The sequence below is a fragment of the Mustela putorius genome, unplaced genomic scaffold, assembly GCF_011764305.1.
Source record: "Mustela putorius furo isolate JIRA1106 unplaced genomic scaffold, ASM1176430v1.1 tig00003867_pilon_pilon_pilon, whole genome shotgun sequence".
In the NCBI taxonomy this organism is placed as follows: Eukaryota; Metazoa; Chordata; class Mammalia; order Carnivora; family Mustelidae; genus Mustela; species Mustela putorius.
The window spans coordinates 9,373,897-9,444,935 of NW_025422019.1; the positions used below are offsets into that span (position 1 = coordinate 9,373,897).

Sequence of the window (71,039 nt, forward strand, 5' to 3'; positions counted from 1 at the left end):
CCTTCTTGATTAAGAAAGTATATGCATAGGGGCGTTCCATTTCTAAATTTCACTTTAGGTGAGTAAAAAGGGTTTTCAAATGATCTATTAGCAAAAGTTGGTGCAGGCCTGGTGGGATTGAGAGTTTCTGCACTACTTTCCTCTTTATAAAGAAAGCAGGGCAGTGACCCAGTAGAAGCTAGCGTCTGCACTTCCAAGGGCCCATGTCATTGCTTTTGAAAAAGATGCAGCTTGTCAAATAGCTGCATGACGAATCTTCTCTGAAACTTTTATGAGTTATTTTGGTTGTTCCTTACTTAGTTCTGGTGTGAACCACCTTAATAATGGACATAATGGACATTCTTTCATCACTTTTTTTTTCCCCTTAAGATTTTATTTCTCTGAGAAAGACACAGAAAGAGAGGGAACACAAGCAGGGGAGTGGGAGAGGGCGAAGCAGGCTCCCCGCTGAGCAGGGAGCCTGATGCAGGGCTTGATCCCAGGACCCTGGGATCATGACCTCAGCTAAAGGCAGATGCTCAAGGACTGAACCACCCAGGCGCCCCTCATCACTTCTTTTGAAGCTTAACTCTCTCAGGATCATGTGTGGGAGGACACGGAGTTGAAAAACAAAACTCCAAGCATGAGATGCTTTTTGCTGTTGAAAATGATTTGTAGTGAAGTTGTTTTCTGACCATGGTTCTTTTCTTTGGAAGGCTCTTTTCATGGGCTCAAGGCCATCTTTTGGTTATTGTTCCCAAGAAATGGATTTTAGCTACTAGACTGCTTTGGGCACATGGGTTTCTTTTTCCCTTTCACCCCTATCCAGTAAGACAGCTCTGCTTTAGTGGAAAAGCTTGGCTACCTGATAGGTCGGCATCCTGCCTTTCAGAGATGGGGGGCTGTGACCACATCAGCAGTGTGTACAGCCTGTCTTTCTAGGGAGCTGACATCCTGGGGAGGGTTAACAGGGCAGCCATGCAGCCCAGCAGGGACAAAGGAAGCCATATAAGCCCTTGTTACTTAAGAGTGTCAGAGGATCAACACTATCCATGTCACCTGGGAGTTTATTAGAAATGCATAGGCTTAGCCTCACTCCAGATCAGTGACTCAGACCTGTGTTTGAACATGGTCCTTACTGAGACTCCTGGTGCACATTCTAGTTTGAAAAACACCATTGCTCTAACCTACATTCAAAGCCGCAGCCTTCCAACAGACCGCAGCGTGGACGCTGCTTCCTCCAGGAAGCCTTCCCCAGACTCCCCCAGCTTTGGCTTGAGTGTTCTTTCATACACACAGTGGATGCCCCCCCACCCTCGCCACATTGTCACCTGGATCTCATCTGGCCTTCCTTGCCTGTTGCTGTAGGTATGCATACCTGTCCTTCCCCAGAGGTGAGCTCTAGCCCAAATCATTCTGGCCTCGCCTTGCCTATTGCCTGACTCAGAATAAGGACCAATCGGAAGGCTCATGGAGCCAGTGAATGAATGAGTGAGCAAGTGATGAGGAGGACAGAAATAAAAGCCTGAAATTCACAGAAGGTTAGGTGTTTATTTTTTGCTGCTGCTTAGACAAGCTCTACAAGGTCAACACAAAATACACAGACTGTTTCAATGACATTGATTTTAAACATCCACCTCAGACCACGGCATTTAGGATTTCCAGAGCACATTGGTTCAGGCACTTTTGTACCCAGAGGCACATAGAGTTTACCAGGGTGAAAGGGAGTGACTCGCTCTCAGGGGGATGCTGTTGCCAGCTGCCTGGTGAGGTAAGGAAGAGCAGGAGACACCAGATCAAGCCCAAGTGCATAGCGCACCCTGCCTTTCATGAGTTGATTGTCCAGCTGGTGGGTGGCCAGGTCCTCTACTACACCTGTTCCCTCCTGCCACCCATCTTGGAACCAGTTCCTTCCCCTGGGAGCACCTGTGGCAGAAGGTGGGCAGGGGGAAGAGGAGGAAGCCTACTGGATTTTGCTGAAGGTCAGCATCTTTGGTATAAGGAAATTCCCCGGGGCCCAGGGAGGGTTAGAGAAGGCAGGCAGCCAGTACAGACTGGGGTTGAGATCCCTGGTGGATCCCGGGTGCCCCTGTTCTCCCTGCTTCCCACCAGCGGGAAATGGATGGGCCCTCAGTTTGTGAAGCAAATGTTGGAACCTGTACTTCGCCCGCCTCCTTTTCAGCGAGCCTCTCCGAGGATCAGGGCCTATTTGGAAGACAAGCTTCTGCCACTCAGCCTTCCTGCAGATGGAAAACATCTGCAGGAAGCAGACAGCTTTGCCTGCACTGCCTTCCCTCCAACAGTCACTGGCCTAATGAGATATCCTTGCACTTGCCCCGCCCCCCTTTTCACTACAGGACGCTTCCGTGCTCTACAGACATGAAGAGCTAATGAAGCCTCCCTGGGGGAGGGCAGGGGCCTTCTCTTCTTGCAGCATGGTCTTGTCAGCCTTTGCTGGCTCGACTCTCTGTTCCTGAGATCCCCTTTGGCCTAGAAGACCTGAGACATGAGCATGACCAACACTCCCCATTCAGAGCAGAATTCAGCATTTGCCTCACTTGTATCTTCCATTGGGACTTCATCCCCTCTATGTTCAAAGCTGCTTTTTTTGTGGAGGTGACAAGATCATCCTGGTTCTAGAGGCGGGGGTGGGGGGAGGAGGGCTTGGCCAGGAACAGCTATTTCACCACAGGGGACATAAAAGCGGTTTCAGTAGGAATGAGCAAGAGATGACATGGGATTTGAGGCCACATGTCCCATGACCCTGTCTGTGGTGCAGCCTCTTGTGCTTTGGGGCAGAAGCACTTCAAGTCTGTAGCTTTGGTAGAAAAGACCCTCCCGATGATTTTGACCCACCTGGGGTTGGTGATTCTTGGATGGGGGGGTAGGGGGGGTCCCGTCGCCCACATTCTCCCTGTTTCCCTGGAGCAGTGGTGAGCTTGGAGCCAGCCTGGTCTTCTGGCAGTTTCTTTCCCTGCCAGTGGAAGACATCTGACGAGGTCCCCAGTGTTTTTTCCACAGGCCCAATCCAGTGGAGACAATCAGTCATCAGTCCTTCATGCCCTGGGTGGGCCCCAGGAAAGCCTTAGCTGGGATGCCCAGCGCTGTCTGCCTTGTTTTCCCCTCCCCCTCCAGCTGACTTCCAGAGGGCCTGCTCTGAGCCTTCCTAAGAGATATCCAAACTAATGATCTGAAAGGTGAGAAGGCACAGTGGTTTAAGGAACGGTCATCAGCAACTTAAAGGAGGGAAAGAAATTACACTTGTTCTCAAGATGGTTCATTAGTGGCTCCCAAACGGAGGTGACTTCACACTCCCACAAGAGAGCAATGTGCTGCCACTGCTGGGGACTTAGGACTTCCAGAGGAAAAAACTCTCCCCAGCTGGGGAAGGACAAGGGAGGTCAGCTTGGGCCCCGTCCCCCGCCCCCTCCTACCTGGCAAAGGAGCCCTCGACACGTTGGCTCCAGGGTCCAGACAGCAGGCTCACCCCCCCAGGGGCCCTGGCTCCCATCTGACCTCCAGCTGCTGCCCAAGGTGAATGAGGGAGGCGGTCAGCCCCTGCTCTGCCTGCTGGGTCTTGACTCTTTAGCCCTGTGCACAGAATCCAACTCCAGGTTGAGCTCTTATCTGCCCCCTTAGAGCCCCAGCTCTGCAAAAGCCTCGGGGAAAGCAGCAAAAAGGGAGTGGGGACACAAACGGATCGAATCCACCAAGGTACAAGCCTCTCACTGCCCTTTTTCACTGCAAAGAGGGTGCGTCCGTCTCTGCAGAGATCCCAACAGGGTGAGTGGCTGTTCTAACATCTGGCACTGGCTTTTTAAATCTACAAGTTGAAATCTCCAGAGACTCAACTTTTTAACTAAGTGAGTATAAATGCAAATCCCGTTATATATATGAAATCTATACGAACACCTATGTCACACCCGCGTGTGTGCCCTTCTGAATATTACACCGCGTACATCAGGGTCCCAGGAATTCAGACCTCCAACCACCGCTCTGCGCCCAATTTCACCATACCGCACGATCCAGAAAAGCAGCCCCGACAGGCCCAGGGGTACTGTCCGGCCTGCGTCTGGTTTCTGGGGCCGGAGGCAGGCACCTCACACGTGGCTCGTCTTCTGGGCCAAGGTGTGGTCCACTGGCAGAGCAAACTTGACGCCACCATCCTTCTCCCAGCCCCTCCGGATTCTGGAGAGCTTGCGGCGGAAGCAGGGGAGCAGGAAGAGGCCTTTGGCCAGGATCACGACGCAGGGCACCAGCAGCGTGAGCGTGAACGTGGGAGGCAGGTAGAACTTGTAATGGCTGTCTTCGAAGGCGCGGGTCCAGCCATAGGTGAGTGTGTGCAAGGTGCTCAGCACCAGGGCCACAAAGCCCAGAGTGGACTGCGGGAGAAAGGAAAGCTGGGGTTAGGGACAGGCTGGTGACATGCAGTGATTCCTCCAAGCGCTTGTCTACCTGCCTGGCCAAGGGAGAGGAAGGAGGGCTGCTTCAGTAGTTGAGACTGTGGGTTCAGATCCCAGCTCCTCACACCCTCTGTGCAGGACCTTACCACTACCTAAACTCTGAGAGCTGAAGTTTCCCCAGCAGAAAAATGAAAATAATGTCTCTATCCTGCAGGTGTGTGAGGATCGAGGGACTCATGAGGATCTGATAAAAGTGATGCTGCTTTTCCCCAAACTGTGTTATTTGTACCTCTGGTGGCTGCCAGGGGAAGACTTGAGATGGAATGAAGTTCAACGACGTTTAAAAATTTTTTTACAAGTTTTGTGTATAGTTTCATGTACACTAGAGTCACAGGTGTCTGCCAACAGACCAAAGCCAGAATTTCACCAATCATATTTGGCCTAAGATGAAGCCAGATAAAATAGTGGATTGGTTTCAAGTTGATTGAAACATGAACAGAAAGTAACAAGCATACTCCGTGTGTGGATTTGGCACTACGAGTGAGGGCGGCTTGAAGTCTGCGGGCCGGGTGACCTGACACCATCTGGGAAGCCTGGCTTTAGAGCATCACGTAAATGCTCTTGGTGGGGGCTGGTCTCCCACCCACCCACACCTTGACTCATCAACACCTCAGATGGAAACCCCACCAGGTTCCTCTCTTGCCTGGAATGGAGTGGATACTGTGTGGAGACCGAGACCATCGCAAACCCAAATGGAAGCGGTTTACGCCATCTTGCTGGGAAGGAGAGCGTGCCAGCCCTTGAGCCTCAGGCGGGCTTCTGTACCCACCCACTCCAGCCAAGGCCTCTCTTCATCGCCACAAGGGCTACACAGTCCTGAATTCCCATGGGAGCTGGGAATTCCTGATCTGTAGCTCTAGCCTGGGAATCTCTAGCAGTTTCTTATGGACCACAAGCGAGGCATTCCAGAGTCTACTCCAATGACACTGTGATCCCTGGGCAAGACACTAACTGAGCCTCAGTGACAAGTCAGTGGTCCCCAGAGCTAAAGCTGGAGATGTGGGGGAAGTGCTGTACAGATGGGCCAGGGATGATGGAGAGCATGGGGCACCCAAGAGGCAGGGCACAGAGGCACAGAGGAGAGGCACTTGGGCGCACTGAGGAGCCATGGAGAGATCTGAGGCAGGAGAGCCCTGTGTTTATTACATAAGGAATGAAAATAGCAGTGACTCATCAAACCATGAACACGTATGCATTTTCTCCAAGGAGACGCCAGAAGGGTTCAACTGAAATGTGGCAGTATGACGGTACTCGGGGTACTCTTCATAGGCTGGCTTGCAGCCTTCCACAGGGAAGCTACAACTGGGCCTCCTGGATTTCCTTCCAGCCCTGCTTGTCAGCACCGATCCAGGGCTCGGCTGAGAGACATGGTCTTACTTGCACTCCCCGCCAGGCATGGTTCTAAGTGGGTCTGATTCTGTTACCTGGCCTCATTCTCACTCCTCCCTTGCATGGAGAATGCCTTGCTTATTCCCACTCCAGTACAAACACCAGGGTGGTCAACCTTGGTCCGTGGAAGAACACTGTTTGGAAGAAGTACCTGCAATACTTTTATGAAAAAACAAACATTTTCTAATGGCTCTACACTCTACATTCATAGACAGGTTCCCAAGTACAGCATTTTTAACCGCTAAAAAATACTAGGTGCCAAGAGATCCCCAGTTTCTGGCCTCCCTAGTCATCTCTGTGTTTTCTTTCTTGGCTTTAAATAACTTCGAAGATGTTTTTATCCCGTCTTTAACAATTTCCTGTTGGGAAGAGCCATAGTTGGATCTGTGCTACTACCCAGTCAGGTCATATGAAAATGGTCAGCCCCCAGAACAAAGGCTTCCTGACTGGGAGTCACAACCAGACCCTTGTCACTTCCAGAGGACTCTAAAAGGAATTCCAAATCTCCTCTCAACTTCTGACCCACACCAACTTTGTCTAAGTTCTGATCTATCGATATTGAAGACTGGGGTTAAGAAGGTCTCCAACAGGGCGCCTGGGTGGCTCAGTGGGCTAAGCCACTGCCTTCAGCTCAGGTCATGATCTCAGGGTCCTGGGATCGAGTCCCGCATCGGACTCTTTGCTCGGCAGGGAGCCTGCTTCCCTCTCTCTCTCTCTCTCTGCCTACCTCTCCGTCTACTTGTGATCTCTCTATATAAAATAAATAAATAAAATCTTTAAAAAAAAAAAAAAAAAGAAGGTCTCCAACACTGAGGAAAGATTTGGAATTAATATGCAGACTATGTAGAGAACTCCCAAACTCAACAACAGAAAACCAAACACCCCAGCTTGAAAACAGGTTAAGTACTTGAATAGAAATTTCTCCAAGGGAAGTTCTATGGATGGCTAAGAAGCACGCAGAGAGATGCTCAACATCACTCATCCTCAGGGTAATGCAGGTCCAACCCTCAGTGAGATGTTGCCTCACACCCGTGAGGATGGCTATGGTCAAAAAACCCAGAAAACACGTGCTGAGAGGATGTGGAGAAATTAGAAGCCTTACGCACTGTGGATTGGTGCGGCTGCTGTGCAAGGCGGGGGCAGGGGAAGACGGGCTCCTCAATAAATTGAAAATACAATTACTACTCACTTTGACACTCCGACTTCTCATGTACCCCCAAGGAATGGGAAGCAGCATCCTGAAAAGACATGTGGACACCCCATATTCCCAGTAGCCAAAACATGGAGGCAGCTCCAGTGCCCACCAGCAGAAGAATGGACAAGGGAAAGGGGCTATTTCTAAACAGTGGAATACAAAGAGGAAGGCAGTTCTGATACCTGGTGGGACATGAACGAACTTGAGAACCTGATGCTATGCGAAATCAGCCGGGCACGAAAAAGACAAATATTGTAGGATTGCACTTATGTGAGGTGGTGAACTCAGAGAGACGAAGTGGAATGGTTGTCGCCCAGGGCTGGGGGAGCGGACCGTGGGGGTTAGTGATTCATGGGGACAAAGCATCAGTGTTGCAGGATGAGACGAGCTCTGGAGATGGATGGTGGGGACGGACTTAGTATTGCTTAACTATGTACACTTCATCGTTAAGAGAGTATATTTTGTGTTATGTTATTTTACTGTAATAAAAAGAAACTGAGAGGGGAGGAAAGGTCCCCAGCCCTGACTGTCAGGAATAAAACTTGAACAAGCTGGACAACCACCCTGATGCTCAACTAGCTGCCCGCCTAGCTGCCCGGCCCCAAAGCCTTGCTCCCCTTACTCACATGGATTTACTGGGCTTTAATCGGATGACTGGGAAGCCTTTTACTCCTGAGTCTGAGACTGTGGTTTTCAAATCTGGCTTCATGGTAAAATCACGGGGAGCCTGGGAAAAGCAGGAATGCCCAAGCCTGGCCGGCAAATGCACTTGAGATTGGCTTGGGGTGGGGCCCCCGCATCATTAGCTTAGGAATTCAGCGACAATGCTCACGCAGTAAGGACTAAGAACAACTGATTAAGAGACTCTCCTCACAGGAGCCTTTCCAGCGTCAGGGATGAGAAGCCCATGTGTGTGCCCCCCCCGCCCAGGCTACAGATTACGATGGACCTGATGGACCTGATCCTATATATCATTCCACAAAGATCCACTGAGCCCTTGATGGGCCACACTCTGCACTTAGGGCTTCCCCAGATGCTGAAGCAACAAGAACCCACCCAGGCTGAGGGAGCGAGCCCTGGTGGCCCCCGGGGAGGCCTCCATATTTCCCTTAGTGACATGCACTGAGCTCCAGGGTTTGACCCACGTGGGCCACCGTCCCTAGCCCCTGATTTGGAGGGATGGATTGTGCCAGACAATGTGGATGTGCTCTGGGAGGGCACCGAGACAGCGGCTCCCATTCCCACATCGCCATCCTTTTGCCATCCCAAATTCCACGGTGACAGACGGCAGGAAGCCCCAGCCTCGGGCTAACGGTCTACAGAGAGGGCTAAAGCCAAAGATCAGACAGTAACAAAGGGCCTTTGGACTTTGCAATTCCAGTGGGACGCCTGGATGGTTCTGTGAGTTCATTTTCCTAAAACGCATTCCTTGGAAACAATATGAAAATCCCACACTGCCCTGCCCCCAGCCTGGACAACCCCTGCACTCACCAAGCTGAGGCCATTTACATTGTATATAATCTTGTTAGCAAATAAGAAACAGCCAAGTTGCCAGTGTCTCTTGCTCCTGGTCAATTATGGAGGCGCAGAGGGGCTGCGGACAGTCATTCATGAAGCTGGGGTCAGAGATGGTCTCTGTCATTATTTTAGGCAGGTGGCTGGCATGGGCAAGGTCAAGGTAAGTCCCTCTCACTCTGGGGCAGAACTGAGTTGCTAGAGCAGAACCCTGATGTCTCTGAGCTGCCCCAACTTGGCAATTCAGCAACCTGACAAGGCTTAACTGGCTTACTTCGAGCAGTCAGCACAGCCGAGACCAAACCAAAGCCATACAGCCATAACCACAAACTCCCAAATTTATACCTGGGGAAACAGCCTCAGGAACAAAAGGATGAACAGAAACACAAGTCATCACCACAGCGTCAACACGCTGTTTTGGTGGCTTTCAGCTCCCTAAATCATCAGAGACTCAGGAGTCAGGCCAAGTGCATCGAGAAGCATGGGTCTCCATGGCCAGCGGCTCAACCTTGGTGACCCGAGGTGGTCGGGTGTGGCAGCGGGAGGTGACAGGGTCCAGGAAGCTGGCTTGGGACTGAAACCCAGAATCCAGTGGCTCCGCAACCTCGGCCTGCCACCCCAGCGGTTAGCACACACGTACACCTGTCACCCAAGGAGCTTACAACAACAGACTTCTCAAGCATCTGAGTCCTTAAGTCAGGGGTGGCTCTGGGTAACTGTAATTCTCCAAAAGAGCCTTGTGATTTCAGACGTGGAGATGGCGGCTTGTAGTTAAGAATCACATTTTTTCATTACTGTCCCGGACACAACCAGGTATACCACATATGTAAATATAACTACTAAATCAATAATTGAAAAAAAAAAATCTCTCCTTAGGACATGCAAAGCCCGCTGACATTTTTGTAACATTCTGTCCTATTTCATTTTTTAAAAAGCTGGCTGTGACCCACTGAATTCATTTCACAACCCCCCAGTGAGTATCGACCACAGTTTGCAAACCTGGCCCTGGACCATTCTGATGCTCAGGGCGGGAGTCTCTTGGCCTATTGTGAACTTAGACATTGGTAGCTTAGTCCGGGATAACGGAAATGTGGCCACATACCCTAAGAATGATAGCAAGATGCTTTCTACTTTCTTCCACAGGTCATCTCTCACCACAGCTCTGCAGGCATGAACTCTACCTTACAGGTGACGTGAGGTTCAGGGAGCATTTGTCACCTGCCCATGATTCCAGAGCTGGGACAGGGGGAGGCAGAGCTGGACTCCAGGCCCTGGGTGCTGACAGTTCCTCCTCCCCATATTAGCGCCCTCGGGAGACAGAGCATTTGTTTTCATGGACAGAATGTGGGCGTCTGACTTTCCCAAGTAAAACCCTGCCTCTTTACCCATCTCCCGGCCTTGCAACCTGCCTCCCCTTGCAGTGGCCGAGGGACTAACATATTTACGTTTCAGCTCTTCAATATGTAAAGTTGAGCCCGGCCCGAGAGGTTCCAGCCGGCTTTTGCTAACAAAATCAAATCCTTGGGCTTTCTCTGGCAGCCAGAGCCTGGCTTGTAATCTACGGCTGCTTAGTGGAGCAACTTTTCGGTGAGGGGAGCGACCTACAGTCTGTTTTAATTGCGGATAAACCATGCACTCCAGGATACTCCAAGCAGGAACAGGAAAATCCGAGATTTGGGTGTGCGACCCAAGGGGATTAACGGCAGATAAATAAAATTCTGTTTTTCCCCTGTTGCTGCTGGCATGTGTCAGCCTGGAGCATTCCTCCAGAGACCTTCGGAGATGAGCAAAGCCAGTGACGTTCAAGAAACAGACATACTTCAAAAAAAAAACCCAAAACCCAAAAAAAGCCCAAACAACCACAACTGTGTTTTGTTCTAGGGAATGTAAGCGTCACCCATCGGGAACAATTCATTTGGATTGCATAAGAGCACTGCATGGTCAGTGTCCCTCTGTGAATCCTGTACTGTGTCCTCAACATACAGAGAAGAGACGTGACAGATTTGTGTTGATACTGGGGGTGGATATGAGTGCTGTTCTCTGCCCCAATCCAGTATCAATGACAGAATGTAGCATTAGTCAGCACCCCTCCACAGAGGGATGAGTTAATCCACCAACATTTGGGGGGCTGACCGAGTACTCCGTATAGAGAACAGTGGGGGAATGCCAAAGCAATATGAAAATGGTCCCTGTCCCAGTCATCCTTGTAACTGAAACGTGGCTGTGCCTGTCTTGTTCCCTATCACACTGGAGGCCTACCACGGGGCCTGGCATGCAGTCACCACCCAATAAACACTACCCAAAAGAACACCTGCAGAAAGGCCCCAAACCCTTTAGCAGCATTTCCTAAACCGTGTCTGGTGGAATGCATTTGCTGTTGTCTGAAAACCAGAAACAAAGCAAAAAGCCAAACCTGCAAAAGTGGGGGGAAGGAGAGTGTTCACGGTCAAAGAAGTCTGGTTAACAAGGTCGGTTTGTTGTAGACGTTACTAGAATCTTTGATGTCCCAAAAGCACACTGTGAATCTCTTAGGGAAGCAAATCTTTTCTCAAGTGTATTAGACTACAGGTCTCCTTTTCTCTGGGTGTGTCACAGGAATGGTGTCCTTTGGGACCTGCAGTTTTATCCCCTGTAAATGGCTGATCTTAATGCTCACCTCCTCTGGGGCCTAAAGGGGACAACAGAGCTGGTTGAAAGGAGGGGGCTGAGTGGTCAGCGAGCTCACTCACTGGCTCACTGACTCCTAGGCTAGACCAGTGAGATACACAATGACGATGCATCATGGAATTCTGTTTGGAAAGATCAAGAACTGTAGGAACGGAGAATGTTTTAGTTCAGGGTTCACTGTTCTGTTGTCTAATTCTTTCACATGTCTACATCTGGCTTCCCCAGATGTCCCGAGGATGAGCTTGTACTGTAGCCCCTGTATTAGGAGACGTGGGGGAGCCCTCAAGGCTTGGGAAGGCCTCGGTGTCTGACGGAGAAGTCCTGTCGCACAGAACATGAAAGCCAAGAGGGTTCACAGAGGGTCAGGGTCAAAGCCAAACGGGCTGACGCTCACCAGCACAGGCAGAATTGCTTTACCTGAACGAAGCTGAACTCCCTCCAGTTGAGCGAGTTTGCAATAGAGGGCAGTGACGTGACAGCCAGCTGGGACAGTGTACCAAGGGCCAATACTCCCAGGGATAGGTAGATCTCCATCCGCCAGACCTCCTCCTCGATCCACAGATGACTCTTGTTGGCCAACACCTGAGGAGGGTGGAGGAAATACCATGAGCACAGCAGCAGAGGTTTGTGCCCTGGGGTGAGGGCCAGAGGGTATTGTAGGGCTAGGGAAACACCGGAATGACTAACATTCTCGCCACATCCCACATGGGCCCGGTCCTGCTCTAAGTGCTTTTCAGGCATCAGCTCACCTAATCCTCAACCCCATGAGGTCGGGGGCACTGTTATCCCCACTTTACAGATGAGGGAAACGAAGCACGAGGATCAAGTAATTTTCCCAAGGTGACACTCTAGATGGCAGAGCCGGGGTGGGGACCCAGGCAGTCCAGGTCTTGGCTTTCTCAAATCTTCCTGGGGTCAGTCACCCAGTACAATCAGCCATGCAGACCACCGGCTTCCACTCAGGACACACAAAGACACACAGAGACACTAAACCCCTCCGCGTTTCCTGACTCAAAGCCACCAGCTCCCGACTTCCCACTCAGTTCCCCATTTCCGCTGAGGAACAGAGCTTTGGCTCAACCATTGCCAGGCAACAGAGAGTGACATCTATCACCATCACCAAGTCGTGAGTACTTACGGGGCACCTGCTGTGTGCTGAGCCCTGGGCTGCAGGGAGCCAGGATGCCTGGCCTCCCAGAGTGCTGGGAGTCCCCACTGAGCTAGGGGTAGACACAAATCAGGGAGCCCCTGCGGGCCCAGAGGTTTCTACTGCCCACCTCCCCACTCCCAGCCCAGCCGGCACTTCCTCATACGGCACACACACTGAAGGAAGCTTTTATTAAGGTCTTTTCAGACCAGGTAGCAGAGTTCCTGGAAATCAAGGTGTTCTCTGAGAAACCCCATGAAATGCTGGTACTTTCACTCTAGCAGCAGATCAAGGAACAGTATTTTCTATTCGGAAATGTGACTCTGCCTTAGCAGGCAGGTCTCTGCTGTGCAAAACAGAATGACTCATACAAGTTTGTGAGAAACTCTTTCAGCAGGGGAAAAAAAAATAAGCCAGGCCCAGTTACCAGATATAATATTAAAAATGAGTCCGGTGGGCTGAGCGAAATTGTTGAAAAGCTGATGACACAAAGCTTAAAGAAACTGAAAAAATGCCAGCCACTGGGTACTTTTCCTGCAATTGAGAAACACGATGTCTTCAGTTCTGTTTTGGGGGAGGCTGACTCGTGTCCGTGTCCGTAAGCCACAAAAGGACCAAGGAATCCGGGGACTCAGGTTCTCATCCTGACCGCAAGTCGTATGTGACTGTGGGCAACCCTGGCCTGGAAGAGGTGATATCCAAGGTCCCTATCCTGTAACTGGGCTTGTGCACCAAGCACGCCTTGGCATTCGCGGGAGGGCTGTGACCGACACTGCCCTGCACAGGGCAGAGAGGTCTCCTACGTAACGCAACTCCAAGTCTTACTCACCCCTTCATGGTGTTGACAACTGCCACTAAGTAAGTCATCTCACTGCAAATTGTTTGTTCTTCCGATAGATTTCATTAGTCATTCCTCTCTGCGTTTCGGTAAGATCAGGCAGTTAATGTCACAAGTCAGAGTCTGGATGATTACACTCACATACCACACTCGCTTGCAAAATGTCTTGGGTTTCTTTTTTTCCTCTAATAATTTCCACTCTGCAATGCCTCCGGGAAGCAGTGGGGTGAGGTGGGCAGGCGAGCAATGGGTGGCAAGGGACCTGTGTGAGGATCTGCACCCTGGCTGCCTTCAATAGCTTGTGAGGTTCTTGCCACCTGGCTGGACCACTGTGCTGGGCTCAGGGCTCTCTGGTGTCCAGGGTCACCCACAGCTACCTGGAATGTCTATTCAGCAGCTCTACATTCCCCTGGTAATTCTCCTGTGTTCACAGCTAGTCCAGCTGGCCACCTTGAGAATGACAAGGATAGTGGTTGCCAATAGGAGACGGAATAGCTCTGTTCACATGTAGGATTTCCTTTCCCTGTGGGTTGTGGGCTCTGGCCTGAAGAACCCAGGAGCAGGAGGCCCAGCTTGAGCTGGTCAGTGGCATGAGCCCCTCTCCTTGTCCCAAAGGTGGTGAGAGCGTGGCGCTGACCCCCAGGCTAGCCCAGAGAAAGTGGACACAGGATGTGTAAAGGGTGGCCTTTGGTAATGAACAATGAACGCCTTCAGTCCCAAGACTGGGTGCCATGCCAACGCTGCCACGAGGGGGCAGTCACGAGACCCTGGGCAGTCCCTTCCCCGGCTAATTGCACCACGGCCTCTTCTGGCTGTTATCACAGAGGAAGAAAGGACAATATTTGTGCAGTGAGTCCCATATGACTGGCACACAGTAGGTGATTAGCACAATAAATGGCTGGTGCTTTTTTTTTTTTAAGATTTTATTTGTTTGACAGAAAGAGAGAGAGACAGACGGCAGGAACATAAGCAGGGGAAGTGGGAGATGGAAAGCAGGCTTCCCACCGAGCAGGGAACTCGATGTGGGGCTCGATCCCAGGACCCTGGCATCACGACCTGAGCCGAAGGCAGACGCTTAACTGGCTGAGCCACCCAGGCGCCCAGTGCCGTTGTTTTTAACAGCAGCTAGGAAGTTAGACTAGTTCTTGCCCTAAGCTCATACCGGATATTGGGTTCACGGTGGCTAATTTAACAGCTGCTCCATGAACGTCCACTGGGAATCTCTTAGGAGCCATGGACTTTAGGGGTGGAAGGCGCAGTCACGGAACGGAATGGGGGCAGAAGACAGACCTATCAATGAGGGATTATGAAGAGGTACATAATAAACATCATGGAAGTGTGGACAAAATACAGCAGATTATAGAGAGGTGGGTATGGGGAGTGGGCGAGACAGGCAGGAGGTGCTTAACAGAAGCAGGGTTGACAAGGGAAATATAGGGGGCCCCTGGATGGCTCAGTCGTAAAGCATCTGCCTTCAGCTCAGCTCATGATCCCGGAATCCTGGGGTCCTGGAATCGAGCCCCACATTGGGCTCCCTGCTCAGCAGGGAGACAGCTTCTTTCTCTCCCCAATTTGTGCGGTCTCTCTCAAATCAATAAATAAAAATCTTTAATAAAGAGAAATACAAGTTTGTCAGACAAGGTGTCCCAGGGTGGGGGGTCCGGGGCAGGAGGAATGAGCTGTGGCCACTCAGTGGGCAACATGGGACCTGAGTGTCAACAGGACCAGCGGTGGGGGCAGAGGGAGAACGCCACTGCACTGTGAAGGGTTTCTCATTACCCTGAGGATGGTGGGGGATCACTGAGCTGCTTCTCATCAGGGACAAGGTAAGATGCAAATTTTAGATTCTCCAACCGCCTAGAGGAGGGTGGTAGTAAGCGGTCGGAGAAAACAGTGTGTGGGTTAATCGTTTTCTTTGATTTTTTGTTTTTGATCTTTGATTTTGATCTTGAAAAGCATTTCTAGGGAGCCACACAAGCAAATCAGAAAGCCCTGTACAAATATTAGGTATTGTAAGGTGGTCTACTGTCGATGAACACAGTCTCAGGGACTGTGGCTAGGATAACACTCTGTTTCCAAATCTGCAGACTCAGGGGACTGAAGGGAACTGTGGAGAGTTTCCTGTGCCCAGGCTAATGGTGGTCCCTTTCCCTGCCAGGGTGGGGAGTGTTGACTTCCCTGGAGGCCCTGTTGAGGATGGCCTGGGGGCAGGCAGGAGCCTGAAGTCAGGGGCTGAATACACAGCAGCTTCAGCCACCTAGACTCAGGGCCTGAGGCCACAAACTACCCAGCCTCTCCCCCAACACCTCCCCGTTCCAGCTGCTGGGATGCCCTGCCCAGTGTTGGCCTTCTCCCCACTCCCTCCCTCTAACCCCTCCTCCTCCCCCGACACTCTCACATCTGCCCTGGGTTCAGCTCCAGCTCCACCTTCCAGAACTCTGCAGGACAAGTGAAAGACCGGTGCATGACACGGCTTCACAGTTTCCAAGTGATGCTGCCCTGTGGGAGTGACGGTTGCCTGGCAACCTCCATGGTGGGGAGGTGCGCCTGCAGCCCTACAGGGCTCAGCCCTCTGCGCTCTGGTTATTTGCAAACGGAGTTAATACAACATCAAGTAGAGCCTTGGCAGGGGAGAGAATTGAGAGAATGGCAATCAGAGGGCGGATGGGAGAAGGGGGGCACAAGGGTCTGTCTTGTGCTCTAGGGGGAGGAGGAACTACCTTCTTCTCCACCCACTACCTGAAACACCTGCCACCCAGATCTGCCATCTCCTGGGCAGCAGACATTGTGCCAATCCCTGAGAAGCCCCGCAGAGCCTCCTGTTGAGCGGACTGGCTCATTTTAGAAGAAAATATCATCAAAGAGCATCACAAACAGAAGCAGTGGGAGAGGCCTCACTCTGCATTAGGGCCTTCAGGACAAACTGGGGGCTGTGTCCTGCTGAAGGTCAAGGTCTCTGTTCTAATTAGTGATGTTGGAGAGCAAGAGTTTAGGGCTCTGGCCTTCAGGCATTTTCACCACCCCCACTCCCACCGCAGAATCAGGACAGCAAGAGACAAGTCGGGTCTTCTGCCATTCTGCAGCCCCAGGGCCTGGCAGAGTTGGTACTCAGGGAATGAATGAGTGAATGACCTGAGTTCTGGGATCATTTACTCAACTGTTCATTTGGACTTAGTTTCCCCAAATAAAGCAGTAAGGATCTAAGCAAGGATCTGAAGTCAAATGGCTGGATCTGAATCCCACCTCAGCCACTTACAGGCTGTGTGACTTTGGTCAAGTGACTTAACCTCTCTGTGCCTCCATTGCTTACCTATAAAATAAGGGTAGCCTAGCACGTGCATTAGAGGGATGAGGGTTAAATGAATTCCTGGGGAGTCCATGAAGCACTTAAGATGGTCCCTAGAATACAGCATATTCTTTTTCAAGGTTTGTGTCCTATTATTTTTCCCTTCTTCTCATTTACAGTGGGCGTCTTGCTTCTCCGCCTGAAGTCTGGGGTTCTTCCTTTCTCTTGGGAAAGACTCAGCCCACAGATGCAATGATGCCAGGTGTCTGTGGGTAGGGAAGGATGGGGGCACTTAAGAAACTACCAGCAGGGGAGCCCCAAGAGTGAATGGAGGGCTGAGGTCCATGGTTCTCTGGAAGCAGCCCAGACTTGCCTCCAGGTCCCGTTCTGGGAGGTTGCTGGGCTTCTGAGGGGATGGCTACATGGTGGGTCTACCTGAGGAGATCTCTGTCTCCCACACGAGAACAGGAACTGCAGAGGCCGCCTGGGCTGGAATGAGGGTCTCACTGGCAACTGGGCCAAACTATAGTGGGTAACTAGTGTCCTGTAGTGGGAAGGACCCGTGTGCCTGGCCAGGGACTGGAGGTAGCATTAGCACATGGTAGGGGAAGAAAAGGCAATGTTGCTTATAGACTGGAGCCTCATAATCAGGCCCTGTAAGCTTTGTAAACCAGGGGGATCATCAGGGGACCCTTTTCTGTGGGTACAGGTGCCTGCTGGTGCTGCCTGTGTTGCTACCTGGCTTGGCCTGAAGGCCCTCTATTCCCCAGGAATCCTGCTGGCAAAGAGCACCATAGGTTTTCCTAAATGAATGAATCATTAACACCTCTCCCCAGGTCCCTCACTCCCCAGCTTGCTTCTGTGGCCTTCCGCACCTCACCTGATGGCAACTGCCTCCATCCAGGTGCTCAGGCCAAAAACCCAGAGTCATCCTTGACCATCCCACATCCCTTCTATTTCAAAATGCTATGCACTTTGGCTTCAAAAATTTGCCTTCAATACTTTCCTGCCCTCTGCTGCTCCTACCTTACTCCAGGCCCCTGTGACTTCTCATCTGCGCTCCTGTGCGGGCCCCCAGTGGGTCTCCTGGCATGTGCCTTTGCCCCCTGCTGCCTGTTCTCCCCACAGCAACCAGAATAAGCCAGCTAAAACATTAGGCAGAGCATCTCCCCTCCTCAAAGCCCTTCCCCGGCTCCCTGTTTCACTCAGAGCCCAAGGCCAAAACCCTTCCTCTGCCTTCAGGGCCTCCCCAGTCTGGCTTCAACTATTCAGGCCTGGCCCACCACCCCTTGCTGGTTTCTTGGATGCTCCCACCAGAGAGCCTCTGCTTTGGTTGCTCCCTGGGCCAGCTGGCCGCTCTCAACCTCCTTCCGCCTCTGCTCACCTGTCACCACCTCAGCAAGGCCTCCCCTCTAACCTGCTTTAAGACAGTTCCACCACTCTCCCCTGCTTGGCTTTTCTCCTTAGCACCCAGGTCCTTCTGCGGAACCTCTGAAACTGTCCTGTGCCCATGCCCCCCACTGCTCCCAGCCTTGTGCTGCGTCCCCCAGTGTCGACACCACTCCGCCTGGCTCACCAGTCCTTGGCATCTCGTGCAGCCACCCTGGCAGGACCCCGCGGGCTGGGGGTGGGGTGGTGGCTGCACACGCAGGCCGTACCTGTTTGATGGCGAGGTTGACCACCTCGTAGCGGTTGACGCGGCCCAGGGGCAGGCAGAAGCTGTAGAGCGCGTGCAGCGCAGCACAGAAGAAACTCAGCAGGCCTATCTGCTTGCGGTGCTGCAGCCAGTGGTCCAGCCAGTCCGGAAAGCGGCGGTACTTGGTGCCACGGTGCAGCTGCAGGGCAGCTGCCAACACGCCGGGCAGGTACACCAGGGACAGCAGCACATAGGCCACGCACGGCAGCGTCGTGTTGACCACGGACACGGGCAGCTTGTAGAATTTGCTCTTGCCATCCCGCACGTAGGGCTGCAGGACGTCCCGGACAAAGTTGTAGATGTAGAAGAAGATGAAGAGCCCCAGAGCCAGGAGGGCAGGCACCTTCCAGCCTGGGAGAAGGCGCAGGGGCATGGCTTCCACCTCCCGGGCGGAGACCAGGGACCCCATGTCCACAGGCATGAAGCCCATGGCCTGCACCATCTCCGAGACCGCCCGCTTGGCTTCCGGGTGGTCACTGCAGATGGGCACCTGGGGGGAGGAGGTAAGGGGAGAATCAGAGGGGGTCACAGGCCACTGGGGTGAGCAGGGACTGGGGGGCAGTGTCTCCACCCAACTCCTCACTGAGCAGCAGAGGAAGCTGAGGCCACGAGCCACAGCACAGAAGGTGGCTCTGATTCCCAGCCCAGGCTCTTCCCCCTGGCCCCCGTAGCCTCCTGGCCCCTGGTCCAGCATGACCACGATGCAAAAAGAGGACCCAGGGCTTACCCAACAATGAGCGTTTTTGTCTAGTTCATGGCTATCAGCAGCCACAAGCAACATGGCACCTGAGGAGCCCCCAGGAGCCCCTGGAGTAGGTACTTGGAGAACGGTGGCCTGCTCTGGGGCTCGCTCAGTAAATGGCCTTTGAATATGGCCCAGAACATGCAGCCGTGGATGCAGCTCTGTCCCTCAGTTCATGAGTGTCCCCTTTGATGGTGTACCTCGGCCCCCATGGCCCTCAGCCAACACACAAGCCAGTCCCAGACTCATAGCCCATGGCTTCCCACTGTGAGCTCCGGGTGGTGTCCTTGGATCTCTGAACACTGTGGCCTTGCTCACACGGCTATGGTTTGTCTGGTCACAGAATGGACTCAGCACCTTCTATGCGCTAAGCTTTACACACGTAGTCCTGCCGCCTTACCAAAAGCCTACAGGTCGGTACGGCCCCATTTTGCAGGTGAGGAAACTGAGGTCCAGAAGCTTCATTACTCACCTCTGTACCTTTGCAGGTGGTCCCCACAGCCGGGGATATCCTCCCCACTCCCTGCACCTGACACCAGGAAGTAGGACCAGGCCAAAGCTGATCTCAAAGTCTTCCCTAGCCAGCTGCTCTGTTTCCTTCTAGGCCCTGCCACCCAGTCCTCACACACTGTTCCTTGCCTGTCCACACATGGGAGTCCTACAGTGCAGGCTACATACAAGGCCCTCCAGTCAGGGGCAGTGAGACCCTTGAGCGCTCTCCCACAGAGTGGCACAGAGCTGGGCACAGGAGGCATCTGGGCTGGATGAATTGGTGGAAGTTCTCACACACGTAGAGCCTGACATCCTTTCGGCATTAAAAACCACCTTGTCGGGGCGCCTGCGTGGCTCAGTCATTAAGCATCTGCCTTTGGCTCAGGTTGTGATCCCAGGGTCCTGGGATCGAGCCCTACATTGGGCTCCCTGCTCAGCAGGAAGCCTGCTTCTCCCTCTCCCACTCCCCCTGCCTGTGTTTCCTCTCTTGCTGTCTCTCTCTCTGTGTCAAATAAATAAATAAAATCTTTAAAAATAAATAAATTAAAAACACCCTGTCTTCATAGGAACCCCTCCCGCCAACAACTGTATGCAGCTCTGGCCATTTCCTGGAGCCATTTTCCAATCCCCAGGGGAAAAAAAAAATCCACTATTGACTGTTCTGGAAAACTGACTCAGTTTTTGGAAGCCCTTGGAATTCGAGTGCTCAAGTTTGGGACCTGCCTGCTTCCTCGGGACTTGGCACATAAATGTGTTACTTTCCTCTTTCTAAGTCCATTCTCATAGCAGAGTCTCTCTTGACTCCAGATAGTAAAAAGAAAGCGTCTTCCACCTTGCCCTCCCAGAAATCGAGTTACCATGGAAGAAAGGACACAGGTTTCAGATTCGTATGAACTGGGTTCACATCCCAGCTCTCCAGCCATAAGACCTGGTATGCATAAGTTCATTAACATTTTCTGAGCCACAGTTTCCCACTGTGTAAATTGGAACTCTATAGTGATGTGAGATAAGCCTGGCGTACTAAGGGGACTCAACAAAAATTAGCCATTTATATTTATTGTTTTGATGGCTGGTATTCCCCACCAGAACCTACCTGTCTGTTCCCATCCCTTGGGCCAGACTGCAGGGTCCAGGCAGAGATAACATTGAAGGCCTTGACCACTGTGCATGTAGGGAAGAGGGAAGCCAGGTACTCTGCATTGGATTCGCGGTGCCGGAGGTGCTCCTGCTCTGTGGGGTTGCTCACGTCCACGAGGATCTTGCCAGCCAGCTGGTCACTGAGGCCACACAGCGAGGAGTAGTGCTCCCGGAACATGGCCACGAAGATGACGTCAGGGGAGTCCACTGCCTCCGCCTGGAAAGTCACTTGTGCCGCTGAGGGGAACAGCCCCGCCGTGCGTTTGGGGTTGCGGCTCCCCACCACCACGCTAAAGCCAGAGCCCACCAGGCGTGTGACCAGGGAGCGGGCAAAGTCCCCGCTGCCCAGGATGCCCACTTTGGGGGCCTCACTGGGGGTCTCGGCAAGGCTCCCATCGCTGTCCACCAGGCGGCAGCTGATCAGTGGCTTATCCATCTCTCCTGACACTTGGGTGGCTGGAAAGAAAGCAGGACTTGATCAGCGGAGAGCTCCCAGGCTGTCCTTCATACCACCTTCCTCTTACTTGTCCACTGTAACCACATGGTGGTCAAACATTCACCCAACAGACCTCCACGGGTGTTAACAGGTGCTGGTACTGGCTGAGCAAGGCCTTCCCCAGTAGGGCACAAACTCAGAAGAGTAAGAAGGACCTCTGCCTTCCACCCTCTTCCCAGTGTCCTGAATTATTTCCTTGGGACAAACATGCAAATTTGCGTAGTGCTGAGAAAGAAGTATATAGAACTTCCATGATGAGGGTGTCTGGGGGGGCTCAGTCCATAAAGCATCTGCCTTTGCCTTGGGTCATGATCCCAAGGTCCTGGGATCATGTCTGTGGCAACCTCCCTGCTCAGCAGGAGTCTGCTTCTCCCTCTATTCCCTGCTCCCACTCATGATCTCTCTCTCACAATAAATAAATACATAAATATTTTTTTTTTTTTTAAGTAATGCTTGGGGCGCCTGGGTGGCTCATTCAGTTAAGTGTCTGCCTTTGGCTCAGGTCGTGATCCCCGGGTCCTGGGATCCAGCCCTGCATCGGGCTCCCTGCTCAACGGGAAGCCTGATTCTCCCTCTCCCACATCCCCTGCTTGAGTTCCCTCTCTTGCTGTGTCTCTCTCTGTCAAATAAAGAAAAAAAATCCTTAAAAAGATAAAAAAATTTAAAAAAGGAATGCTTAAAAAAAACCCACCAACTTCCATGATGAATGCTATGCAGTGCCATACTTCTTTTCAGAGGAGTATGTAAGAGATGGATGGACAGTGTTACTGTCCAGGAGTGACCCCCACCTCACCACCACTGGGTATTTTCTGATTAATAGGAAGGGTGACATGTCCCTGTGCTTGTTCCCATTTTGCACTTTGGGAAGGCACCTCTGTGCTCTTCCTTGAGTAGATGACGAGCAGCTTGAAGGCAGGAACCTCATATTATTTGACTTTGGGTCTCACCATTTTTGTCCTAGGGCCTGGAGTTGGAGTTCAATGTCAGCTGAGTGAATGAATGAACACTGACCTCTGCTCTCTCAGAGGGGGGCTGCAGTGAGCGGGACCCTGAGATTGCGTGGGTGCCCTGGGATCTCCTTTACTGAGCTGGACACATGAGTGGCCATGGTGGAAAACCTGGGCTTGAGCCAGGAGCTCACAGTGAGCTTGGGCAAGAAAAATTCTGCTGACCTTGCCACCAGCTTCAAACTGAAATTTGCCATTTCCTTCGAGCAGCAGACAGTGCTGGCAGTCAGTGCTGACCATATCCCAAGTTCTTCAAATACTATTTAAGAGTTCTTCAAATACTATTTAAACTTGTCACTCACTTAAAATTATGGTAGACATACATTTATAAATCAAATATTAACAGGTGTGAAGAAATAGATGGCAGCACAATAATGATAGGTGACTTCACTACCCCCCCAACAATGGATAGATCATCCAGAAAATCAGCACAGAAATGCTGGACTTGGACTACCGTTGAGACCAAACGAACCTAACACATACACAGAACATGCCATCCAACAACAGCAGGATGCACATTCTCATCCATCCACAGAACACTGTCCAGGACACATCACAAATTAACTCATAAAATGAGTCCTGCAAATTTGTAAGGATTGAAATCATAGGAAGTATCTTTTCTGATCACAATGGTCTATAACTAGAAAAAGGGCAAATTCACAAATATGTGGAAATGAAGGCATACATTTTTTCTTCTCAATTTTTTATTTAAATTCTAATGAGTCATCATACAGTGTAATACTGGTGTCAGGAGTAGAATTCAGTGATTCATCACTTACATACGACACCCAGTGCTCAACATAACAAGTCACTTCCTTAATGCCCAGCACCCATCTAGCCCATCCCCCAACCACCTCCCTCCCTCAGTTTGTTTTCCATCTTTGTCTCTTACCATTTGTTTCCCTCTCTCCAATTCTGCCCCTCTCCTTGTGTGCATCTGTTTTATTTCTTAAATTCCACACATGGGTGAAATCACACGGTATGTGTCTTTCTCTGACAGACTTAATTTTGCCTGACATACTACACTCTGGCTCCTAAAACAGACACCTAGATCAATGGAACAGAACAGAAAGTCCAGAGGGCCTTGGTGGCTCAATTAGTTAAGCAACTGACTTTGGCTCAGGTCATGATCCCGGAGTCCTAGGTTCGAGTCACACATTGGGCTCCCAGCTCCATGGGGAGTCTGCTTCTCTCTCTGACCTTCCCCCATCTCATGTTCTCTCAAATAATAAATAAAATCTTAAAAAAAAAAAAAACAATAGAAAGTCTGGAAATGGACCTACAACTATATAGTCAACTAATCTTCAACAAAGCCAGAAAAAATATCCAGTGAAAAAAAGATGGGTGTCTTCAATAAATGACACTGGGATAACTGGCCAACAACATGCAGAAGAATGAAACTGGACCACTTTCTTACACCACACACAAAAATTAGTTCAACATGGATGACAGACCTAAATGTGAGACAGGAATCCATCAAAAATCCTAGAGGATGGGGGGCCTGGGTGGCTCAGTCATTAAGCGTCTGCCTTCAACTCAGGTCATGATCCGAGGGTCCTGGAATCGAGCCCCACATTAGGCTCTCTGCTCGGTGGGAAGCCTGCTTCTACCTTTCCCACTCCCCCAGCTTCTGTTCCCTCTCTCTCTGTGTCTCTGTCAAACAAATAAATAAATTCTTTAAAAAAATCCTAGAGGAGAACACAGGTAGCAACCTCTCTAATCTCAGCTAGAGCAACTTACTAGAAATGTCACCAGAGCCAAAGGGAAACAAAGGCAAAAATGAACTACTGGGACTTCATCAAGGAAAAAGCTTCTGTACAGCAAAGGAAACAACTAGAAAACTAATGGGCAACCTGAAGAATGGGTGAAGATATTTGCAAATGACGTATCTGATAAAGGGTTGGTAGTATCCAAAATCTATAAAAAAAAAAAAATGTATCCAACTCAATACCCCAAAAAACCCCTAATAAACTCTTGGACAACCAATGAACCAAAGAAGAAATCAAAAGGGAAATTCAAAAATCTTGAAACAAATGAAAATGCAAACTCAGCATACCAAAACTTGCGGGATGGAGCAAAAGTGGCTCTCAGAGGGATGTTTGTAGCTTAATGTGTATCTTACAAAAGAGGAAAGATCTCACACAATCTACCTTTACGCTTCAAGGAGCTAGAAAGAGAACAATTCTGAAGTTCTAGCAGAAGGAAAGAAAAAACAAAGATCAGAGTAGAAATAAATGAAATAGAGGCTAGAAAAACAATAGAAAAGATCAATGAAACTAAGATCTGGTTTTTTAAAAAGATAAACCAAAGTGATAAAACTTTAGCTAGACTAAGAAAAAATAGACTCCAAATAAAAAATGAAAGGTATATTATAACTGATACTGCAGAAATACCAAAGATCATAAGAGACCACTACAATTATCAAACAATTATATGGCAAAAAACTGGACAACCTAGACGATATGGATAAATTCCTAAAAACCTACCCTACCATCTACCAAGACAGAATCATGAGGAAATAGAAAAGCTAAACAAGCCAATAATGAGTAAGGTGACTGAATCAGTAGTAAGAAATCTTCCACCAAGTATTTCAAGAAGATTTTTAATGTTAGCCCTTCTCCAACTGTTCCAAAAAAGTCAAAGAGGAGGGATCACTTTCAGGCTCACTTTATGAAATTAGAGTCGCCCTGATACCAAAGCCAGGTAAGGACACTACAAGAGAAGAAAATTATAGGCCAATATCCCTGATAAGCACAGATGAAAAAAATCTTTGACAAATTACTAGCAAACTAAATTCAATAGCACATTAAAAGGATCCTATACCACTATCAAGTGGGATTCATCCCTGGGATGCAAAGATGGTTCAACATATACAAACCAGTAAATAAATGTGACATGCATCCACAGAAATAAAAATCATGTGAACCTACCAACACATGAAAAAAAATCATTTGGCAAAATTAATATCCTTTGGTGATGAAAACTCCATTCATAGTGAAGGAGTACTCCTCCACATAATAAAGGTCATATATGACAAGCCCACACCTAGTATCATACCCATTGGTTAAGAAGCTGAAAGCTTTGCCTCTAAGATCAGGAAAAAGACAAGGATGCCCCTCTTGCCACCTCTATTCAACATAGCATAAGAAGTCTTAGCCACAGCTCTGAGCCAAGAAAAAAGAAAGAAAAGGCATCCACATTGGAAAGAAGTAAAATTTGTTTCTGTTTGCAACTGACGTGATCTTACATATAGAAAACCCTAAAGACCCCACCAAAAAATAAATAAATAAATAAAAATGTAAAAGAAAGAAAACAAGACAACCCCTCCCCAAACAAATAATTCTGTTTAAAAATGGGCAAAGGACCTGAATAGACATTTTTCCAAAGACAACATACAAATGGCCAACAAGTATACAAAAAGATGCTCAACATCACTAGTCATCAGGGAAATGCAAATCTAAGCCACACTGATGTCTCTTCTCAAACCTGTTAGGATGACTATTATCAGAAAGATAAAAAAGTCAAAAGATAGTAAGTGTTGGAGAGAATGTGGAAACAAGAGAACCACTGCACACTGTTGGTGGGAATATAAATTCTTGCAGCTATTACAGAAAACAGCATGAAGGTTCCTCAAAATATTAGAAATAGAATTACCATAGGATCCAGCAATCCATCTTCTAAGTATATATTTAAAGGAAATAGAATCACTATTTCCTTAGAATCGCCTGGATGGCTCAGTTGGTCAGGCATCTGCCTTTGGCTCAGATTAAAATCCTAGGGTCCTGGGATGGAGTCCCACAATGGTTTCCTTGCTCTATGGGGAGCCTGCTTCTCCCTCTGCCTGCTGCTCTCCCTGCTTGTGCTCTTTCTTTCTCTGATAAATAAACAAATAAAATCTTTAAAAAAAAGAGAAAGAATCGCTTTCTCAAAGAGATATATCTGCACCCCATGTTCACGGCATTATCAGTCACAGTAGACAAGATATGGGAATAATGGGAAGTGTCCACAGGTGATGAATGGACAAAGGAAATGTGGTATATATACACAAAGGAATATTATTCAACCTCAAAAAAGAAGGAAATCCTGACATTTGTGTTAACATGGATGAACCTCGAGAACATTATGTGAAATAAGCCAACACAGAACAACAAATACTACATGATCTCACTTGTGTATGTCACACTGTACACCTTAAATATATAGTTTTGTCAATCAAACTTCAATAAGGGTGGGGGAAAATAAAAATAAATAAAATGACAGTAAATATCACACCAGCGGTTAGATATTGTTATTTAATGTATTCATAAAGAAGCATGTCTATTACTATGAAACATTTAGAAACATTTGGGAACTACGTTTCACTGTAACCGGTCTCCTTTGTAACCCTATGTTATTCTGTGCATGTAGGAGCATTATTTTTTTTTTTCAACTAACATCTTCTTGCTTGACATTGGAAGTGTTTATTATTATTATCATTATCATTATTAGTTTCAGGGGTAGAATTTAGTGATTCATCAGTTGCATACAACAGCCAGAACTCATTACATCACGTGCCCTCCTTAATGCCTGTCACCCAGTCACCCCATCCCCCCAGCAACCCTCAGCTTGTTTCCTAGTGTTAAGAGTCTCTTATGCTTTGCCTGTTTTCATCTTATTTGTCCTTCCCTTCTCCTATATTCATCTATTGTTTCTTCAATTCTACATATGAGTGAAATTATATGGTATTTGTCTTTCTCTAATTTTACTTAACCTAACACCCCTAGTTGCACCCGCATCATTGCAAATGGTAAGATGGCATTCCTTTTGACGGCTGCATAGTATTCCACCACACATACACATGCGCATGCACGTGCCACATCTTTACCCATTCATCTGCCGATGGACATTTGGGCTCTTCCCGTATTTTGGCTGTTGTGGACATCGCTGCTATAAACACTGGGGTGCAGGTGCCCCATTGAATCACTATGTTTATATCCTTTTGGTAAATACCTCGTAGGGCAATTGCTGGGTCCTAGGGTAGTTCTATTTTCAACTTTCAGTTTTCCTGAGTGGCTGTACCAGTCTGCATTCCCACCAACAGGGTAAGAGGGCTGCCCCTTTCTGTAAGAACATTATTCTGAGTAGAAGTCCAGGGGTCTCACCAGCCTATGGGTCCATGGGAACCCTCGGCAAAGAAGAGGTAAGATCACTGCTACCAATGGAGCAGCAGGGATGGCTTAATCCCCTCTTCCCACTTTCCACAGCAGCCTCTTGGGTGAGGGCTGTATATGTGTATGGTGGGTTTAGGGTCTAATGCAAGGGGGAGCAGGAGGACCAGGAGGCTGTGCTCCAGCTCTGTCATGGACCAGCTCTGTGTCCTTAGACAAGCCCCTGTGCCTTTCTGGGCCCCAGCTTCCACCCCTGCAAATGCAGATCGTGATCTCAGCTCCAAGATGACAGAGAATGCAATCTTGAAAGGTTTTGGAAAACTGACCTGGACATCTGACAAGGCAACACCACGCATGCCTATCATATGCTGGACATTTCTCTAAGACCTTTTCCACGAGTGATGGTTGTTGAGGCCTCATAGGACCCCACGAAATAGGTGCTATGATTCTCCTCCAACTTAAAGGGGGAGGAAGCTGAGCTCAGAGAGCTTGAAGAACTTGCTCCAGGGAGCACAGAGGGTAATGGGGAAAGGAGAACAGGACGCAGATCTGCCAGCCTCTGCAGTGAGCTTCACCAAGAGTCCTATTGTCCAGACAGAGGAGCTGTCCAGAGATCCCTCGTGGGTGGTAGAGTTGGGACCCTGTGGCTGAGAAGAGGGGATCACAGTAGACGGGGATGCACTGACTGTCCATTCCAAGAGTCAGAGGACATGCTTTGCAGCCAGGACCCCCAACCTGCTCACATGGGACTCAACTCGATGCCCTCATGGACATAGTACCTCCCTGCAACATGGGAGAGCATTTTCCGCCTGGTTCTGGGGACAAGGATATTTTTCCAAACGGTGATGAGCTAGCCTTTGCAGATGCCAGTAGGGCTCCCGACAATCCCTCGAGTGCAGACCTGGAGTCGTGTGTCCGTGGAAGGCCACCCTCGGCACCCAACTCTGCCTGGGTTCTACTTCTGACTCGGCCAACCTCTAACTGTGGCTGTGGGCCTGCCAGTGCCTCCTCCATCTCCCCAGCAATAGAAGGAGACAATCACAGCACCTTCCTTAATGGGAGGTTGTGGGAATAAATAAGTCAATATACGTAAAGCACTTAAAACAGCTCAGGACTCAGCGGGTGTGGCTCAGTAAGAGTAAGCAGATGCTGGTGCCAGCACTGTACCCATAGCAGGGACAAGGCAAAGGAAAGATGCAGAAGCCCTGCTAGCCCCTCTTCAGCCCTGGGAAAGTGGGGCGTGTCATGACAGAGACTGCCGGTAGCCTCGAGCTCCCAGGCCTGCATGGGGGATTTGGCTAAGCTGAATGTAAACCCCTCATGGGGACCCCAGCATTTCCCACGGTCAGTCAGGGCTTGGACAGATCCACATGGGCCTTCCCCCATCCCTGCATCGGCCACCTGAAGACACCTGCCCTGGGGCGAGGCTTGCCTTTATGGGTGGGTGGGGGGGTAAAACCACCCTGAAGCCCCCAGACTAACTTCTCCATGTCTGCTAGCAATTCAGAGGGTCCCATGGAAGTCCCTCTGGGCCAGAAGGGTCTCCTTTGCTCTCTCTTCCCAACACATGTGCTGAACATAAAGATGTGAGGGATGCCTGGGTGGCTCAGTGTTTTAAAGCCTCCAATTTCAGCTTGGGTCATGATCCCAGGGCTCTGGGATCGAGCCCTGAATCAGGAGAGCCTGCTTCCTCCTCCTCTCTCTCTGTGTACCTCTCTGCCTACTTGTGATCTCTGTCAAATAAATAAATAATCTAAAAAAGAGAGATAGAGAATAAAGATGAGAAAGACATGGCTCCCACTCTTGGATGGTTTGCAACTGTGCACGCACGTGTGTGGTGCGGGACACATTCCATAAGACGCATCCATCCACAACTGGACACAGAGTGCCAGAGGACGAAGCCCAGGAATAGACACCGCATCCCAGGGGGAAACCAGGGAGGGCTTCCTGGCATTTGCAGCATCAGTGGGCTAGGGGAGAAACCCTCGTGGTTTACAGCCTCACGGCAAACTAGACCGAATGGAGGAAGTCGGTGACAGCCAGACTTTGAATCTCGTCTGTGCTGAACCCCAGACTGAGCACCCCAAGGTGGAGGTGGGGAGGACTTATGTGGGGCTGGTTCCTGAAGCTCTGTGCTCAGAACCTGACTCGGTATTGCTTCCCTTCTGGGGACTAGGGTGAAGGCAGATGCAGCATAGGGAAGCCATGGGCAGGGGCTGGGGTTGAGGGGGCGGATCTGGGACTGGTCCTGGCTGTGCGAGGACATGGTGGTGGGATAGCGGAGTGTTGCTGAGCCTCTCTGGGCAACTTCTCTAACTGAGTGGCTGCGCCAAATCACCTGCAGTTCCCTCCCAGGGTATTAATGGTACCACACTTAGGGGCCTGCCTTCAGTCATAGACCGCATGGAAACCAAAAACAAAGCATCCCTAAGTGCTTCTTGCCACCAAGACTGGGTCCTTGGCACTGGAAAGTGCCCGGCTGTAAATCTCTCTTGGGAGGCCTCCCACCCCAGGGGCAGCTCCGGCCACTACAAGTTCCTATGCAGGGGACTAGAGCTACCCCGGTCGGGGCACTGGGGTCACTTACTGGGGAGAACTCTTTGTGCCTCCGTCCCCTCCTTCAAATGGGGCACTACTTGTACTTCCTCCAAGGTTGTTCTGAGGATGAACTGAATTAATGGGCAAGAGGTCAGAGCCGGGTTTTCTGACGCGTGTGCTGGCGTGTATGTGCATGTGCATGTATTGTGCTCTAAGGGGCTTCACAGGCAACCTCCCAAAATTCTGCCTTCCTGGTGCCCAGCACAGGGTCTGCTGTCGGCATGAAGGCCAGAGAAGGGAGAGCAAGTGGTCCAAGTCCCAGAGGCCCAGGATGAGGGGGTGGCGTGGGGCCAGCAGAGCCCTGCCGCCTGTCCTATCCTCCGGGCCCTAAGGTGAGTGACTGATTCTGGCTGGGCCCTGGCTCCCTGGTGGTTCTATTTACGGAACTGGGGGAGGGAGTGGGAAGGGTATAAAATTACAGCTGGAGTGGGGATGGCAGGCTGGGGCCTGCTGCGGCCTGTGCACAGACCGTCCACCTGCCTGCGTGCCCCACCCCCGCCGCTCCCCACCAAGCAGCGGACAAAACCCGCACTGAGGCTCCGTTGTGCAGAAACTGGCCCAGACCACAGGGCCTCATCCCCTCTGGGTGTTTGCCCAGGCTTGCCTGTTCCCTCCCACTTCCCGGCAAGGTCATGGCATGGGCTGTGTTTGTGGCTGGGAGTCATGGGGGTTCACTGGCCTGCCTGCCTGCTCCTGGCCACTCCCACCCACTCCTGCTTACTCTCAGGCAGGCCACTAATGGTGGCCAGTCACGCCACGGACAGCCTGACAGCCTCTTCTGCGAGGGCCAACCCTTAGGCTCACGTGGCCAGTACAGTCCCTGTCCATGAAGGGGTCAGGGAGGGGTCACATGGGGGTGGGGGGTGGGATGGCTGGCTGTGGCATCTTGCGGCTGGATGGAGGAGAGGTGGTTTGTGGGTGGGCTAGGGTGCCTTCCACCCTCTCCCACGCAGAGGCTGACTTAAGCCAACATCTCCAGCCCTAGCCATCCCTGGAGACCCAGAAAGAACTAGGGTACAGCTCTTAATCTCAAGAGGCCCACCGTTATCTTCTAACTTTGTTTAGGTTTTATCTAGTCAGTAAAATTAAATTTGAGGGTTGGGGGAAGACACATTCCTCCTATTACTGCTATGTTTACTTGTAAGATAAATATATTGAAAACGTAATTTGTGCTGTATAATGTTATGCACAGAATAAATCCTATGTTAACATAAATGTCAATGTAGATACATGTGAAAGCATAAGGCTAAACATTAAAGAAACTCTAAGTATTCTTGCTGGCCCCAGGGAATGATCCTTTACAATCCAGGGGAGCCCCATATCCATCCTGGAGACCTGAGCCCAAAGGCACCAATAACTGCCCAGGTTCCCTCCTGGGACAGCTGGGGGCCGCATGTACCTGGGGCCTTGCTCAGCAGCTGGGGACTTGCAAGTCCTCGCCTGGTGGCTCCTAGGCTCACGTGAGCTGCTCTACCCTCCTGTCAGCTTTGGCAAGAGAGAGACTGCCACGTTCGGTTGCACGGCTGTTAACTCTGCAATCCAGCCCTGTGCTGGGGGCATCATGGAGGTTTCGTGTATATTTCTGAAGAAAGGCAAACATCCTGGATCTCACAGCTTCAAAACTTACTCTGCTTATCCTTGGGGACCAAAAATTCTTCCAAAATGCAGTGCGTATTTCAAGAGAAGCAGTCAGATCCTCACTGAGCACCCTGGCATCACCCCAAACTGCAAGGATGGAATGTCCTTGGGTTTTGTCCTCGTTTTTGTAAAACCCTTTCATAAATTTACAGGTTTAAATCCTCCCTGGTTGTCAGGACATTGATCACGGCTCGCTCTCTGCCCACTTGCTCTTAAAGCCCTCCCAGGTCCTGCGGTGGACAAAGTACAGGCCACACACCACTGAGAAAGCACAAAGACAGCCCACAGAATGGGAGAAAAAAATTGCAAATCATTGATCTGATAACGGGGCTTGCTCTCAAATATATAAAGAACTCTTACAACTTGGTCCCTAAAAGACAAATAACCTATATGACCATGCGCAAAGGACTTGGATCCACGTTTCTCCCACGAAGATACACAAATTGTCATGAGGAACAGGAGAAGATGCTCAGCCTCGTGAGCCCCCAGGCCCCAGGGACAACGAATTAAAGCATGACAGGCCACTTCATACCCCCTTGGATGGCTTCATCCATCACATCACAACAGAGTATCATTCAGCAACAAACAGCAAGATGGCACGACTATGGGGCTAGGGAACCCTGAGTCTTGGAGCCACGAGGCTAAAAGAAAGAAGCCAGTCACAAAGGCCACACGCCATATGACTCCATTTACATGAAATGCCTACAAGAGGCAAGTCTACAAAGACAGAAGTAGATTAGTGGTTGCCTTGAAAGGGGGCTGCTGTGGGGGTATGGAAAGTGCTCATGGTACAGGGTTTCTTCTCAGAGGTGATGACAGGATTCTAAAATGGACTGTGGTGATGGCCGCCCAACTCCATGAATATACTAAAAACCACGGGGTTATATACTTGAAATGGGGGAGTTGTATGGTAGGTGAATTACAGGTCAGTGAAGTTGCTATTTAAAAAAAGAAGAAACTGAAGGATGCCTGGGTGGCTCAGTTGGTTAAGTGTCTGCCTTGGGTTTGGGTCATGATCCTGGGGTCCTGAGATCAAGTCCTGCATCAGGCTCCTTGCTCAGTGGGGAGCCTGCTTCTCCCTCTCCCTGCTGCTTCCTCCTCCTTGTGCTCTCTCTCTCTCTCCCTAACAAATAAATAAAACCTAAAAAAAAAAAAAAAAAAAAAAAAGGAAATTGAGATAGTACAGCCTGATGTGTGTGAACAAACAGTGAACTTGCTTTGCATGGGAATCCAAGGCCTCCTCATGAGCTTAGAGCATGGATCCCGGGACATCAGTGCTGGTGGTTCTAAGTTATTCCCTGGTTGTGTCCCATATATCTGAGTTTCTCCGCCCCATGTCCTCTAGAAAAGTAAGTGTGTAGTCAAAACTATTAATAGCTGTTGTAGGGGAGCAGTGCCACAGGCTGGTCCTCTGGCTTCTGGGTGGAACCTGCAGGTTTTGCTCATACAGCTCCCGCTCTGAGCTCCAACCCATGCAAGCAGACAAGCCACCGAGGGCCATGGTGCACAGCACACGAGGAAGGTGCCGAGGTCTGAGGCCCGCCCTTCCAGCTCCCGGGATGCATCCATGAACAAGGCCAATGCATGCCAATGAGAGGGGGTATGGAAGCATCCTCTGCTATTCTCGCCAATGGCAGAGGGTTTTTATAAGGACACACAGCTGGAAACTAGCACCTAGCCACGAATCTGCCAGCACTAGGTTGGATCCGTTCCTTGTTCCCCCACCAAATGCATCCCCTCCTTAACGAGGGAGAAGAGCATCCCTGGGGTGCCATCAGGGTCACTGGGAGCCTGTCTGGGTGGGCTAGGCTGGCTCCCCTGAGCACATCCATCAGAATAGGGGCTGAGGAAACAGCTTATGCTGTTGGAAACGACTTATGCAGGTTCAGTGGCCTTGATAAACTGTAAGGCAGGCCAGCAAGAACACAGGCTCAGAGAGAGCTGGGGTCAGATTGCAGCCCTACCACTTACTTGCGGGGTGGCCTCAGCAAGTCCCTTTACCTCTCCGAGCTTCGGTTTCCTTATCTGTACTGCAGAATAGCATTACCTACTTAAAGGAGACTTCTGAGGATTATACGCATCAGCAAAGTGCACGATCCGAACCTGTTCAATTCACTCCCTTTTCATTTTGTTCCTTCCTGTCCAGGATTTTTGAAAACCTTCTGTCTGTGTAAAGCAGGAATAGACATGCACAAATCAATACATGGCGTTCTCTGCTGAATGGAAAAATTTACTCTGAAATTTTCTAAAAATGTGCTCTGAGATAATGGCCTGGAGCTATGCATACATTTCCCACAAAGGCAATTGTAGGGAGGGATCTGTGGCTCTTTGGGGTTCAGGGAGTGGGGAGAAAAGGGGGCGGCGGAACAGGGATGGGGAGGACAGGAGGGAGAGGCTGGGGTCAGAAGTGGGGCACCAGAGTGGTCTGGGACCAGGCTGTGGGCTTCCTGAGCTCTCAAGGATGGCTAGTCCCAACAACCGGCTCCCCCCAAGGGACAGTCGTCATGCCACCGGTGTCCCCAGACCCCCTTTCTCATCAGGACCACCAGCTCCTGGATCAAACCTGCATCAGCTGCTTCTCTGCTTCCACAGCCCTGAGAGCAGCCCCCTTCCCACTGACCGCATTGCTTTCTCTCCTGTCTGCCCTCTCCCCGGACTCTAAGCTCCTCACGCGTGGGAACTGAATCAAACTCATTTTTTTTTTTTAAAGATTTTATTTATTTATTTGTAAGAGAGAGAGAGTGAGAGCGAGCACAGGCAGACAGAGTGGAAGGCAGAGTCAGAGGGAGAAGCAGGCTCCCTGCGGAGCAAGGAGCCCGATGTGGGACTCGATCCCAGGACGCTGGGATCATGACCTGAGCCGAAGGCAGCTGCTTAACCAACTGAGCCACCCAGGCGTCCCTCAAACTCATTTTTGTTAGCCCAGCACCCAACCCCTATCGGGTCAAACCTGAGCCTCACCGGGGTCATCTGGAGGGCTTGCTAAACTCATTGTTGGGCTCCATCCTCAGAATTTCTGACGGTGCTGCTCCAGGACCACACTTTGAAAATGACTGCAGGATACCTTTGCAAAAGGTGCTGTGTGAAGGGTGAACCACTCCAGGTTCGATTTTTTTCCTGGGTTTTTAGTCAGGCCCAGCTCTTCATCTGTCTCCTCCGTAAGTCCTCCCTGCCCCCCTGGGACCCCTCGTACCAGTGCTCTCTCCCTGTGCTCCTCCCAGCCCTGAGGGTTAGGTGCCCATGCCTCACCCCTGCAGCCCCCTTGGCCGCCCAGAGCTAGGTCCTTCCGGGGAGAAGGGGGTCAGGGCCATGGAAACATTACTCCCTGAGCCCATGAGGCAAACTCTCCACGAAGTGCTCCCATGGCCCCTCCCCCACTCCGACATGGGTCACCAGACCCCAGGAGGGTAAAGAGGGGGCAGCACTGGGCTGTCCCCATACAGATTCTGGGGACCCAGGAGCCCCCAACACCTTGACTGGGGACATCTTCCAGTTACCTGGCTGGCCAAGAATTCAGATGGCCTGATTCAGCATCCGGGGCTCTTCCGCTACCTCAGTATGACAGCGAAGCTGGGAAGAAGTGTTCAGTGGACCAGTTCATTACCACCCACGGCCCTCACACAGGAAGGATGGTGGTCCGTGCTGGTTAGAAGGAGTGGAAGGGGGATGTCCCCATGGTCAGCACCAAGGCTAGTGGCTTGATGCAGAGAAGACACTCAAGCCCTTAGGGTCCTCATGCTGCCCAACCTCAGGGGCCCCCATCCACACTGTAATCCACGTGAATAGTACCTTCTGGAATTTTGCAGTGCACAACCTGTGCAGTGTTACACAATAGTTGGTCCTACCAATCCTGAAAAATGTCCTCATTTGATATTCCCTGAAAACCTACTATGTTCCCAGTAGGTATTCTGGCAGGGAGCCAGAAAACAGTCTATCCTCTTGGGGCTCTTTAAGGAAAGGCCAGCTACAGCCTGTGGTGAGAAGAGTGTTCACACGAGGGCATGCCCAGGCGCTGTGGGAGCCAGGGAGTGGCTTATCTCTACCCAGTGAGGTCAGGGCGCTGGCACGTGGGGGCAGCCAGCTCCCGACGGGCTGGTTTATCCAGCCAGGCTGGAGGCTATGAGGTGGCAGCAGCTGAATCTGCAGTCTCAGCATCTGGGCTTAGGTGTCTTCTTGCTTTCTAGGGATACCTGGAGCCACAGAGCCTGGGGCCAGATGGGTCTCATGGGCTCTGGCAGCCCCAGACCCCTCTCCCCTTGCCATGGTGTAGGTGTGCAGAATCAGAGATTAGAGCCCTCTGTTCCTGGGCAGAAGGAGGTGTGGAGGCAGGGAAAGGGGCATAAGCAGCTAAGACAAACCAAGGCAGCTCCAGGGGCTTTGGCCAAGGAACTCAGCCTGCCTCACTGGCCTGGTTGGGGATAGATGCATGCTTCTCCTGCTTTGTCCAGCCAATGGGACACTTTTTCAAAGAAGCCTCCTTCTGCAGCATCTTCCTCTGGGCTCCAAGGGACACTGAAGTCAGTCAGCCTCCAGTCTCCAAATATGGGTAAGGTCCTGCACTGACTTCCCACCCACCCACAATGGGCTGGCTCTGTGCAGACCTCTAACTTTGGCAAGAATCCCTGAGGGCTCAAAAGGCTGGTCCAGGCAGCCTTGGGAGAGCTCCTGACTTCGTCCCAGACCCTTAAGATGGAGGGGATCTCACACTCTGGGCTTACTTTGCATTGGCATGGGACCATTGACGGCACACGCTGGTTTGCTTTTCCATCAATATGGGCCACTTCATACTCATTTCTATGTCCCTAGCACCTAGCCTGGGACCTGGCACTGACTAGGTGCTCAATTAATTTTTGTGGCTTGAATGACTCAACCTCTAGTTTCTGGGGCAGAAGGATATTCAGAGCATAGGGGCAAAGCATATTCAGAAGTCATTGGTTGTACTCCTCGGAACCTAATGGGCCCGCTTATACTCAGTGGTGATTAAATATCACGACTTTCTAACCCTTACCACGGCTCCGATCCTGTTGTTAGACCTGGTCAGGCATTTCACTATTCGATACACTTAATCACACAGAAGACTTATGTACAGATGAGTTTAAACATTGAAAATAAACAGAAAAACACGAAGAGCCTCATGCAGCTCTGGCCAAAGTTGAAAATCAAACAGCAGCTGTGAGCCCTATCAGGGTACAGCCTGGTATGTGGGTTCCCACGGAAGAGGGTTTCAGGAATGCTGGGTCAATGGCCCCAGGGCCTGTGGGCTTTTGAGCCTGGAGGGGGTGAGGTGGGGGGAACAACCATTCGAGATGGTCTGCGCAGTCTCCATGAAGCAGGGGTGTCCAGGGGCTGACAAGGCCCCGTTGTGGCCTCCCCACTCACACCGCATGTTTTTTTCTGGACACAGATGTAATCTTTTTGCCTGGAAGTCCCCTTCCCTCCAAATGACAAAATTCAAGGTCCAGCAGAAAGGCTACCTTTTCCATGAAGCCCTCACGGTACCTCTTGTTCGAGACAGAACAAACCCCCCCACCCACCCCAGTTCTCTTGACTCGGCAGGGGTACCAAGATGGGACCAGCATACAATGGTGGGTACTTTCCCTTAGAGGTCCAAGGGGTGGATGGGGGTGAGGTCCTGTATCCCCCCACCCCAGTGTCTATCACCCCACACCCAGGTGCTAATGCTGACATTAAAACTAATTCCCTTTGAGAGAAATAATTCACATTTCCAAGGCAGGTAAAAAGAATAACAGTTTCTGTAAGACCTTTCCTGTCGTATGAATCTGAAATAAACAATCCAAGTAAAAAGTAGGCTACTTACTATGCAAAGAGAAGTAGCTTAAGGGAAGTTCCCTAGTTCCCCCTTCCCTCCATGTGACAGCCCTTAAAGCCACATCGTATAGAAATTCTGGGCCTCCCCGGGGCAGTAAGGTCCGTGCTGGGCCGTCCCATCCCCGCATCTAGCCTGCAATGCACACCTGCAATGCACACCTGCAATCATGGAACAGCAGTCATGGGAAGACCTGGCCAGACTCACACCGTGGAGATCTGACCCTGCACTTGCACTCTCGGGGTGTGGCCTATGGAAGGCTATCGTTACTTCCATTTTACAGATGAGAAAACAGGTCCAGTTAGGACTTCCGTAAGGTCCCAGAGTTGGCTCCGGCCCTAGTCCCAGCCAGTTTCAGGACTCAGGCTGCATCTAAGGTAGTGAGGCCAAGCAGCTCATTGCTGCGGGAATGACTAATAGCTGGTCACCTGGTCACATGGGGCTCTAGGGTGGTCTGCTCCCTTCCTCGTGGCCTTCCTCTGCCCTGCTGAGCTGCCCAAACTTAGACTTTCCAGCCTCTCATTCTCAGCTATTTCTGCACACCCGGGGCCGCCCTCTATCCTAGCTTCTAAACCACAGCAGCTCAGGTCCCAGGCCCTCCCTCTCTCCAGTTGTGGGTTCAGGAGGCAAGAGCAAGGCCCCACCTGACTCCAGGCACCCCACCCTCCGATCGATCCTTCGGGGCTGACCTGAGGGTCGGGGGTGGGGGGACAGGATAAAGGATGCCAGTCTCAAATCAGGGTTTAAAAGCTGGATTACAGCCACACACATCTTAATTGGTCCATTTCTATGTTCTCTGTGGCCATTTTTCCTTGCTGATGGACTCTTAACAAACATTTTACTGTTATATTTCTTGTAATACTGCCTGGAATCATTATTTAGACATCATAAAAAAATCATTATTATTTCTAAAAGAAAGGCTGACAACTCCTACAAAAGAGAACAGAAAAAGCTTGGGCACACACGCAAACACACACACACACACACACACACACACACACTTATCCACACACAAGTACACATACCAGCGAGTTTAGTGTGACAAAAAAAAGAGAGGTCTATCAACACAATGCTTTGCAAAATAGACATGAATGAATAATTTATAGGGCTCTTTACAAACATCTAGATTTCTTAATCATTCTAGAAAAATCCGGTTCGATTACTTACAGCAGCAGGTCTGTGCTAAACCAACCCAGAAATGGTTACCAGTAAGTAAAATTTATGGTTCCCAATGGGCCAGCCTTTCACAGACCTGCACTGTAAACATCTTTTTTTTTTTTTTTTAATACACCAGAACCCACAAAGCCATCGCTTTTACTAGCCAAAGGCACCATGTGTGATAAATCCTCAAACCCTTTACTTTGCAAGAAGGTTCCCGACTTCATGTATGGATGATCATATTTCCCGCTTTACTTTGGCAAGAACTCCATGACGCTGCGCTCTTTGCGGCCAGTTCCCAATCAGGGGTGCCTGCACTGAGGCCGCAAAGCCCTAATTCTTCCGACTCCCTGAGATGCTGAGGCACAAGGAAGCAGGCCAGGGGTTGGCAGCATCGGCGGGGAGAGGCCCACATGCCATCCCATGCCACGGTGGACCCGTGCCCTGCCCAGACTTACCGACAGCAGGCTGCTGTGACATGTGGCCAACGCCAGCGTCTGAAGCCTGAGTCCCCCAGCAACCCCGCTGTGATCCAGGCCACTGCCTCTTGCTTAGGGCTCCCTCTGATGTATGGGCAGCCTGACTCTGTCTTTGGAGTCAGGGCTCAAGCTGACCCTCCGAGGCAAGGGACCCGCTGGGCTACTGCCCTCCTCAGCTTACACTCCAGCTCCTGGCCACGGGGACCGGCTCCTGGACTGGGAGCAGTGACTGATGCCCGGTTACCGAGTGCACAGCAAGAGAGCCGTTCTGGCTGATACTTCCTGTTTGGGGAGGAAACCTCACTGGGGATAATGAGTGGCTCAGACTCCAGTGTCTTGGCCACAGGAACTGAGGCAGGACAGCCAGCAAAACCCAGGATGCCCCATCTAGGCCAGGTGGAGGCTGCCTCCCCGTGTGTGTGTGTGTGAGAGAGAGAGAGGTGTGCTTACTCCCTGTGTGTGTGTGTGTGTGTTTCTGTGTGTCCGTGTATCTGTGTGAGAGAGAGAAGGAGGGAGGGAGGTGCGTTTACTCTTCGGGTTACAAAGCCAAACATAATGGCTGCAGAAAAGCAGCAATTTGTCAATTGCCGTGGGGTTAATTTATCGCAATCACCGTGGCTGGCATTGGCTTCGTGATCATTTTCTCAGAGTTTCTGTGCTGACAAAGCTTCCATGGTCGTCCTTGCTAGTCAGTGCCCACAGTGGGGAGAAGGACAGACAGAAGGACCCACAGACAGAAGACTGCGCTGCCACAAGGGCGAAGCCAGGATGGGCGTGAGCCTGCCTCCTGATGACGGCTTTTCTAGCGACCCCAGAGGCCACGCTGGCAGACCAGAGGGCAGACAGAGGTTTGGAGTCTTTTTGTAATCATCGAAGTTAATTATACCATGTCCAGTCATAGGACAAGTATATTCTACAGCTTTCCACTTGTTTGAAAACTGGTGATCTTGGAAAATGGAGGTTTTGAGTAACCCTGCTCATTTTGAGAACCAGAATACATATACCACCCAGCTCTGGGCAGGTCACTCTGTTATTACAAGTGGCAGAACAGGGGCTGCACAGTCGTCTAACTGCTGTGTCTGTGTCCTGTCTCTTTGGCCAGAGAGAGACCTCCCATAGGCAGGGGTATTCTTGAATCCCCTGTGTCCAGCATAAATCAGGGCACACAGATTGCAGTGTGACCTTGCCCAGATGCCTTTCTCTCTGTGTTCTGATCATTCAGTTAAACAGTGAACGTGAAAGCCCCCCAAACCACATTTTGGTTTACACCTTTCCTGTGCTTTGCTGTGGGCCACTCACTGACTGCTACCCCAGAATCTCCCTCTGCTGCCTGCTGGTACTCTGGATGGAAGCTGATACTCAGCTTCCCAGTGAGACTGTAGGCTCCCCAAGGGCAGGGACCTGGTGCCCTGTACCCCTAGGTATCCCCACCCCTGCTCATGGTATTCTGCTCACTGGGAGTGCATAGGTGCCTGTGGGGTCCAGGGGGGTTCTTAAGCTGCAGGTTTGGGGCAGCCCCAGCACCCCCGATTCAGTAGCCAGGGTGAGCTCTGTGTTCTCTTGTCTCCTCAAACTTCTGGGTGGTCTCCCATCCCCTTGAAGAAGCTGTACTGTCAGGACCTCATCCATCCATCCATCCTTCCTTCCTCCCTCCCTCCCTTTCAAGATTTTATTTATTCATTTATCAGAGAGAGAGCAAGCACAAGCAGGGGGAGCTGCAAGCCGAGGGAGAGGGAGAAGCAGGTTCCCCACTAAGTAAGTAACCTGATGCGGGGCTCAATCCCAGGACTCTGGGATCATGACCTGAGCCTGAGGCAGGCACTTAACTGACTGAGCCACCCAGGCATCCCAGGACCTCACCATTTCTTGTGAAAGCAAATGCTCCAGGTGTGAGTGGACAGGGACATGCCCATGGTTCTGAGAGGTCCAGGCTGGCTTTGATTCGCCCATGTCCTGGGGCTGTCAGTGAGCCAGCAGCTGTGCCCTGAGCCCCCGCTCTACCTTTGCCACATGCAGCCCTGGCAGATCAGAACACTGAAGAACTGGAGCAAAGTTTACAGGAGGACAGACAGGCCCAACAGGCAGCACACAACTGGTCACTGTCAGTTCTCCAGGCCAGGAACACCCGGAGGGCAGAGCTTTCCTGGACAGAAGTCCCCAACCCCAGCACAATCCTTGGCTGCCCTGCCCAGCACAGGTTCTTTTCCTTCCGTTCCAGTTCCGGTACTTCTGGCCAGCCGGAAGCCATCTGCAGGGACCAACCACCAGAGCCCTGGTCCCACCTCTGGTCAGGGCTGATTCATCGGACAGTGGTGACTGGCTCCCCAACCCTGACCCAGCACGGGCCCCTCCCATTCCAAAAGGCCACCCTAAGTGATGCTGCATGTCACTCTGTCTTGGCACGGACTTCACCCAGAGGGCCCATGTCACAGCCAACATCCTTCCACTAATGAGCCCGGAATGACTGACCTTCCGAGAGACCCTCGCCCCAACTGCTAGGCATGCTCGGACGTCCCGAGCCCACCCTCTGGACACCCTGATGGTCATACCACAAACACACGTGGCAGTCAAGGCTCATCCAGCAGAGACCCCCACACCCCGGCTTTGGGAGACCTGCTGTTCCCCCCACTCCCCACCCAGAACGGAGACTGCCCCATTCCCCAGTCCCCAAATGCCTTTATATTTCCCTGTGATTGAGTTTCTACATCTCAGGGCTCTACCTTCTACAGTTTAATCTAATGGGATAGCTCTGGAAGGCTTAAGAACATGATTGCTTACATCCCATCTGGCTCCCAGGAAGCGGGAGAGAAAGGTGGAAGAAGTTATTGCCTGATCGCAGGACAGTTGGCGCCCACCGGTCCCACGATCTGCCAGGTAACTGAGGAGGACAGGCTGATCAGGAACAGCTGTGCAACTAACTGTCCAGTGACCGTGTTCCACGTGTGAGGGGGAGGGAAGCCTTCTGCCCTGGGATGAAGTGACCATGAGGGCCTTTGTGATACTGCGACTGAGCAGTCCCCGATCCTGCCCGGCAGCCCGCTCACCCCTAGCCGATTCCCTCTCAAGTACCTGGCACCCAGTTGATTCTGGGAAATGTTTGTTGGATGAATAAATGAGGCAGAATTTGGACAAGCATGTATAGGTAGTGGTTAGGAGCCTGAAGTTTGGGGGGAAGAACGGACTGAAGCCTGGTGTTTCCTCGGGAAGTTTATACCGTCAGGAGAAAAATATTACCCAATTCCCAAGAGAGCTGAAGGTTCAAATGAGCTCACAGTTATAATGCGCTCTGCCCAGGGCCTGGCAGGTGGGGTACTGAGTGTTCAGGGATGATGACTGTCATTTCAGGTGTGATCCAAGGCGTGCCCGTGGCATGCCAAGGACGTGAAGGTGGATGTGCAGACGTCTGGGGAGCCTGGATGGCTGGTGGGCCCAGCTGCAGAGGGCAGCAGGAGGAAGCGAGAATTCTGTAGCTGAATGTTTAAAAACCACCTGGAGTGGCCCTTCCCCACCTCTTCTCTCCCACCTCCCAGTTCCGTAACCCCCACAGCCTCCTGGATTGGGGCTGCGCTGGCAAAGATAGAATATGAGTGGGAAAAAGAGGCACACGTCCCACTAACCCCCAGGAGGGATGAAAAGAGGCTGCTTGACCTTAGGTTTTAATAGCTGTTTAAAAAGGCGAGCTTCTTTGTTTTAAAGCAAGAGGCCCAATCTGGGTCCAGGGGCTAGGAAGCAATTTCATGGAGTGCCCATCTGACGCAGCCGGGACCGACCCGCCAAGCTAGTCTTAGCCACTACACAGGTGGGGAAGGCAGGAAGCGGGGGAGATCCAGCCCCAGGGAGCCTGGACATCACTGTATCAACTGCTTCCCTGGCCCTTCCCAGTGTGCCTGAAAATCACCCTGGCCACCGAGATGTTCTTTTTGCTGACTGGCCAGGGAATGAAGCAGGAGCACAGACTTTTCTCCCAGTCTGGAAGACTCTGGCCAGGACAAGCAGGGAGCCTTGAGGCATGGGCCCATGGCCAGCTTTGCAACAAAGCAGCAGCCACTCTCCGGGCCTTAACCACCTTCTCTAGGGAACTGAGGGGGCTGGGAATAGAAGAGCAATGAGCCTAGAAGGTCCCTAGCTGATAAACGCTCAAATCCCTGGGGGAAGAGGGTGGGCTCTGATATTTAATTTATTGCACTCCTAAAACTCAGCACTTGACATAGCTAATCCCCCAGGCAGACAGTATCGTCACTGTCTTACAGATGTATCAGGCTCAGCGTCCTTAGCAAGGTTTTACAGATGGAGGGAATGCAGGGAGTTGTGAGGACTTAGTCAAAGTCACATGGGAAAGAGCTGGGGTTCCGACTTGTTCCATGGGACTGTGAAGCCAGAGGCTCTCAGCTACGGTCTGCCAGTTCCTCGGTTCAGGTGTGCGGCTTTGCACTATAGTCATTAACTCTCGCTTTTTAACTATTTTGGAGCCCTGCCCAGTACTCTGATAAGTGCAAGGAGGGAAGGGCCACAGGGCAAGGACAGGAAACATGAATGGGAGGACATTTCACCTGTTTGTCCTAGAGCGCCCACAGATCCTAGGGAAGACAGCAGGCTTGGGACTGCCGGTCCAACCCTCTAGGAAACAGGTGGCCTGGACTGAGCTTCTTGCAGACTTAGAGGCCAGCGTCACCCCATACTGACTCCAGGCCATCCTCCTAGGTTGCCTGGCTGAGGCCAACTGGCCCATCTTTCAAGGTCTCCTTCCCTTCTGTACCCCAGGGACGCTCCCTGCTCCACTAAGGTCATTTATCCATCAGTTGATGATCAAACACCTGCTCCAAGCTGCACTCCCATCACCCCTCCCCCCCAGTCTCCGTAGGCCAGGAGGGAGAGCGACAGGCTCCCCTGAGGAAGACAGTCCTCCAGGTGCTCCTGGCTGGGTACAGGGGGTTTCATGCAGACTCAGATACAGTCAGACGTGGGGAGGATCTAGGCATCTGTGTTTTTAACAAATCATGCAGGTGACTGAAGGGACACATCCACGTGAGACCCTTTGGGCTTGTGGCTATCCTGGACCCCAGCACCACCTTCTCTGCAATGCCACCTTTGAGAACATGTCCTGTCTGTCCCACCACCAGGCTGCCCTGGGCTCCCCAGTCAGATAAACCCAGGTGCAAATCCCTATTTCGGCAACTTGCTACCTGTGTGTTTTTGCCAAATACCCATGCTCTCTGAGGCTCACTTTCCCCATCTGGAACAAGATGATGGCGCTGCCTTCCTGCCTTGAGGATTAACTGGGACAGTGCGTGCAAAGCAAGCTGTCTCGCACAGATAAATGCACACTAAATGTCTGCTATTAATTATATCATCACTGCACCCTGATGGACAGAAATACTTCCCTGGGGCTATTTCCAGAACCCCGCTTCTGGAGCCTGTTTCCGAAGCCTCCCTGGACACCTGGGAGGCCTTTCTGTGCCCTCCACCAGGGCTCCAGGACGACCTGCCCGCATTTTCTCCGGGGTTTTGGCCTCCTGGCCCCCAAAACGACATTAGCTCAGTACCTTCCCCTTTATCTACCCAGAGTGCCCAAAAGTTCTAACCACACCCTTGCCCCCAAATTTCGGGAAAATGGACAGGAGGGTTAAGTTTGCCGGGCAAGAGCGGGCAATGGTCAGCCTGGCCTCTTCCAGTTCAAGGTCGGGCGCCCCCGCCCTTGTCGCCGGCTCTGCTTGGGGCTGTGAAGCGGATGGGAGGCCTGACGGTAAGGTCCCGCCCCCGCTCCCCGCCCTCCCCGGATACTGGTCGGCCGGAGCCTCGGGGACCCGGGACCCGTGCCCTCGGCGGGACCGCAACGCTTCAGCCTGGGTCCGGACGCCTGCTCTCCCTAGTCCCGCCCCCCGCGGAGCGCCCCTGGCCCTGCCTCCCGACCCCGCGCACGCTGCCGGCGTCCCCCGGGGGAAGGCAGGCGGGCAAAGTTGGGGGGCCGGGGATCCGGGTTCTCTGCCGCCGAGCGCACGTGGTGGCTCGGTCCCGGCGGCCCCGGTCACCTGCAGACGCGTGGCGGCGCCGGGGCCCCCGAGCGGCGGTGGCGGGGGGCGCAGCGGGGAGCCGCCTGGGCGAGGGTCCCGGGCGGGGCACAGTCCACAGCCTGGCTACGACGCGGTGGAGGGGGTCACTCACCAGTCCGGCCTGCCGCTCGGAGCCGCGGCGGCGGCTGAAGGTCCGCGTTGGAGGCGGTGGCCCGGCCCCGAGGCTCCTCCTCTCTCCGCGCCCCGCCCGCCCGCTGGGAAGGACCTGCGGGGGGAGGTGGCCGCCCGCCAGCCCGCCGCTGCTTATCCGCCTCGGCCACGTCCACCAAGGCTGCAATCGGGGAGCTGCAGGGCCCCCCATCGCAGTCTGGCCCTGCAGCCCAGGCTGCGGCGCCCACCGCCGACCTTCCGCCCCCGGCCCGACGTTCAGAGCCAGCCCGCCCACTTCCTGATCTGCGTCCCCTCCTCCCTGAAGGGGCTAAAGTATGCAGGACTCCGGGCTGCCACTTATCCGGGACAATGAGGGCGTGGAGGCCAGGGTGACTTCCTTAATCTGGGGGACACCTCAAATCCACTGCCATTTTATAATCGAGGGTAACTGGTTGGTCAGGTTTGCACAGATGGCAAGAGACCGAGGTGTCAGACTGGAAACTGCTTCCTTCTTTTCCGCCACAGAAGCAGCAGGCAATAGAGACCCCTTCTCGACAAGGCAGCATCCAAGGCACTGTGGTCCTGGCACTTTTCCATGCCTTGTCCGTACATGGGGTAGGCCTTTAATCCTCGACCACTGTCCCCGGGGTTTCAAGACCTGGGACCTGGTGGAGGGCGCTTAGGAGGAACTGCTGGGGACCACAGGGTTTGCTTTCCTGTCTAGATCTCCTAGGCCCCCCACATTCCCCTGCCCCTGAAAAAAGGTGACCCAGACAGTGCCTGCTGCCCTCCCTTGCTCCCTGTGGGTGGCATCACAGCACAGCACAGGTGTTTGGGGTGTCTTTCTAGAGGTGTGTGCGCCCTCCTGAAGCCTTTTCTCACCTCCAACCTCACCTCAAGGCTGGGCGCTGCTGAATTATTCCCTTCCCCTCACAGGGGATGAGATAGGGGCTCTGGTTAGGTGGGGTCCCGTTGGCATTAAGGTCCCTCATCTTCTGGGAAACTGACTGGGGCAGACCCTTGGGACTCCATCTAGAAAATGCCTGGGGGGCATATTCCACCAGCACCTTTAGATTATTCCCAGGAGCCCAGCAGGGCAGGAGAGATAAGCCCTAGGGAGGGTTATCTGAGTCGGGAGGCCAGACTCTGGGGACTGGGCCCTACAAATGGACCCCCACAGAGCCTAACAGAGGGCGAAGAGGCAGAGTTCTGACCTTCCCCCACAGTGTGGGGAATGCTGCTCCCACCTCTGCCCTCCCTGAGATCCCCCATGAATACCTATGCTTGCTCACCTCCCGCCTAGAATACTTCCCGCCCACAGCTCTCTGCAAGGCCCAGATTCCCTCCTGCCTCCTTTTGCTCCATCTGGCCCCCAGGGCAACACCCTCTCGGAGCACCCCACTCAGGGAACCCTGCCATACCACACCATGTCCCATGCACAGGGGCCTGGGAGCCCAATGTCTCACCCCTGCCCTTGGATGGTGGGTTGCTGCCGTAGTGGGTTGTAAACTTTAAGAAGACAGGAGCCTGTTCCTAACCCCCTTTGGTGCACCCCCCCCCACACACACACTGGTGCTTTTTAAGTATCTCTGGCTGATGGCAATCTCTGAGCATCCTTCCTGCAGTGCTAGCGAGCAGCACAAGGAGACTGAGGCACTCAGAGGTGTTCTAGCCTTCTTGGAAGGACTCTTGGATCCATCCAGCATCCTTCCAAAGAAACCTGGTGGGCCTCTTCGTGAGGCTTCCCATGAGTTGGAGAGAGAGAGAGACGAAGGCTGGCCTGACACAGGAATATAGAGGGAGGAACGTCCGAAGGGGAACATGAACTTCTACAAGAGAACACCGGGGACCTGAGGGAGACAGGGAGGGAGGTTGGTGAACGCCCTGCTGTAGGCCAAGGTATAGGTGGAGAGAACACCACCTACTCCATTGATCTTGGTGTTTTGCGGGTCTGTATCCCCCACCAGGATTGGGAGCAGCTTGTCTGTCAGGGGGTCTGATGTGGGTATGGGCTCAGGAAATGTTTCCTGAATCCTTTGAGGGCCAAGCTCTTGGAAGCAGAGGAGCTCTGTCCTGACCTAGGGGAGGACAGTGCGTTGACACTGTCTGAGCACCTCCTCTGTGCCAGCCTCGCGTCTGATCAGGCCAAGGGCAGAGCAGTCAGAGCCGTTCTTTCCAGACATTTGGCAGGCAGCTCGTGTTACTTCCTTGCTCCACCCACACCCCATCCTCTCCTGGTGGCCTCCTCTCCTCCCCTCAAACAGATCAGGCAGGGTCCTCAGGCCACAGCCCTTGCTGTTACCTCTGCCCAGCCCCTGGCTGTCCCGGTGGCACCCCTTCAGGTGTGAAGGGCCTCCTTCAGGTCCTTGCAGAAATAGCGTCATCTCCATGAAACCCGCCCCATCCTCCCCCATCCCCCATCCAGGTACCATGTCCTATTTCTTTACTGCTTTTTGAAAGCTTTCTCTTCTAACATGCCGTGAAACATACTTTTCCCATTTGTTTTGTCTTAACTGTCTGCTCCCACAGAAATGTGAGCTCCCTGGGGCAGGGAGCTAGCTCTGCCTCATTGACGTCTGTATTCTCAGCGCCCAGTGCGGTGCCTGGCACATAGCTCAATGAATGTACCTCCAATTCTTACCTTTCTTCACCTCCCTCAGCATCTCTGGGAAACTTCCCCCACAGTTCTTGACTACCCCAGAGCCAATGTGTTACTGGAACAGAGAAAGTGTCCAGTACATGCACAGAAGCATGTCTGGGCCTAGAGTTGCCCAGTATTCTCTTCATGAAGCCCCTAGTGTCAGCCTCCTGAGATGGCCCTTTTCTCTGAAGACGAGGCTTGCCCTCTGGCTCAGAAGACAAGAGCACCCAGAAAGAGAATCTAGAGGCTCACTGCCTTCTTGGGTCAGAGAGAAGAATGTTGTGCCCTCTCAGCTTCTTAGATTGATCCAAAATTTATAGGCTAGGACAGAGCACATCCATTTCACAAAATAAACACCCTAATTGACTGTGAAGAGATGACCACGAGAAGCCATGTGCTCAGTACTCTGATGGCTGGGGGCCAGGCCCTCCTGGATCTAGAGGGTGCTCCAAGCCTCTGGGCACAGGTTGCTACTCCCTCTCTCGTGAGGGAGGAAATGAGGCTGCAATTCTGGTGCTCGATCCTGATGGTGATCTGGGCAAATGAAAGAATTTCTCTGCCACAGTGGTGACCAATGGGTAAAACCATGTGGGAGCCACCCAGAGCTGAAGCAGCAGTCAATGGTAAGAATGGTCTGTGAGAAGAGGCCCGGAATGGGGAGGCAAGCTGGCAAAGTGTGCTTGGGGCCTGGGATTGGCACCTTATTTCGAACCCATATTGTATGGCATGGTAAAGGTGCCTTCCAGAGCCCTGGGAGCCCCAGCGCAGTACCTCGGAGCTTAGTGCTCTGGCCTAAGGCTGCCCTTCTTCCAGTCCTCTGTTGAAACGTGAGCCCTCCCGAGAGGAAAAGAGCTCTGAGCTCAGTGTAATGATCTGTGTATCCCCAGGAGATTTAACTGTGGCCAGGACAGGAGCATGGAGAAGATTCTAAAGGCAAGCACTAAAGGGGTAGTGTGAATAATGGGCGTGGGATGGGGTAGGTAGGAGCAACCATTCTTCTAAGGGAGCTCACTAGCACATAGTAGGCACTTAACTCGCTGTGTAACGTCAAGTGTCTTGGCTTGTGACCAGACCACCAGTGGCCAATGAGAATGTAGGAAGCTGCCCCAGTAACTCCAAGGAACATTCAATGAGCCCAGAAGCGGGTCCTCCTTGTGGGTCTATAGGAGCATACTTCGCCTTTAAGTTGGGGGAGTTTGCAAAAGATACACAGCTGGAGAAATCTGGGTTTTAGCCCCTTGCTCCAAAGGTGGTGTATGTGACAGCCTCAGAGAGGGTTTAAAATTAACAGAATCCCAGCCCCGCCCCCGACATCCCTAATCAGATGTGCATTTCAACCAGACCTGCCAGAGATTATGGGCACCATCAAGTTTGAGAACGCCCTGGTCTACGGTGCCCAGGAAAGCAGCAAGTCCTTGAACTCCTGGGCCAAAGCTGAGGATCAGAAGCCTAGTCCAGGCTACACTCCGCCTTGGCGGATGGCACTTTAATACTGCACTTTGTTTTCCCAGGGTTCTTATGAGCCCAACGGCCTGACTTAATCTGCTTCTGAATTTTTGTAAATAGGGATTAAATGATTCTGCCCTTCACAACACTCAATGCCTATTATATAAAGCTTCAAGAAGAAAAATGTTAGATCAATACGCTTACTCCTTTCCAATAACTGATCTTAGTTCTTGTTTTACTGTGGTGGCTAGGATACTCAGACCCACAGTCATGGACTGTAGGATCCTCGTTGAATATACTTAAGTTCTGCTTTATTCTCCCATAGTCTGTGACTTTTTTGGTGTCAAGTTTACAATAAGCTATCTTCAGCTGCTTTTGGAAAAAGTCATTTGTGTAAGTAAACTAAATAGGAAACACCTGGGTGCTGCCATGGCTAGACCTTTCTCCCCCTCGGCAGCCATCACCCTTTCCCGACAAGAGCAAGGTCACAGCACGTCCTCTGCATTAATTTTGAGAAGGGGACGGAGGGCTGGGGAGAAGGATGTGCCCTTCTGTGTATCCAGGCATCACCAAGGAAAGCAAATCCCACCAGGCAGGGGTCACATGGAGGGGGGAAATCATGATAAGGTGCTCACACCATGCCTCCCCACCCCCCCGTTTCTGCTTGGTCCATCCCCATGTCTGTCTCACCTGATGGCGGGTGCAAGGTCCTGTCCTTCATGCCAGGGGACTCTCCACAGCCTGGGGTGAAGAAATCCTGTGCCCCCGAGGCCTCGTCCGCCATCTCTTCACGTGCGGCTCCTTCTGCCCGGTGATACACACTGGGCTCACTTGGTGCAGGGGGTAGGCGGAGGATCGACTCCGCCGAGGCGACTCACAGACTCAGACTGGGAGAGTCACAGCTCTGCAAGGCAGAGGTGGGGGGTCACTGACCTCAGGCTCATCTACAAACACACTGCAGTTAGAGGTTAGCGGCAGAGATAAGCCCTCCCCACCCCTCCCCTCCCACTGTGTTTCAACCTGCTCCCTTCTGTTTCCTGAGTCTTGGTTCTCCAGGAAAGGTGAGGGAAGGCAAAGGACATTGGTTGAGGTCCCACCGTGAGGCCGGCGCTGGGCCACGTTTAAATCACCCCCCATAAGCTTCACTGGCTCCTGCCAGATGACTGGGATCTGCTCCATTCTTTAGATGGGGGAGGGGACCTGCTTGGCCTCATACACTGAGGAAATAACAGCAGCCCAACTCCTGGATCTTTCTACTACCTTTGCCTCGCTAGGTGGAAGGCTCCTGTGGGCAGTGGCCAGCACCCCTTTGGTGACTCCCATTAGTGCCCAGGACTGGGGCCAGCGTGGTGCTGGGAGCGGAACAGGGGCAGTCCATGTGGTGTGACAGAGGGGACATGAGCCACAGCGGGGGATTCTGTCCCCAACACTCCTCACGGTGCCTGCCATGCCTCGGTGAGGTTCCATCAGCTGTCCCCAGCCTCCACAGCGGTGGCAGCTACACGGGGCTATGTCTCCCTGAGGTTTGCAGAGCCTGGAGCAGGTCTGTGGAACGCCAGCAAGGCTGCCAAGAGCCTACTTCTCTCTGGCCTAGTGCCGGTTTCACTGACACGCACACAAGTGTGTCATCATCCTCAGAGCCACCTTCAAATGTTTGCTGGGATCGCAGTTCTATGCCAAAGGCCAGGAGCCACAGTCAGCCGGCCACGGGGTCTCCTGGGCTGAGGAGAGGGCCGGGCTTGGTCTCTGGAGGCATCTGGAGGATAAAGAAACACACTGACCTGGGTTCAGATGGGGTCTCCCCACAGAACCTTGATCTCCTCAGCAGTAATCCAAGAGAATATGCTGCCTCAGGTGATGTGAGAATGAAGTGAGAAATTTCCAGATGAGTGCCTGGCCCTTAGTGGGTGTCCATTAAAACGCTGCCAGCCAATCTGAGAGGAAAAAAAGTGTGTTCAGGGAAAGGAAGACAGGCCACTGAAAAGCCCAGTTCCATAAGAAATATACTTCTTGGCAGGCCCCATCTTCCCTTTTGGAAAAGTCTTCTTCCTTGTCCTGCGTTCTGATCTAGATCCTCTCCTCCTCTGAGAAGTGCTCCTCTGAGAAGTCCCCTCCACAGCTAGGATTCTCCTTTGGTTAAATTAGGGCCTCTGAAGAGTAGGAGAGGATCGGGAGTGTCAAGAATTTGGTCTCCCCAGGAAACTAATTTCTGATGGTCGCTGCCAAGGCAGTCAGGGTTCAGGGTCAGCAGGTGCTGGGAGACGGGAGGTGCAGGCCTAGGGTAGATGTTTTCTGTGCTGGGAAGGGGTGGGATGGGGCAGGGGCTGTGGGTGCCCTTTTGACACTGAAGCCCACAGGGCTGCGTCTCTCCTGGTGCCCTTTCCTGGAATGCAGTAATGCCTGAATGAATTAATTGGCTACAAGATACACGTATACAGTGCTTATGCAAATTTATGCAAACAACATGCAAATGCAGCTAGCCTTAGGCTGGGTGCCCTGGGATGGCAGCTGGTGGGGGATGGGGTGCCCCTGTCATTTCTGACTTTGCCTAAGGCCTCTGAGGATGTCACAGGGAGAGGCCCACCACTTTCCCTCTGCTCCACACAGTCCCTTCTCAGAGGGCTTAGACAGGAGACCGGAGAGTGTGGATCGGTGGCACCTGCCCCCATGTCTATGCCCCACCGTGCAAGAAGACGCTGGGGGTACTGAGGGGACACGGGAGAGGAGGATTCCAGGCCCGGATGGCCTGGTTTGGGTCATATCCTCATTCCTTAGGAAAGGACAGGGAGGTTTGGAGAATGCACAGCTGGTGGTAGGAGAAACAGAATTTGGCCCAAGGCTGCCCGAGGCTGACTCCACGCCCTTTCCCCACAGCTGCGAGCTCCAGTGCTGTGCCCCCCTGTGTGTGTGTGGGCATGGGGCTGCATGGAGCCTCCAGATCTCTGCAGTAATGGGGCCTAGACCTGCTTAATGTGTAAGCCCCAGGCCACTCCTCCAAGGGCGGACCCAGCGCCTGGTGTTTGGCAGGTTTTCTGCAATGGTTCTCACGAAGGGCTGAAAGCCTGCCTTTAAGGTGGGTACTTGTTGCTCTTTTCTTGAGTCAGCCAAGGTCCAGGCCAGACTGCACCCTGGGTGGCTTTTTGGCTGCAGAGAATGGCCCTTCCATTAGCTAGTCATTCCCCCAGGGTGGAAAATGAGAGGGCCTCAGCATTGGGCAAGGAGGTCCCCTCTAGGCCTGAAAGCTCAGAGTTCCTGCTGATTGAGATGCACCTCTTCCCCCTGCCCCCTGGCCTGCCCTTCCATTCCAGGGAGTCACACTGGTATAGACAGGGCGATTGGAGTGACAAGGTCAGCCCGCCAGTTGTGTGAGCCCGGAGCTCTGGACTTGGGGGACCGCCAAACTTTGTGGGACATTTTGCCTGGATACACTGGTCCTGATTGCACTGCGGGCCACTGGGGATTCTGTCCCCTGTCAAGCGGAGGCAGCAGTGGTTTCTGGGGCAAGAGCCATGCCTACACAGGTGGGAGCATGGCCACCTCATGTGGTCATGGGCCATGTGGAGGCAAGACCAGACGCTGGGGAAAGGGCCTGATGCCGGAGCCCTTGCAGGCGGTCTTCTGGGAAACACTAAAAGACAACAACAACAACAACAAAAAACAGTGGTGCTGGTTGGGCAGGTCTACTTTGGGTAGATGGTGGTAGGAGCTTAGACTATAATGATTTCAGCCTAAAAACCCAGGGTGCTTTCTTTTTTTTGGCAAGGGGGGTGGTGGTGGTTGGGGTGGGGTGTGTGTCACAGGCCAATGGACTTGGAGACTCACACACTCCAGCCTGCTCTCTGGCCTGGGGCCTGGCAAGGCACAGTGTGGTGAAGACCCATTGAGGCCACTGTTGGTGGTGACAGAAGGAAGAGCCAGAGCTGGCCAGGGTCCGGCCTCCTGATGGCTGTGGTGATGGTGCAGAGTCTCCAGGCCCAGAAGGCCAGTTTCCTTTTCCCATCAGCCTTGGCGCCCTGGGAGGTCTTTCCAAGCAGCACTTACTTCAGAATGTGACTGGTTCTCCAGGTGAAGTAAGACACAACTTTTGCTTCGCCGGGCTTGTCACGCAAGGACCAGGTACAATTATGGGTAAGATACGATGCCAGGCCCACGGCAGAGGCCTGAGTCCTTGACAAAGCACACACAGGAGCCGGTGGCGGTGTGGCGGGCCTGGCAGCAGGGCAGCACTGGGCTTTCTGCCCAAGCAGGGCAGGGGGTGGAGGAGGCCTAGGCACTTAGGCAGGGGTGGAGGCCCAGCTGGCTTCCCAACCCATTAGCAAGGCAGGCAGCTCCTGAAAAATTAACCATAGGCCTCGGTAATGTACTTTGGAGAGAATATCTCCTCAGGTGCTCAAGTGCAAGCTGTTGACCTGAGGGGTAGGCTGGAGGCGGGCAAGGCCTTTTGGAAAAGAAGAGAAGAAAAAGGCAAAGGAGTTTGCCCCACACCTCCCTTCTTGAGTGTGTTTGAGGCCGTGACCCTGAAGGGCGTTTTGAATGTCCCACCTTTGACCAAGCTCCAAAGCTCTGCCCTCTCCCCTTGAGGGCATCCCACCATGGGACATACTCCTAAGGCAGGACCACATTTCCTGGTCAGCCCTCAGAGGCGTTTTCTTGAGGCAGAAGCCTGGTCTTAAACACTCCTGCACAGAGCTCCTACTTGAGCCTGGGCAGGAGAGCATGCTTAGGCAAGGGCCCAGAAGACCCTGAAGTTCCTTCTGCCCACCACTGGTGGCCACTCCTTCCGGCCCAGGGGCCATCCTGCTGTCCTTGAACCCTCACTCACTGGCACGGGGCTCTCTCACTTTCATTGCCTCTGACCTCGTCATCGACAGTCTTCTGGGAAGGTCCTCCATCTGCCCATTTCTCCGCCGAGATCACTGATCCTCTAGTGGTGGGAATCGAACCCAGTCATGGGGTGGATGGTGCTCTAGGGCAGGCAAAGCTCTATGCAGCATGAGTGGGAATCTGGCCTCTACCCGTTCTCGCTATGGGGAGGTCACTTGCGTGGAGTTCTTCCTGGCTCAAGGTGTCTATTTCGGTGGGCAAATATTCATTTTTGAAAGCTTTTATTGGGTGGCTGATTTGTCACATGGGTATAAGGCAATGGCTTCCCGGCTTTTTCACAGGGTTGTACAACCTGACCCAGTACAGACCCACTTAAGTATAGATTATAGATCCATCATTGAAATGAAAGTGTTCAGAGACAGGACTTACCTTTACAACATGGGATAATATCTGATATTTTAAATTTAATTCTATTCCACTGCATTAAAGAAAAGCTCGTTGACCCACTGCTCTAATAACACCATACACTGAAATTTGATAATGCTGGCTGGCGGCCACAGGTGTGGGGTCAGGACGTGAGGCCACCAGAGCAGGGTGGCAGCTATGTTGGTGGCTTGTGGCTTCTCAGGATCCACCAACTGGAGCCCCTGTAAGTGAGAAACAGATGGAGGATAGGCCCAGCCGCACATCTTCTCAAGCAGGTACTCAAGGGCATGGCTGGGGTCAGAGAGATACTCTGCCAGGGAAGCAGGGACCCCGGCTTCACTAACAGGCTGTGTGCTTTGACTTCTTCATCCCCATCTCCCTGCTGCCATTTCCTGCTCCAAGCACTGAGGTTAGAGCTGGAAACATTCACGGGCCTTTGCAGCTTGGGCATTCTGGGATGGCCACAACTTAAACTTGGCTTCCTGGTCTATAAAACCCTGCTTCTTCGAGGCAGAGCCATGGAAGGCTGAGGCACTGGAGGTCGAGTGGGGGGCACAGCAGTGCCGCGGGAGCTGGGCGGAGGAGGAGGACAGAGAAGGAGGGTGGTGGGAGAGGAGAGGGCTGGAGGCTTCCTCTTGTTGCTCTGAGCACTCCGGGAGGCTTTGCAGGTATAAAACCTGCTCCTTTAGAGGATAGGTCTCCATGATACGTGCTTTTTTGGGTGTCCATGACACCTTCTTTTTGCCAGGCCTTCTCTAACCTCTTTTGCCATGCACACACAGCATGCAGGCCTTCAGGATGCAGCAATGCTGAAACCACAGTTAAACACCCGTAAGCCGTGAGCCTCTGATCAGCTCGCCCTGCTCTTCTGAAAGCTCTTCACTTAGAAGTTCCATCTCTTTCCTGCTGGAACATGAGGATTTTTTTTTTTTTTAATGAGGATAAGAAATACATTATTTTTGAAAGCAGGCTATAATTTGAGCCACCTAGACTAGGAGGAAGGCAAAACTTCTCTGAGAGACAGAGAGAGAGAGGGAGAGGGAGATCTGCTCCTTTGGGATGCTGCCTTTAAGGACCCAGCTGGCCACAAAAGGCAAACTCCTAATTGCTCACCTCACCCCCAGGGGCAGAGGGACCAGACTCATGGGAGATAAATTGTCCTGCATTTAAATACCAAGGATTTTGAATTTCAGGCACCCTGGAAGGGAAGGGAGAGAAGTCAGACCTCTAGGCAGGCTAGGAGGAAGACCTGGAAAGAAAAGGGTCCCTGAAACTGGCGGTGGGGGGTTGGGGGGAGGGCGGCTTGGAATCTAGGAGCATCTGTCTAGAAACTGCACTGTGGGACATCCTGCTAGAAGTTGTTCCAGCCCACATGTCAGTTATGCTCCGTGTTCCCAGACCTCAGTGAGTATACTTGTCTGGGACACCTGCTTTGTAACTACTTTTGAGGGGCATGTTTTTTGGAGGCTCAGAAAAGAGAGAAAGCTGTGTTTATTCCAGGGGCCTAAGGACACACAGACTGAGCTGAATAAGCCCCAGTGATAGCTGGGGGCAGACTGCTGTATGGACTGTCCAGGAAAACATGAGCCCCTGAACATCCAAGAAGATCTGGTTCTAGAACATTCAGGCGGCCTACCTTCTGGCTTTGTGGCCGTCTCTCCAGTCAGACTTTCAGAAGTGGCCATGTGCCTCTTGCTGCCTCCCTCAGACTAGCCTGCTATTGTTCTTTGCTGCGTGTTTGCTAACTCTGCCTACATATTTTCTTTTTTAAGAAGATTCATTTATTTATTTGGGAGAGAGAGAGAGAGAGAGAGGGAGTGAGTGCATACACAGCATGAGGGGAAGAGGGAAAAGGAGAGAGAATCCTAAGCAGACTTCCCGCTGAGGGTGGAGTCCAACGTGGGGCCAACCCAAACATCCTGATCACAACCTGAGCTGAAAACAAGAGTTGGATGCCTAACGGACTGAGACAACCAGGTGCTCTTTCCTACATATTTTCTTTAGGCAGAGCAATCAGTAAGGAGAAACCAAGATCCCCTTAAAGGAAGCTCCTACTCCTGTTTTGCCTTAGGGTTCTTTCTCCTTGACAGACAGATAACGAGAGGTCACACTTCCATGGCCCTGACGTGCACCAAGCTCTATCACATGCACTGACATCCATTAATGATCTCATCAGGGCCTTCTGCCCAACCCATGAGCTAGGTCCATTACCAACACCCTCATTTTACCGTTGAAGAAACCGAGGCACTCCAGAGTCCATAGGCTTACCCACTCTCCCTAGTGAATAGCCCTCAAGCTGGTGTGTTTCTTGAATCATCTCTGATTAACCCAGTTAATCTTCTCATTTGGGTCAATATTGCTGCTCCCCGCTCCCCTCCCGGGACGGGGGAATATTTGGCAATGTCTGGAGACATGTTGGTTGTCATAACAGGGAGGGTGAAGCTAGCATCTAGCAGGTAGAGGCTGGAGATGCCACAGTGTACAGAACAGCCCCTCCTCAACAAAGAATCATCCAGTTACAGACACCCATGGGCTGAGAAACCTTGGATCAACCAAAGCCCCTCTAGGGCTTTCTTCTTCTCCTTTTTTTTTTTTTTTAAAGGTTTTATTTATTTATTTTTTTGACAGACAGATCACGAGTAGGCAGAGAAGCAGGCAGAGAGAGAGGGAGGAAGCAGGCTTCCTGTTGAGCAGAGAGCCTGATGTGGGGCTTGATCCCAGGAGCCTGGGATCCTGACCCCAGCCGAAGGCGAGGCTCAACCCACTGAGTTACCGAGGCGCCCCCCTCTAGGGCTTTCTGAGAGAAGTCCTCCTACCATTGTTCTGCTTTTGTGTTTCTCTTTCTCGCTCCACATCCAGTTCCCTCTCTCCTGCCTGGGATTCTACTCAGCACCCCAGAAGCCCTCCTGCCTTCTTTTGGCTCTGGCTCAGATCCCTGGGACCTGTGCCTCAGCCTGGAGTCCCACTGAGGGCAGACCACAGGCTGGCTGTGTGTACATGTATTTATTTGGGAGGGGAGCTCGGGGAGCTGAGTGAGGAGGAGGAGGAAAAGCCAAATCAAGGACACATTGTTGACTTGGTTTCCCGTCTGCTGGAAGCTTTTGGAAAGTGTGTCTGCTTGTGCCCTGCCACCCCTGTGCCATGGCCCCAGGCTGCTCTGAGGGTTCCTAACCACCCTGCACCCTTGGACCATGCACGCCCCCTTGTGGGGCAGGCTGCCCGTGTGACTCATGTCATGGTGTCAGAGAAGCCACGGGACAGGAGAGGGGGTGAAAGCCTGCAGGGGGTGGACCGGCCCTGCAGTCAGAGCGGGTGTGAGATGGACACTAAAGGTAACAGCAAGGGGCAGACCCCATGGGCCAGCGCTGAGACCCCTATCACAGACATGGAAGCAGACCCACACAGACCCCCTGACTGCTGGTGCATCATTCTCTAGCTGGGGAAAAGATAGGATTGTTCCAAATGGTTGATAAGACTGGAAGACCCTGATAATCCAGTTTCACAGCAATGGTGATGATGTCAGAGCTGGAGTTTCAAAGAGTCTTAATCTAGTCTAACCTTCTCCCTTAGAGATGAAACGATTGAGGCTCGCTTACTTATTCGGTCAACTACTGTGCCTGCTTTGTTAGAGAGAAATTAAGGGAACTCTGCAGGTGGCCTCTGCGTTGAGTGATTTACCATGAGGTCCTGGAGGGTTACGGCGAGGGGTCCAAGAGAACCGCATGGGGAGTGACGGCCCTCTGCTGATTTACCAAACCTCCGGGCACTGATTCCCTGCTATTTTGGACATACCCAAAGAGACCTGGGGCCCTTGCTAGAGCCTTTGCCCATCTCCCCCAGTTGTTAATGGGTATTGATCTGCAAAAAAATGCTTAAGTGCAAGAGAGGAGGGCTCTGTTTACAGAATGGGCATCAATTTTTATAGAATCCAGCGTCCTAAAGTAATATGAATACTCCTCCAGTCTGCACTTCTGGTTCTGTTTAACCTTGGATGATTCATCTTTCCTCTCTCAGAGCCTTGAGTTTCCCCAAGTTTTTAATGCAGCCAGAGTCTTCCAGGAGGGCTGATTGGTCTGATTGGTTGAATGCATGAACCAATCCATAAAATGATCAGTGGAAGCAGCCTTGGGGGCAATGCTACCTGATCCTGTTTAAAGATGGGAAAACTAAGGCCCAAAGAGAGGAAAAATGAAATGCTCTCCAAACACCCACAAGCAAATGAAGGAGGTTGGCATTTAAGCAATATGAGGTGATGAATGTTAGGGCAGAGGCATGTGCCAGGAACCTATGCATAATGAGACAGGCGTAATGCAGTCTGTCCAGCCTGGTTGGACGGTGGGAACTGGGTGGAAAACAGCCTTGAATCCCCCTCGGTGCCACAGAGGGATCTACCTCACTGTATTTCCTTCTTCCCTCCCTCACCCTTCCCCAGTCAGGGTTCCCCGGACTGGAGCACTGACTGTTTGGAACAGAATATGGGCCCTCATAGGATCTAGGGAGGATGAAGAACAAGGCAGGAAGTGCAGGCTGCCAGAAAGAGGGCTGAGGTCAGGTGACAGGCCATGTGATCAGTGTGGACACCAGATGCCACCACCCTCCCCCTTCTGCTGCCAGGGACAACAATGTCACCTCAGACAGCAGGACTTCTGCTATGCCCTGCTTTGAGCTGTCATTCATTCTAGACCTAAATTGCTGGTGGGAGCATTCCTCATCTGAACTTGGGGCACCTGCTGCCATCCAGCTGGTTAGGCTAATGAGAGCAAATTAAGGCCTTTGACGCTCTTCTGGAGGAGGTCAGGGCTATGCCTCCCCAAGACTCACCTCATGGCCCATTCCTGAAACACGCGGAGGTGGTCCAGAAACTAGGTCCATCCTACTGTGTGGTCTCCCTGTGCCCACCAGTGTAGGACATGGTCCAGGTCTTAGAGAACTCATAGCCAAGGTGTGACAAGGCAGCTGAGACTAAATCCCTAGGAGATAGCAGCCTAGTCATAGGGCTGGCCTCATTCATTCTGGAAATACTGGAGAAGGGAGGCTGGCTCAGTGTCACAGAGCATCTCCAGAGAACATCCTGGTGGCTATTCTGACCTTGGTGCTCGGCGGCATCCCAAAGAAGCCAGGACCACAAAGAACTTCATTAGGAAAGAAGGACCTGCTGCAAAGTAGGGGGATGGTCACTCCACCCACAAACTTTGCAATGAGCCCAGAACCCTAGATCACTGGAGGGCCTAAAAAATAGTACCGGCTCTTCTTTTCCCTCTGTGCACATCACAAACGGGGGCAAATGACATGCACAGGTCTACACCTTGCTTTTCCCCACTCAGCATTGAGTCCTGAAAATTGCTCCTATCAGGGCATTAGGATTCTCACTCCTTGTGATGGCTGCAAAATGTGCCTGGTTTATTTATCTCCTTTTTGATGGAAAGTCCAGTGGTTTCCATGCTTTGCTTTTACAAACAATGTTTATAGGTTTTTGTGGATTTTTTTGTACATATATGTAACTGTATTTGCAGGATGAATTCCTAGGAATAGAATGCATAGATCAAGTGGTATGCACATTTAAAGTGTTGCCAGATATGGCCAGATTGCCCTTGACCAGAGGGTGTATCAGTGTGCCCTCCCAAGAGCGACATACAGGAGTGAGGGCTCTCATCCCACACCAGGAGGAATCTGGAATGTGGGGGAGATAGGGAAGGTGGAGTAAGCTTGCCAGTTCCCTTCAGACCCCACCAAAATGGCATTGTCCCATGCTTGGCTGGGCAAATATTTCCTAGTACTCTGGCTGTGTTATAAATGTTAATTTTCTGAATGCAAAGTGTTTTCTCAGGGCTTTTCCTTCCTGATGGCAGAATTGGTCTGGAGGGCCCGTGTTAGCCCTCAAGGTGACGGCTGTCAGGGTGAAGGAGAGACAGCAGAACTTTCCTTTGGCCATACTCTTTCTTGCATTTAAAGTTAATCAGCCCTGTGGCAAGCTCACTGCTCAGCCAACAAGAAGTAGCAGTGGCCCAAATAGGCAGGGGACACCAGAGCAAGCACTCTCTCCCTTGCTCAGGAGCTCCATCTGTCATTCCACATATTTGCATATGCAAATTCAAGTATGTATGCCTGCATCCACACGTGCATCCAGCCATGCATGTCTGCACCCACACGTGCATCCATGAAACACCAGCCCTGTGTTCCGCACTGTTCTCTGTGCTTGGAGAACGGGGAGGTGAGAGAAGAGGAGGGATATAGAAATGCAAATGAGCAGGAACACTGTGATATCTTCTGTGCTGACACAGGGGAAGGTTGGTTACAATAGATCCCACTTATTGAAGAGCCCAGTGTATTGGGCCCTTGCTAGGTCCACAGGATGCAGAAATGGTGAAAAATTTGCCATCTCTCCCCTAAGGAGCGATCAGGGGCTCCTGGGGAGGAAGGACAGTCACATTAAGAACGATTATCAGGGAAATGTACTCCATGCTGCAGGAACACTGAAGAAAGGGATTCGTTCTTGCTGGGGGTGAAAGAATGTCACATTATTTCTTTACTGCTTTAAGTCAAATTAAACTGGCTGCAAGCCCCCATTTGTTAAGATAGATGAGAAATCCTATCTGTTGTGTTTGGGGCGGGTCGTGGAGATTCAGGAGAAAAGTCCCCTGGTCTTCTGCTCTCATTGATAACTCTGACTAAGTCTCATTCCAGCAGGCGTGGTCCCTCTGCTTCCAGCAGGCTGAAGCTGGAGGTCTTTATCAAGGTCAGGACCCTCAGGATTTAAGGTCAGCCTCCATGTGAGGCTTTGCCAGTCTTACTTGCCGTGTGACCTTGGTCATTTGAGCACTCTAAGCCTTCCTTTTTATATATACAATGAGGGCAATATATATATTGCGTCCATAAGGTGAAGGCAATAACCATACTTCATTTCTTCGGTACTGTAAAGATTAGGTAAGTTATGCAAACAAAGAGCGTAGCATAGGAGCTGACCCATGATACACACAGAGGAAACACTAGCCATAGTTGTTATATTTATATGAAGAGGGGCGGAAGGAACTGAAGATATTTGAATTGTCTACTCCACGGAGACCTAATGTGTATTTCAAGATCCAGACCAAATGGGAAGATCTCCTATTGATCCATTATTCTTTTCCCTTCAGCTTAGAATTGGCCAGCCCCTCTGGAGGCATCCCGTGCCCTGGAGTGGATGCTGTGGTGGGCTGCACCTTCTGGATGGAGGTACTTGCTCCCCCAGCCCCCCTGAGTATGGGCTCAATGGTACAAGGAAGCAGCTCTCTCTGGCAATTGCCGTCAGTGGGAGGCAGTCGCCTTGGCCAAGCCCACACTCCTGCTGGGAGCAGCCCTCATTCTATGGGATGGGAGTGGGGGAAAGGCCAGTCCTCTTGCCTCAATTTGAAAAAACTCTGAAGGGCCATGAGCTCATCAGTGGGCTGGCTGAGGACTCTGTCGTGGCCACCTCTCAGCTTAACTCCACCCTCCACCCAGTTTTGTTGCTGTCATTCCCTTGCCAGCATCGACTTCTGGCATGAAGACCCAACCGAAGACACACCTCATGCATTTTCTCCATGGCTATTAGTTTCCTCTGGTAACTCTGGGAACTTCATGAGGATAGGAATTAACTCTATGTTCTCCTCACTGCTGTCCATGGCATGTAGCCCAGAATAATACAGTGCATTAAGGTTTGTCCAGGTGTTGGCAGAACCCAGTGGGGAACATGTTCACCTAAGAGGATTGGCTTCCAGGGGTGATGGCTTCTGAGCTGAGGTTAGCACTAGCCTCGTGTGTACCAGCTAAGTCCAGAGGACTCAGCTTGGGTGAGGGGCTCCAGCAATGTTACCCATCAGGGACTACAGGTCCCCGAAGAGGGTGGCAATTCCGAACCGTGGGTGAGAATTCCCAGGCTGAGAAGCATGGATGGTCAATTCCACAGCGAAAAGTTCGGCCATGCAGAAGGAGGCCAAGCTGACCCTGGGGTGTCCCACCAGAAAAGCAGGAAGATCAGCTCCTGGTTACCTCCTATGCTGCTTCTGGTAGAGGGTGTGGGGGAGGGTGGGTGAAAGCTTTGCAAACGCACCTCTGGAGCTGAGGAGAAGTTTGGGGAGAGCGGGACACACAGACTGGACACACATGGGTGTAGAGATGAGAGCTGAAACTCGGGAAGCCAACTGGATAAAGTTGAGTGAGAGAAGGCTGAAGATCCAACCCAGCGTCGGGAGACGGGGGAGGAGGGCAATGTTGGCCAAGAGGGGAGGGTGGAAGGGAAGAGAGACAGAGAAGAACCAAGGGGGTTTCCAAAGTCAGAAGGGTCAAACATTGCTTGGATGCCAAGGGGCTAAAGCCAAGGGGAGCCGGGAGCTTGATTTGGGGAGGCCCCCACTGGCTTTCAGAAGGCTGGCTAGGGCAATGATTGAGAGCACGGGTTTCAGAATCAGAGCTGGGTTCAGCTTTTATTTGCTGCCTGTGTGACCTTGAGCAAATCACTCAACCTCTCTGCTCTCCATATCTCTACCTATATAAAATGCGGTCATCGCTGAGATAAAGGACACATAGTTGGGGGAGCACTTGGCAAAGAGCCTTGCTGTGGGGAGTGGAAGTCACCAGCAGTTGGCATTATTGCCAGGTACAGCAGCTCCTATGGAGAGTGGGGTGGGGAGGTGAGGAGACTTTAAAGGAGACCAGGGCGAGAAGGGCTTTGTGGGGCTGAAGCCCAGGGGGTTACTGCCGAGGCGAGGGGCCCGGGCATGGGCAGAGCGGGAGATTCACAGGTGAGAAGGGGTAGCTGATCCTGGGGGCATGGCAGAGTCACAGGTCCACAGAAGGGAGAGCCTGGAAGTGTCTCTGTGTCCCTCCAGGCTGGGAGGAAGCTGGGCCCCTTGTTGGCAGTGGCATGAAGCCATTTCCCCTCATCATGGGTCTGCACATAGCCATAAAATATGGGATGACACTGGATTTGGTCATTAAGTAAATGGGATAAAGAAATAATTGGAAAATGGATCCCTGCCCGGAAGGAGTGGAGTTGTTCCCTGTGCTATTGTTGTCTATGCCCTCTGAGTAATCTGCAAAGCCAGGCGAGTAAGGACGTCAGGTTTAGGTGTGATGAGAAACTCCGCCTTGCAAAGAGCCTGAAATTACCCATGACAGTGGAAGAGCCTTTGTCTCCTGCACAGAATGAAGAGGGGAAAAAAACCCCTGAATGTTTTTCCTGGAGTGGGAAGAAAGGGAAGGAAGGGAGGGCAGTGACGAGGAGTGCTTGACTGTGAAACCGAAACCCCCTGCTTCTCCCTGTGGGGGCCAGGCAATGCCCACCGCCCCACCTGGGGAGAGGCCAGGGGTCTAGGATTGGGTGGGGCACTCAGGCCCTGCGGCAGGGGTGCGGCTGGGGGAGGTGGCACCGGCTTTTGCCCCCAAGGCAATTTAGCCATCTCTTGGCCCTTGCAATTTACATCCCCCCATACTTGGCCCTCAGCACACGCCCCAATCCAGAGCTGCTCCTTGGCACTGTGGACAGAAAGCTGGGGTAAGATTATCCACGCCACAGCTCTGGGAGGAGAAACCAGTTTCCTTGTGGAGGAGGTGCTGGAGAGGTTGATGGGACCCCTTTCCCTTTCCAGAACCCCAGATCCTATATGAGGAATCCATACCGTTGTACCAGAATGTGGTGTTCCTGTCTGCTGCCCCAGAGCTGCTCGAGACTGCAGCTGCAGGCCTCACACGGGGGCTTAGACCCCATTTCGTACCCCATCCCACCGTCGATTGTCAGAGGTCCACTGTGCCTTCATGTCAGCAAGCACCGAATTAGGCACTTGCTGGCGTTTGAAATGTTTCTCTTCCTCCCTTTAGTTAAAGTCAGGGGCCGCCTCCAACAGAGCCTTCCGACTTGAGTCAAACACACAGCACAGTACCTCAGTTTTTCCATCTCTAGATTAGACCAGCATGTCCCGCGGGACTTGTAGCCTGAGCCTGTAGCCTCAGGCTCTCTTTGTGCACTTATTCATAATGCAGATTCCTAGGCCCCCCAGAGCCCCAGAACCAGAACAATAGTTAAATAACAGCATACCTGACTTCAGGGAAAAGTCTCCACTTAGAGTGCTGTGTCCCCTCCTAAAGACAGATCGTTCTACAAGAAACAGCTGCCCCCAAAAGTGGCAAAGTCATCCCTATCTCTGTGAAGAAGTTGAAAAGCATTGAAATTCTCCAAATAAGATGTGCAAGGATCTGTTGTTGGTCAGCAGATAGAGCAAAAACGGTTTACTGAAAGATAAAGATAAAAGTGGGAAGCGCCAGCCAGTAACAGAGAAAGGAGGAGATTTTACAAAATCAGGTTTTCTTCCCCCCACCTGCATGTCCTTTCGATATCCATCCAAAGAGATCACTGGTCATGTAGCAGACAGAGAAAAGTGCGGTACACTTGCGCACATGCCTGGCTGGCTTTCCATACCATAAAGGACGTAGAAGGATGGAGAAAATAGGGTAAGGTCCTCAGGGTATGGTGGACCCCTCTCGCTTGCTGCTGGGACGTAGCAATTTTTTTTTTTTTAAGGTTTTGTTTATTTTTGTGAGAGAAAGAGAGAATGAACGGAGGAAGAGGGAGAATCAGACTCCCTGCCAAGCAGGGAGTCCGATGTGAGACTCGATCCCAGGGATGATGACCAGAGCTGAAGGCAGATGCTTAACTGACTGAGCTACCTAGGCATCCCTGGATGCAGCAGTTCTGTTCACACCCTCCCTGGGCTGCTCTGTGAGCTATGCCTCTTCTACCGCCTTTGTCCCAGCCTGAATCTGGGCTCACTAAAGAGAGTAGCTCAGGCCTCTTCTCTGAATACCTCATTGTCGAACCTCTGACCCTATTCCTTTCACACAGATATGAGAGTTGTTCTCAGGTCTGCCCCTCTCCCTGTTCTCAGGGGCCATGGCCCGTGCTGGAACCCCCTCAGTTGTCCACAGAAGAGGGACTCACTCTGCACCAGAGGAGCACCTATGCGACATGGCTTGCTTCTGTCTTTCTACTGTGTTCTCCAAATGGTTCTGATGGTTCACACAATGGTTCACACTGAGTTGAGGAAGCAGGGGACGTGATGTCTGAGACCGGTCTCAGGCTTTCATGTCACTGTTGTCTTTCCGGTGGAGCCCTGGTGGGTCCTTCCGCCCAGTCCTTGCCCACCCTGAGCCCTCCTGCTATGGCTGCCTCATATCGTTGGCTTGAACAGTCACCCTAACCCTCCTAAGTCCAGCTACAGCCCTGATCTAGCTCCTGCCCTTTTGCTCCCAGATTCCATGTTCCTTTTATTCACTTTTAAACATTTAACTCCATACAGGAAAATCCACACTTTTCATTTGACAATGTAGTCATGTAATCACTCCCATAATCAATTTACGGAACAGCCCCAGTGCCCGTTATGACCTCTTGATGTCTCTTCTGTGGCATTTTCTCCCCTAACCTCTAGCCCCTGACAGCTACTGATTTGTTCCTATAATTTTGCCTTTTCCAGAATGTCGTAGAATCATACTAGAATGTCATGGAATCATACAGTATGCAACCCTCTGAGTCTGACGTCTTTCACTCAATGGAATGTGTTTGAGATTCATCATGTTGTCTGTATATGTGCTGCTGAAGCAAGCACCATCATGTTGTCTGTATATCAGTAGTTCATTTCTTTTTCTTTTATTTAAGTGAGGATTTTATTTATTTATTTTTAGAGAGAGTGAATGAGAAACAAGGAGCAGGGAGAGGGGGAGGGGCAAAGGCAGAGGGGGAAGCAGAGGCCCCGCTGAGTGAAGAGTCCCATGTGGGACTCGATCCCAAGACCCTGAGATCGTGACCCCAGGGGAAAGCAGACTCTTAACTGAATGAGCCACCCAGGTGCCCCAGTAGTTCATTTCTTTATCTTACTGAGCAGGGATTCCTTGTCCACATGTATTATAATTTACTTATCCGTCCACCACCTGAAGGACACGGTGGGTTGTTTCCAGTTTTGGGTGATTAGGAACACAGCCACTATAAATGTATATAGGTTTTTGTGTGAACATATGCTTTATTTCTCTTGGATTCGTACCAAGGAGTGGGATTACTGGGCCATGTGATAAGTTATGCTTAACACTGTAAGAAACCGCCAAGCTCTTTTCCAAAGTGGCGGAACCGTTTTGTATGTGTGTACCCACAAACAATGGGGGAGAGTATGTATGTGTGTACACATAGACACAAGTATTTATTTGTATTTGTATGCACGAACATACAATGTGTGAGACTATGTATGCATATATATACACACACGTTTGTATTTATTGATTTATTTATTTTTTAAAGATTTTATTCATTTATTTGAGAGAGAGAGCATGTGATGGGGGAGGGTCAGAAGGAGAAGCAGAAGGAGAAGCAGAACCCCCCCCCCACCTCCCCTGAGCAGGGAGCCCAATGTGGGACTCCAGGACCATGACCTGAGCAGAAGGCAGACACTTAACAACTGAGCCACCCAGGCGGCCCGCCTCTGTATGTATCCACATGTATATACAAGCAGCATATGTGAGTATGTATGTACATATACACACACATTTGCATTAGTAGGTCTGTGCACATGGGCATTGCACTGGCTAGGCCCGCCAAAACAATGTTAAGTCAAGTGATGAGTGGACATCCTTTCCTTGCTCTTGAACTCAGGGGAAAGCTTTCAGTCTTTTACTGTTCGGCATAATGTTAGTTGTGTGCTTTTTGTAGATGCCTTTCATTGTGTTAAGGAGGTGCCTTTCTGTTCCTAGTTGGCTGAGAGTTTTCTTTTCATTGTGAATGGGTATTGAAATTTGTTACATGCTTGTTTTGAATCTCTTTTGATTGATATACATGTTTTCTTCTTTAGTCTTTTATTTGGTAAATTACTTTGATTTTTTTAAAAAAGATTTTATTTATTTATTTGACAGAAGGATCACAAGTAGGCAGAGAGGCAGGCAGAGAGAGAAGGGGAAGCAGGCTCCCCTCCAAGCAGAGAGCCCGATGTGGGGCTCGATCCCAGAACCCTGAGATCATGACCTAAGCCGAAGGCAGAGGCTTAACCCACTGAGTAAATTGCTTTGATTGATTTGAAATGTCGAAAAACCCTTGCATTCCTGTGATAAATGCCCATGGTCATCATAAATGGTCATGATGTATTATCCTTCTTATATTGGGTTGGATTTAGTTTGCTAACATTTCATAGATTTTTCCATCCATGTTCATTTTTTCATTCTTGATATTCAAAATTTGTTTTCTTTTTTTTCTTGGTCAGCTTGGCTATAGATCTATCTATTTTATTAATCTTCTCAATAAAACAGTTTTTGGTTTCATTGACTCTATTGTTTTTAACATATCGTTTCAGTGAAAGAATTTGTTTTCTGATCTTATCTTTATTATTTCTTTCCTTCTGCTTGCTTTCGGTTTAATTTGTTCTAATTTTTCTAGCTTAAGTTGGAAGCTAATATTATTGATTTGAGATCTTTTTTTCCCCTAATATAACTACTGAATGCTCTGAACTTCCCTAGAAGTGTTACTTTGGCTGCATCTCATAAGTTTTGATGTATTGTTTTCATTCAATTCAAAATATTTTCAAATTTCCCTAGTGTAATCATCTATGAAAAACATTACAAGTTTGTTGCTTAATTTTCATGTATTTGGGGGTTCCCCAGGTAATTTTTGTTATTGATTTCTAATTTAATTTTGTTAGGTCAGAGAAGATACTTTGTATGTTTTCAATTCCTTTCAATTGTTTAAGTTTTTTTCCTCCCAAATGGGCCAGAATATGTTTTATTGTGATGAGTGTTCTGTGTGCCCATGTGAAGAATGTATTCTGCTATTGTTGGGTTAATTAGGTCAGGCCTGCCAATGATGCTGTTCATTCCTTCTATATCCTTACTAATTGTCTATTTTTTTCTTAATTACTATCAAGTATCCTAATATAATTGTGTATTTATGTATTTCTGTGTTTACTCCAATCAGTTTCCCTTGCATGTATCTTAAAATTTTGTTGTTATGTGCATACATATTCAAGATTGAATTGAATCTTTTATCACTATATAATGTCATGCTTTGTACATGATAATATTCCTTTTTCTGAAGACTACTTTGATATGAGAGCAGTCAATTTAGTTTCTTCTGATTAATATTTGCATCGCATATCTTTTTCCACCTTTCTGCTTTTAATTTATTTATATCTTTATATCTAAATTTTCTTTATTGAAGACAGTATATGGCAGGGTCTTTTAAAAAAATCCAATCTGAAATCTCTGCCATTTGATTGGTATTTAGGTTACTTACATTTAATGTTTATATACATATATGTATATAAACATTATATATGTTTATATACATATATATACACACACACACATATGTATCAGATGATGTATATATTTGCATTTAATTCAACCATTTTTTTTAAGAGAGAGAGAGAGAATGCATGCATGTGTATAAGTGGAGAGAAGGGCAGAGGGAGAGAGAATCTAAAGCAGGTGCCACACCCAGCACAAAGCCTGACATGGGCCTCAATCTCACAACCCTGAGATCATGACTTGAGCAAAATCAAGAGGCTGATACTAACTGACTGAAACACCCAAGTGCCCCATTTCAGCCATTTTATGATTTGTTTTCTATTTATTCCTCTGTTTTTTCCCCCTGCTTTCTGGATTTTTGCCTTCTTTTGATTATTTAAATTTTTTTATTATTTTATTTTAGTTATTGGCTTTTCACCTACATCTATTTATATTTTTTAATGGTTGTGCTACAGAATCTAATATATATAACTGTATTATTTCCTCGGGTGGCTGTAACAAGGTATCATAAACTGGGTGGATTTAACCAAGATTTATTCTGGAGGCCTGAACTCCTAAGACCAAGGTGTTGGCAGGGCCATGCTCTCTCTGAAAATGGTAGGGAAGGATCTATTTCAGACCTCTTTCCAAGCTTCTGGTAGTTCCTTGGCTTGTGGCTGCATAACTCCAATCTTTTTTTTTTTTTTAAGATTTTATTTATTTATTTGACAGAGAGAGATCACAAGTAGGCAGAGAAGCAGGCAGAGAGAGAGAGGAGGAAGCAGGCTCCCCGCTGAGCAGAGAGCCTGATGCGGGACTCGATCCCAGGACCCTGAGATCATGACCTGAGCCGAAGGCAGCGGCTTAAACCACTGAGCCACCCAGGCGCCCCATAACTCCAATCTTTAATTGGTGTTCTCCCTGTGTCTGTGTCTTTGTGTCCAAATTTCCCCTTTTTATAAGGACAGTCATATTGGATTAGGGCCCATCCTAATGACCTCATTTTAACGTGATTATTTCTGTAAATACCTTCTCTCTGAAAAAGGTCACATTCTGAGGTCTTCAATGTATGAATTTGAGGGAAGACACTGTTCAACCTATAACAATAATTAACTTTTACAGTCTATTTAGAGTTAATAATTTACCACCTCACTTTATTTTATTTTATGTTTAAAAATTTTTTAAAAATTTATTTGCCAGAGAGAGAGAGTGAGAGAGTGAGTGAGCACGGACAGGGTGAGGGGCAGGAGGAGAAGCAGTCCCCCTGCTGAGCAGGGAGCCCCATGTGGTACTTGACTCCAGGACCCTGAGATCATGACCTGAGCCAAAGGCAGATGCTTAACCAACTGAGCCACCCAGTTTTCCCTACCACTTCATTTTTTTAAAAGATTTTTAATTTTTATTTCTAAGTGATCTCTATACCCAACATGGGACTCGAACTCAAAACCCCAAGATCAAGAGTTGTATGCTGTACTGACTGAGCCAACCAGGTACCCCAATATTTCACCACTTCAAATCAAATGTGGAAGTAGCTATATAGGTCCTTTTACCCTCCCCCACTGGACTTCATTTAACAGTTGCAAGTAATACATGTCTGACATGAAAACTACTCCAGATACCATTTGATTTGTGCTTTGAATTGTCATAACTATCTTAAGAAAAGTATTTTATATTTACGAAGATATTTGCACTTCTATTGTTCTTCCTTCATTTCTGGACATTTCCAGTTTTTCTTTTATATCATTTACTTCATTTTCATTTATATCATTTACTTCAGCCTGCAGAACTTTATCATTTCTTTCAAAGCAGGTCCACTAGCAGTGAATTCTCTTAGACTTTTTTATTTTCAGCACCCTGGATTTGTTCCTCATAGTTTGTCTGGGAAGAGAGGCCTAGATCTACTGGTCCAGATGGGCAGAGAAGGAAAGGCAGCCAGTTCAGGCACATAGGAGTTCTGTGATTTGGTTTATTGAAGTCTCAATCTTCCTTCTTGTCTCAAACTCACCCCCTAAAGTGTGGACATTCCAGAACGTCTGAATCCAAGTCCTTCTGCATAATTTGGGTGTTGAGAATCCAGGCAAGGAGAGTAAATGGTGGTGGGAAGGGGCTGTGAGAAGGAGGTTGGGCGGGGGAGGAGTTACATGCAGGAACAGGTTATAAGCATTTGGCCAGTCGCCACCAAGACCATCTCAGGCTATGTGGATATTCTGGCCTTGAGGCTCAGAGAGCAGGTTAAGGTGAAATCAGATGGAATCTGGAGTCCAGAGCCTACCAGAGACTTCCAATGGCTTAGCCCATGCCTGGCTGCTATCTTAAAGAAACATAGGCAGCCAAAAGGCAGGTTGTGATGTAAAACTTACAAAAGCCTAGTCACCTA

At 50.9% G+C, this 71,039-nt stretch overlaps 1 protein-coding gene across 2 annotated transcripts; it reads right to left on the reverse strand.

Annotated features, from left to right (window-relative positions):
• Positions 1 to 1,510: 1,510 nt before the first annotated feature.
• Positions 1,511 to 50,044, reverse strand: STEAP3 (STEAP3 metalloreductase). 2 transcript variants are annotated; one of them, XM_004759752.3, is made up of 5 exons: positions 49,835 to 50,044; positions 20,503 to 21,002; positions 18,138 to 18,665; positions 11,626 to 11,790; positions 1,511 to 4,361 (listed from the first exon to the last, which is right to left on the reverse strand). In XM_004759752.3, the coding sequence occupies exons 1-5, from the start codon at positions 49,926 to 49,928 to the stop codon at positions 4,080 to 4,082; spliced, it is 1,569 nt and encodes a 522-aa protein (XP_004759809.1). In that variant the 5' UTR covers positions 49,929 to 50,044; the 3' UTR covers positions 1,511 to 4,079. The 2 variants fall into 2 exon arrangements, with proteins under 2 accessions (XP_004759809.1, XP_004759810.1); XM_004759753.3 differs by lacking the exon at positions 49,835 to 50,044 and adding an exon at positions 38,876 to 39,227.
• Between the last annotated feature and the right edge of the window lie 20,995 nt (positions 50,045 to 71,039).

Coding starts and splice junctions, on each gene's coding strand:
- STEAP3 (XM_004759752.3), bottom strand. CDS start 49,928: ATGGCGGACGAGGCCTCGGGGGCACAGGATTTCTTCACCCCAGGCTGT. Junction 11,791..18,137: donor TCAACCTCGCCATCAAACAG/GTACGGCCTGCG, acceptor CACCCTCCTCAG/GTGTTGGCCAACAAGAGTCA. Junction 4,362..11,625: donor GGGAGTTCAGCTTCGTTCAG/GTAAAGCAATTC, acceptor TTTCTCCCGCAG/TCCACTCTGGGCTTTGTGGC.